Below are 70,169 nucleotides of genomic sequence, written 5' to 3' on the forward strand. Positions count from 1 at the left end.
TTTTGTGTGTGTGTGTGTGTGTGTGTGTGTGTGTGTGTGTGTGTGTGTGAAGGTACAGGCATACCTTGGAGACACTGTGGGTTTGGCTCCAGATCACTTCAATAAAGAGAATATTATAAAGAGAATATTTCAATAAAGTGAGTCACAGGAATTTTTTGGTTTCCCAGTGCATATAAAAGTTATGTTTACACGACACTGTAGTCTACTGAGTATGCAACATCATTATGTCTAAAAAGCAATGTTTGAAATATTGCAAAAATTACTGAAACATGACATAGAGACACAAAGTGAACAAATGCTGTTGGAAAAATGATGCCTCTAGACTGGCTCAGTGCGGGGTTGCCACAAACCTTCAATTTGTAAAAAAAGAAAGAAAACTAAAAAAGAAAAAAAGCAGTATCTGGAAAGCACGATAAAGCAAAGCACAATGATGTGAGGTATGCCTGTAACCTCTTTCATCTCTCTGGTGATTTTTATAAATTTTCATTGAGATTTATATTTCTGAGGATTCATGACTTTCATTAATTCTTGAAAACTTAGAGCCAATATCTCTTCAAATATTTTCCTCACTCATGCTTTTTTCTTCCTCTTTCTGGAACTCTTATTAGATGAATGTAGGACTTTTACATTGTTTATTCAAGAAACCACTGCATTTCAATATGTTTATCTTCCAGTTCATGATTTCTCTTTTTAGCTCTTTAAAACATATTGTTTGCCACCCGTTTACTCCAATATCTATTCTTCCTTCCTTCTAGCAAACCGATCTGAGGCACAGACCCCTGGTTATTAATTTTAAAGGTTTCCCCCTTTCCCCATAAGCCCAGGCTAAGGCAGACAAACACTAGAAAATGACTCTCCCTGCCCTCAGGCAGCTGCCATATACACTCATGAGTTTCCTGTTCCGGTTTTGGTTTTCAATTCTTCTTTCAATTATGGAACTTTTTTCTTACTTTCTTTCAAGCATACATAGGCAGCAAAACAATGTTTATGGTATTTTATCTAATAGCTGAGATGGTTATAGCATAAAGATTTTAAAGTTATCTAGTAAGCAATATTGCCAGAACCAGTAATTGGTTCCTTGAAAGTTCCAGGCTGTCTCAGCTGTGCTAAGGGAAATCCAGGGAAAGAACTTCTGGTCTTTTTGTGGCCTATTATGCCCTGGGGACTAGTGTGGAAGAATCTGTGGTACTTGATGCAAGAGAACCTCAAAGAGAAGCCACGCCCAGGGGCCGGTTGTTGATTCTCATTCGAGTGCCAAGCAAAGCAGATTTCTTATACAACAACGAGACTCTAAGATTCTTGAGGACAGTGGTTGTGCCCTATATGTCTTGGCATTTCCCTGTTCACTCAGCACTATGAGTTGTATATAGAAGTTGTTCCAAAACAACTGTTGATTGATTGTTGACAGAGTAAGCGCCATAATTTAATCCTCGCTTTATAGTTTGTACTCATCAGAAAATTGCATCAAGGTGTGGCACATTCTCGGTACAAAGCAACATATTACTCCTACACTCCACCCAGTCCAGAAACCTACGAAAAATGCCTGGGCTCATTTTTGACATTGTATACATTGCATTCTTAACCTATTCAACAATTAAGAATAAAGTAGAAATGGTTCGTGTACTACCTGTTTCGTTAAAAGTATGTTATTTAAAAAACCTTTAAGGGTAAATAGTCCCGAATTCGCAACATCTTTAACATTTGAAAGGACTATGAGACTATGTGGTCTCATTCAATGCAGGAAAACACATCCTTTCTACAGTAACCTGCTTAATGCTCGAACTTATCGAGCATTAAAGATGTTACCTCACTGCCTCGCAAGACAGTCTATTTCATTTTGAAGATCTTAATTTGTTTGAAAATCTTTGTATTAAGATTTCATATTAATGTACATTTTTCTTATTGAATAATTGTGTTCATTGCAGAAAGTACAAATATAAACAAACAAAAGATAAAGCAACTCAGAATTCTATTACCTACAGATAATCATTTTTACACCTGGTGCGTGCTTCTCCAGATCTTGTCTCTACACAAACATTTTTTTTTTCTTTTAACAAAAATGTATTCAGGCTGTGAATGCTATTTTTTTAATCTGAGCTTTTCACCCAATTATATACTATAGCATCTTTTCCTGACAATACACATTCATTCAGAGCATGCTTTTCATGCCAGAATGGCTTTCCAGTCTATAGATAACCACTGTTTAAGCAACTCCTTATTGCTGGGCACTGTCTGACCTCTGACTTGTTACGATAATTAAATATGCTATAGTGCCCTTCAAGTATTCATTCAACAAATATTTACTAGGTGCCTCCATTCTGCCTAGCTCCATACTGGGTGCGGGGGATTCAGAATGGGGGATAAGGTCCCTCCCCTCACTGTTAACCTCTGAGGGGGGAGAGGGAAGTCAAAAATAAACAACTAAACGGGATCACTGATAAGATAATTACAAATAGTGATAATCATTATGAAGACAATAAAACAAAGTGATGAGATGAAAGTCATAGGATCGAGTCTGTCATTTAGGCAGGGGAGGTACACTATCCATATAGCCCATAGGATACACCTGAGAGGAACTTGTAGAGGTGGAATTTCTGCATTTTGTGTGAAGGTCTCCTCCCAGCATGACGCAGAGGGCCTGCTTCTTGCTTCCTTCCCCCTGCTGGCTCTCTGTCTTGAGCCTTACTCCTATGCGTTGGCCTTACTTTCAAATCTGCACAAAAAGAGGTAGAATAGGATCGTTGGCCCCCAATTACCCAACTTTCAGATTGAAAAACAACATTTTTGCCAATATAGTTTCATTTACTGTCCCTCCTCCCCAACTTGTTTTCTGGACTAGTTTAAAGCAAAGCCCTGGCTTCACGTTTTCCCCGCCCATGCACACTGGAGTATGTATCAACACATAAGAGCATTTTCTTTCCTGTATAACTTCAATGCCATTACTATGCCAAACAGAATTAACAATACTTTGCTAATATCATGCAGCACTTGGCTCATGCTCACGTTTCCACAATTGTCTAAAAAATAAATGTGACTTGAAAGTTGGTTTTTTGAATTAGGAAGCAAACAAGGTCCACACATTTGGATTAAATGTCTTCTAATCTGTAACATTTACTTTCACATCATTTACTTTCTAAAGAAACAGATTATTCATGTTGAAGAATTGCTTGTATTTTTATTTCATCTGGTAGATTCTTTCTGGTGCCACTGAACTTTCCTGTGATATCCCTATGTTCCCCAGTAGTTCTTGAAAACTGGTAAACAGATCCAGAAGCTTAAATTAAATTCAAGCTTGTGTGTGTGTGTGTGTGTGTGTGTGACAAACTTACATCGAATGTGATGTGATGTATTTCTTATTGTACCATAAAAGAGGCACATAGTATCTAGATGTTCTAACATTGACCTGTAGGTTTGAGTGCTGTTAGTGCCATCCATCCATTCATTTTAAAGTCCCCTATAAACTTTTCATCAGATGCTATCAGCACAGATTGATGGCTGTTTCTAGAGCCATTATTTCTATAAGGGTTAATAAATGGTGATTTTCTGTTTCTATCATTCATTCTTCATTTATTAACTGAAATTGTGTTTGTCAAAAAGAACTTTCCGCATCAACTTTGCAGTAACCTGAAATACAATTTGGACAGGAAAGACAGAATAAATGCTAAATTCTTTCTCTTGCCAATTTTCAGAATACCGAGCTGGTGACCTAACACTTTCCAAAGATAGCCTTTTTTTCTTTTCTTCTTCTTCTTTTTTTTTTTTTTAAAGAAGTTTCATTATGGACTCATGGATTTCTCTATTTTTCAATGTGCCTTAATAAATTGCAATAACTATTCTTTTTGATTCTCAAATTGTCCCATTTTGTTTGTTTGTCTGTTTGTTTTTTAGCTTCTTGTCTTGTGTCTTTTTGACACAACCCCAGCAATCTACCATAGCTTCCTTGCTCTCTGGTACAATAAGATGTCCTAGGGCCCTCTTGTGTGTCACCTGCCTCAGATCTAGCCGCAGACATTCCTCCAAAGAGTCCTGCTTTTAGTGGGACCTGGTATTCAGAGACCCTAATATGGGCTGCATGGATAAAAAAATACTACTAAGTTTTTATTACTGCTAGGTATTTTTAGTGGCCAACACGAGGAAATGCATTTTTTAAAGAGAAAAAAACCATGAATGAATAATGATATTTCAATTTAAATTAACATTTTAGGATACGTACTTTTTATATTATTTTTGAATCTTTTCCCTCGAATACAAAAAATTTTGGTCTTTTTTTGTTTTATTCTATAACACAGCTATAGTTTCCAAATGATAATGCCAATGTTACTACTAATGATAAGACCGTTCGGTGCTATGTAAGATTTCTTTGATACTCTTTTCGTCCTTGGAATAGAGCTGCAGAGTCCAAATACTGTGGTTTGAAGTTACTTGAAGTAATTCTTTTCTCAGTGTAGTTATGTCATCAACCTTATAGACACATTTGTTGTAGTGTTCTTTACTGCTTAGAGATTTTTAAATACTTTTGTTTTTAATCATGTGGTAAACATTTACATTATTCTGAAGTTAAAATTATGCAGCAAGGTACATTCAACAAAGCCAAGCTTTTTTTCGTTGTCCCATCTCTCTCTCCCACACACAATAATTTTTATTAGTATTTAGTTTAGCCCCCAGTTTCTTTAATTCTTAACCTTAATTTTTTCACTCTTTTGTGTAGGCAGGAACACGATTAGTATTACCATTTCCATAATGGAGGAAGCTGCATTGCTCTGTTTAAACCTTGGGCACTGGACTCTAAATCCAATGTTTTCTCCCCTGGTTTCACACTGCCCTCTACAGACATTCTAAAAAATTTCATCAAGGAGATACAGCCATCTGGTCACCATTAGGTTAGCCATCCAAATTTCAAGACTGCTTGCTTTAATTATTACCCCTCCTACTCTAGAATTACGTAAAAGAGTATGCCAGCTATCTTTGGACTTCAGGTGGTGCTTGGTGTCTGGAGCTAAAAAAACACGTGGGTAAATATGTGTGGATAAATGTCTGTGCATGTGTGTGTGTGTTGTTGCTGTTGTTAGGGAAACAAATTATCCCTCAAAGCTTTAATTTTCTGTGAACACCCACTATAGTGATGTGGAATTGACGTGTACAATACCATCATCCCTGGAATCACCCTTCAGGCAAATGTGGGACCATTTCACGAGGAAATTAGTTTTGAAATTAACGAGGATGACAGTTCAGAAAACAACATAGCAGATCCCGCGAAGCCCCGATTGGAGTCTTGGTACATTTAACAATAAAGACACGTAAAATGTTCTGTGAGTTTGAAAAGTGACTGCAGGTTTCATTGTTGTTTTCTAATTTAATTTAATTTAATTTTAAATTGTGTTGACAACTAGGAAGAAAATAGGGACAGTTTCCCTAACGGGGCGAGTGCACAAGTGTGACAGAGTAAAAATCCTACGGTGTTATTCATCACCAATGACTTTCTTTTGCCCCCACCTCGCCCCCTCCCTCACTAGGGCCCTGGGGGAGCCAGAGATGCTGGTGTCCCAGCCCTGGATCAGAGATGCCTGCAACCTTCTAATAAGGGAACGTTCAAAACACAGGGAAGCGGCTCCCCTGCTTTGGTTCAAGGTGTTTGTAGAAAGGGGCCTCACACAGGCTCTCAATACAGCCACAAAGTGCGGTGGCTTTCCCAGCATCCCTTCTCGGCTTAAACAAAATCCTAGGATGCATTCCCATATCCCTTGAGTTTTTGTTTGAAATAACATTTTCAAAAGCACAGCATTTCAATGTCACAGGTAGTTCACATGTATACAAAAGAATTAAGGTGTTTATTCTTTCAACAATAGCAGCAGTGATAAAATGTCAGCCAAGAGCGGTGTAACGCAGGGTCTCTGGTCCCGCTCCCCGTACAAAACGCAGGATATGGTGAGGCCAAAGGAACACCCACGGAGCCATAGATAGGGGAGTCACACCACTATATTCTCGCTGGCGGCTGGGTTGGAGACATAGGAAGCAGGAGCCGCAATCTGCCGACCGCTTCTCTGCCAACCAATCAACCCACTAGCGTAGCTAACGGGTAATAGCTGATGGCCACCCAGCCACAGCAGATGGCCAACTGAATACAGCTGATGGCCATCCAACAACCGAGCCAGCACTACTCCACGTGAGGCCAAGAGCCTGGAAACTGCTCTCCGGGACTCCGTCCCCATAAGCAGTGAGAAGCTATGCTGCAGGTAGGACCTGGAAAAGTCACTTTTATATCAGGACCAGTGTGACAGCCTTAATTTGTTGGGGACGGACTAGGACAATCCAGAGGGAGTTGTCACGGATTTGGGGTGAGCCTGCCCAGGCTCAGGTCCCCTCCCTGGGCTCACGGAGGGACCTGGGGGAGGCTGCTCACCTGAGCCACAGTCCTCCTTCCTGCTGGTTGAGGGGCTGCCCTTCCCCAAGGCAGTCACTGCCTCGGGGTGACCAAGCGCAAAGTCACCTGTGTTTACTGATGAAATGAGAGAGATGCCCTAAGTCCTTACCTCCTCTGGACCAGCGAGCTACAGTGCCCCTAATTCTTAGGAATCCCATACTGTCTCATGACTTTGTTTCAAAAATAAAGTTCTTTTCTGACAATCAAAGTAAGGCACATTTGCTAATTTTTTGAAAACTATGGAAGTATGAACCAAACTGTGTGTGAATACAAAATCAACACCATCTGCATACCGTATACACTACTTTTTCACATTACACGTGAGAACGGGTCCATCTGTAAAAGTGGTTTGAATCACTGACCGGCGTTTTAATCGTTTTGTGGAAGCACAATATTTTAATTAACTCTTTATTGTTGGATTTTGAGGCAGGTTCTACCTCATGGCTCCTGTAAATGATGACACACACATTAAAAAAACAAACAAACAAACAAAACAACTGTTGATTTAACTGGGGCATTTTCCTAGGAATTGTTACTATTCTGTCAAATTCAATGACTTTTTAAGCTGTTGGACATACCGTTAAATGGGTCGTTGCCACTGCCGTGTATATACCTGTTTCTCACAGACCCAAGAATCTGGTCATTACAAAAAGACAGGTGGAAAAATCTTTGTTGTTTATTAAAGATGTTGAACCTATTTTCGTATTTCTTGGCCATTTACAGTTCTTTTGTGAATTACCTTGGTCCTTTCTCAAGGTTTCAAAATTGGGAAATCATGCTTTTATTCCTTAATATGTTAGCATTTTTGCATTTGTGCTATATAGAAATTATAGAGCACTAACAATATATAATAATATTAATGTTGTTGAATAAATGCTAGAAACATTTCTAGTTTGTCGTTGCCTATTTAAAATTTCGTGCGGGTAATTTTTGCCCCCTGGGGCTGCAAATCCTAGTGGGCGGGGCAGCGGATTTGGGCGCTGTCTTTGGGGAGAGACTGAGAATCCCTGCCGCAGGTGGCCACTAGGTGTCTCTGGTCACTTTCTCAGCCCGAAGGGCAACCTGGCAGCCGCCTGATGGGGGCGGAGCTGCAGTAACTGCCCTGATTACTTGGTGTCTTTGACAGAGGCCTGCCTTACCCTGGCATCTGCGTCTCTGCACAGACACCAGTTCGTGCTTTGGGGCCAATGTGGGTCCCTTTGGGTGGCTGTGGGGACATATCCGGCACAGAGGTTTCTGAGAGCGGGCCACCAAGCCCGCTGAGGTTGCTCGGGTCCTGTTAGAGCAGGCATCGCAGTATGCTAAGTGGAAGTTAGTGTAAGGGGTGAGCAGGGCAGGGATGGGCATTACAGAAATATGAGTTGGGGGAAGGGACGGAGGACGCCCCAAGGCCCACTTTCTAGTGGAGGAGACAGGTAGATGAACAAACAACACAGGTGTGATAGTGTGACTGCCAATTCTTTCTGGACATGGGAATGGAGAACGTGTGGAGGGCCAGGCAAGAAGAGAATTTGTGGAGGAGTTGACATTTGGGCGAGGTCTAGAAAGTGGGCATCCCTGTCTAAAATCAGGGACAACCTTCTTTCCCCAGATGGGGTCCTATTACAACCGTGACCTACGTGGTTGGGAGTCTTTGTGGTATAGAGGTAAACAAACAAGAACATTGTGCTGGGCTGAAAAAAAATGTAATTTAGAAGGAATTCTATTACTTGCTTTAAAGCAAATCAGGATAATATGGCGGTTGCATCAATGGCCCGGCCCTGCGGCCAGATTGCTCTGTGGCAAGTTGAAAAAATGTGCGGTGGTTATGTTTCCATCTCTGAACCGTGAGACAAGGAGAGTACGCACATCCAGAGCCGTTGGGAGGATTCACTGAGGATTCATTGAGCAAACAGATGGAACCATGCCTGGCTCACAGGATGTGCTATGGAAATATTTGATCGTACAAGTATCCTCATTTTTAAAACCTTCGTCATCTCTCACGTCCGCGTTTCTCTTCCTCCCAATTTCCTTGTGTCAGACACTTATTTACAGAGCTCTAGACCCGTTTCTCCCCTGCATCTTCAAACTTTTTGGTTTTAACTCTCACCATTGCACCCCCAGAACCTTACTGAAGATATTGCGTTGACAGTCATCCCCGAGGCCTTTCTTTCCTCCCCTGGTCTCTCAAGTTTTCTCCTGATTTTTGGGGTGCTTTGCCTCCCCATCCTTATCTCTTAGTTGGGGATCCTGGAATACCTCCCAGCAGAGTGACGGCTTGAGTCAGACGGTTTCCTACACCACATTCCGGGGATATTTTCCTTTGGTTGGTGTGGGGTCGAAACCAGTACACTTCCACCTCCTGTCCCAACATGGTTTTCCTACAGGCGCCTGGGGAAATGGGAATGCTGTTTCTTCTGGTCTAGAGTCAGGAGCTGTCTCTCACGCAAGGTAGTGATGGCCGGAGGACTGAGGGAGGAGACACTCACAGAGCCACCTGGGGGTGGGGGTGGGGCAGTCAGACAGAGCCTGGTGGTGCTGAGGACACAAACGCTTTATTTTTTCACAGGGTCAGATGTGGGTGGTGACAGTGGATGGGGCAGAGATTGCAAGTTGTGCAGATTTTGAGTTGGGATTTTTGTGGGGCCCAACAGGATAGGAAGAGCCACTGAGGGATGCCCAGCCCCTCTCAGAAACGTCTCAGCGCTGGCCAAAGCCATGGAGAGGAAGGTACAGAGGGAGCACGCTCGGCAGAGGATGCTCCCTGCAATTTTGTTTCCTCTACAGTCACTTGTCTCAGCACCAGAATCCAGGTCAGCAGCAGCCCCCAGAGCCATGGTGGCCACAGCCGGAGCCCCCGGACTGCTGACCGCTGCCGCTGTCACAGGACTCGGAGCTCTGGCGCCGGCATCGGTGGGACCTGTGGCGCCTGTGGTGACTCAGGCAGCAGCCGCCCCCAGAGCTGGGGCCACAACTGCCCCCAGAGCTGGGGCCACAGCAGCCCCCAGAACTGGGGGCACAGCCAGAGGGAGCTGGAGGCAAGCACTGTGCTGGGCTCTTGGGGGGGCACTTGGGAGTGGGGCACTTGGGGATGGGGCACTTGGGAGGGGGCTGGCACTGCTGCTGGTTCTGCTGGCAGGACATCTCGGCGGGAGGGTCAGTGAGCCTGGATAGATGAAGGGAAAAGGTTAGTGCGAAAGCCCCGGCCAGCGTCTCTATTGACGGTGCCATAAAGCCCTTGCTCCTCATACCAGCTGCTTCCTGAGCTATGAAGTTCGGGAGGAAAATAGAAACCGACCTCAAGTTAAATTGACCTGAATAGACATTTCCCTCACTTCCCCCTCCTTCCAAAAATTTCGCTGGCATCTTCTTACTGGGCCCCACGTCTGTCTGTTTTCATAGAAACATGGAGGCAGATCCACCCCGTCCTAGAGAATGTCTCTGGCAGGTGTGCGTTTTTCAGGCTAGGATGAGGGGATGCTGAGAGCCAGAGCTCTGCCGTGTCACAGACCCTGATGCAGCCCACAGAGATTCCTGGCTCACTGTCCCTGTCCTGTCCCCTGCTGCCCTCCAAGGTCCTCTTCTTGCTGCCTGCACACCAGACACCCCTGCTTCCCTCTTCTGTCCCCTGCAGACACTCACCGGCTCAGGAGGCAGGACAATCTCTCAGGATGCTGTGGATGAGGAGCCTGGGGAGGGAGGCCTTTTATGCTATGATGGGATGTGACACAGAGCCGAGCACACTGCTGCTTTCACAACCTGGGGGAGGGTGACAGCCGGGCGCACCCCATCCCAGCTCACTAGCTTCTTCCTGCACACGTGCGAATCAGGAAATCTTGATGACTGTTCCCCAGGCAGGTTAGGGACCTGCCGTTTGTCCTTTCACTCATTCAGCTCAGATGTTTAACTTCAGCTCTGCCCCCTGGCATGTTGGCTGGGCAGTGACAATGCAGAGGTGCATATGACACATTTCCCGACCTTGAGCATTTCCAGTTTAACTGGACAGACATCAGAGAAAGAAACATTTATGTTGGTACCACGAGGTTGACCCAGTGGCACCTCTGTCTTTTGGGCGTTAGTTCCCTATTTCTCTGTCTCATCCCAATGGTCGTGATTTGTTCGGTTGTCACAGCTCCCTTCTCAGGGTGCTGGTGCTCTGAGAGCACAGGACTCTGGGAATGAGATGTGTTGGGAAATGCATGGAGGAAGGGATCCAGGCACTGGATCAGGGGGGGCCCTTAAGAGAACTGAAGCAAAGGTAGAATTATATACATGAGCAGACAAATACCAGAAGGGCCTATAATAGTTGAGATCATGAGACTCATACTTAGTAGTGAACAATCCAGTTTGTCTGTATCTGCTCTCCTGGGGGATGTACGATATTGATTATAAAAATAAAAACATTGAAATGATCTACCAGTGTGAAATATGTAAGATAATTATTGGGAGTCATAACGATGATGTGTCACTAATGAGCAATGGATGACGGTGGTGCTGTTACGTTACATGCATCACATTTAATAGAACAGATCTGATCATTGCTGACGCTTGCGTATGAGTGTTTATAAAATCTGAGTCCTATTATCCCTTTGGATTTCATTATAGTTCTAGAGCTGAATTTCTCATTGATTTCGTCTCTGCTATGACTGCAGTTTGCTATTCGTTTCCAAATGACTATAGTCAGAACTACAACAAATATTAAGTATATTCAAATCACATGGGAATTTTAAAGGAGATATTTAAATGGACAAGACATGTGATTCTTTTCTGTACTTGACAGTTTATTGCTTTTAGACACAAAATTCCTTATACAGGATTGCATTTTGCAACTTACCCACTTGAAAGCATAGGCATTCCATGGTTTACGTTGAGATACCTGTGGGAGAATGAATTGCACTGAGTCACAAGAAAGGGTGCCTTGGGACGGAGGAAGGGGGACAGGGTTTGAGCTGCCTTTGACCATCCTCACTGATAGTCTTCTGTCTCCAGGAGCCTCCTGCTGGGGGGATATGTGTAGGCTTAACCCCAAACTATGCCAGAGGCTCCATGTCCTCTGCAGCGTTGAGGACCCCACCAGTTGATAGTGCACTGGAAGGAAATACTCGTGAAGGATCAAAGGGGGCTTCCTTACACCAGACTGGGTGATGGAGCTGAAGGAGGACAGAAAGTGTTGAAAACCACATGGTTCTTTCTTCCAGTTTTGCTGGCGATGGAGGCTAAGAGAATGCCAGATGGGAAGGGGGCCATTTTCATGAAAGTGTGCCGTTGGGGAACTCTGGACCTTCTAAAGGGTTCACCCTGGGTCGCTGGTCTGTGGCTGTGGATCGAGATACTGCCTTCTGTCTTTTCTCTCATAGGTCTAATATGTGCCTTGAGGGCCCTCTGCTTCCTAACTGCCACCACCAGCCACCCCTCCCCCCTGAACTCCCTTCTCCTTTAGGTCATTCATTGCTATATTCCATTTAATAAACTTCTGTTGAATATAATCAATATTCCCCACCCAAAGACCACCAGGAACACACCTATTGTAGGACAGAGATGTATTGACTGGTTTGTTGCCACGAGGGACAGAGTGCACCATGGGGGAACACTGAGAGGCACTTGTTATAGGATTTGTTAGGTAATTTGGGGGAAGTGAAGTTTTGTTCTAGATTAGGTGCTTTCAGAAAGCAGGGGCAATGGGGCAAGGTGTGGGGACAGAGTCCCAGAGAGCTGTTTCCAGGCTCTCGGCTTCATGTGGCAAGGGGCTGGCTCAGGTAGTCGATGGTAGTCAGCTGTGACTAGTTGGCCATCAGCTGTTGCCGGTTAGCCATTAGCCACTGATATAACTGCTATGGCTAGGCCGGCTGGTTGGTAGGTTGGCAGAGAAATGGACGGCAAATTGCACATCGTGTGGCTCCTGCTTCCTGTGTCCCCAACCTGGCCGCCAGCGAGAATATAAAGGTATGACTCCCCTATCGATGGCTCCGTGGGTGTTCCTTTTTGGCCTCACCATGTCCTGCGTTCTGGTGTGGGGAGCGGGACCAGAGTCCCTCCATGATACAAGGCTAAAGCTGCAATTGGTGAAGAAGTAGCAACGCCTCTTGTCAGCTAGAAAAGTGGATATTTGGTCATTTTTGTGGTTTGAACAATGCCCTTGTTTTGTCGGTGCTCAGACTGGTCTTGTTTTTGTCTTGCTCCCACATGGTCAAAGAATTCGCTTGTCTGGTGTCGGACTTTAGTGTATTTGCTTGTCGTCAGTCAGAGGACACACGGCCTGGCTGCAAGAGCCAGCCCAGCTTGTTGTCCCCAGTCTGGGACGGCTCCGCCTTTTCTCAGTAACGATTATGGGCAGGCACCACGGTCAGAAGTGGGACCAGAGCAGTGGAAGGGGGGGCGTGGTATCTTTCTTCAGGGAGGGTACAGTCCAGCAGATGGAACAAAGAAGTACTTGTTATACCCGCAATAAATGGCCGCCATTCAGAACTCAAGTGTCATGCAGCATGTGGGGGGAAAAGCTGTTGGAGTTGAGACTTCGCTGCAAAAATGAATATTTTTCTGTATTTCGTGGCCTCGTCCTTATGGACAGCAACAAGGATGGGAGTCGTTTTTCCTCTGTGGGTTGCGATCCTGGGTCATTGGCGGTGGTGGGGTGAGGAGGGAAGGCAGGGATGTGGGGTGGGATAGTGGAGGACAGAGGAGGGAGCAATACTTGGAAAAGGAGCACATATCACACACTTTGGGATCGTTTCGAAGGTTCAAAACCTCCTCGTCAATGACTGTCGACGGGCAGCGTTCCCTTCATGACACACCAGTGGGTGTCTCTCAGGCTCTGTCCTCACCCCAGCCCTGATTGCCTGTCTTGGGAGGCTCCACACAAGACCTGGAGATGGCGGTCATTCACGTCACCTCCACCTTGATGAGCTGTCCCTGTCTCTCACTCCTCCTTTTCCTCATGAGGTCAGGTACCCCGCTGGCCCCGCATGCAGGGCAGCCCTCCTGTGATGACAGACATTGCCATCAGATCATGGCCTGGTCGCTTCCCTCAGAAGACAACTCCCCAAGAGTCAACAGTCTCAGGAGTCACAGCCTTGGTCTCCTGTGGTCCTGAGGCTTTGAGGAAGTGCAGAGACTGGTCTGGCTGGCTGGAGCCTGGAAGGATTTCGTGACTTAGTCATTACAGTTAGTATTACAGAAGCGGGAAGCTCCAGATCTCAGGTTTACTTCCTGCAGCGCATTTCGGACATTCCATCTCCGAAGTCAAGGATGGATCAACAAACACCAAATCCTCCTCCCTTTGCTTCTAACTCACAGTTTGTTCTCAGTTCTGTCTCTTTCCACCCCCATAACACCTGCCATCCATGGCAAGCAGCTGAGTCATTCCGAAGGAGAATGGGAAGAGGTAGCCAGAAAGTGCCACATACCTATGCCCGTTTGAAGGTCTGTGTCACTAAGGATTTTATGGAGATCCCAATTTCCCCCTCACGGCTGAAGCTATGGCAGCCCCCAGAGCTGAGGGTCAGCTGAGGAGACTGCATGTGGGCGCTGAGCAGAAAATTGGAGGGGAACTTTGGGGGACACTTGGGAGGGGCTTGAAACTTTGGTTTGCAGGCAGGAAATGAGTGGTGGGATTGGGAGAAGGTGAGGGTGGTGAGTCTTAGTTAGAGGTCTGTTTGTTATATTCTCCAGCCCCAGGCCCTTTGCATCTCCATGGCCAGTGTCTGGAGTTTTGAGGAGAGAAGGAATCTAAGAACTCCCAAGACTATCCACATATCTGTGCCTCAGTCTTCCTGCAGGAGCTATTCTTGATTTTTATTTATTCATTCATACAAATCATTCATTCTTTCAAACCACTTATATTGTGCTGGACAAAGGAGATTCAAAAACGGGGGAGATGCTACCCCATCTTTTGGCTGACAGTGTAGTGGGGCCGAGAGGCACGTAATGAAACACGCGTGAGGCAGCTGAGGATGTGGTCATACGTGTGTGTGGGGGGAGTCCTCAGGACTGAGGTCAGAGTTTTGGGGTGTCAGTCCCCTGTTGCTCTTCAGTGACTCTGGGTGAATGATGCATCCAGATGTTGTCTCCTGCTGTCGCTTGGGATGGTCGAGGAGATGAGCAAAGCTGTGGAGCCTGTGCTCTGCTGAGGCTCAGAAAACCCAGGCGGGGCAAGTAAGAAGGGCTTGTGGAACCCAAGAGGTATCCGGGCATCCACCAGGAGGAAAAGATAAAGCTGGTGTGGAGGGGAGGAGGGAAGGGGAGCACTACGGGCAAAACAATATGCTGGTTGAGAGCGTTTACTTTGGAGACAGAAATGGCTGGGTTTGAATCCCTCCTCTACAGCTGTGTTAAGGTAGAACCACCCGAGGAAAGAAAAAGCTAGTCACATAGGGGCACGAGGAGCCAGTGTTGTCACAGGGAAAATGGAGATGGACTAAGAAATCTACCAAGGCTGTGGTGACATGCCTTGCTAATGACCAAATGTTTAAGGACCATTGTGACGGTATCTGAGAGACTATAGTATTGATTCTAAGGGAGCCAGGGATAGTAACTTAGAGAAGAGAGTGATTCAGACTGGCTGGCACAGCTGAGAGAGATTAGCCCAAAGATGAACGCTAATTGATGGGTGTGATGAGAATGAGTTTGGTGATGGTAATGAGCAAACACCTGACCTACAGTGGCCCAAGGTTGTGGAAAGGGCAGTTGCATCAGCCGGGTGGCATGGTCTCATTGCATTCGTTATAACAATAGATCTATATTACCCCCTGAATCCCATGTTAAAAATCCCTAAGAATGAGACACATCATTTACGTGTCATATGTATCTTAAAATGACAGATTTTGATAAATCATTATTGTTATATTACAGGCATCTGACTATCCTGATACAGGGAAGGCTGGAGGTGTGGCCGTCCTCTTTCAGTTGCCAATATATCGTAGCCGAGTAGAAAACTCAAGCACTTGCAAGATATTTGTGTGATTTTTTTTTTTTTTTTTTTTTTTTTGCTAAGACTCAGGGACTGAGTACAGAAGCCTGGGAAAGGGGTGAGAACGGGCTAATTTTTAAACAAACATGTCACCTTTGGTACAGCAATCCATTCCCTTGCCTTACTTAACTCTTATCTTTGGTGTGGAAGCAAGCAGACGTTAGGCATACTTTTTATCACCACCAAACCAACAATTTTGGTTTCTGTCCTCACAGTTTTGCTCCAATGGGTGTCTGCTGGGTTTAGCAGCCTCTTATCAGTATCTATGCAATGCCCACGGATGAGAAGTCAGCTGAGTATAGATTCACCTGTGTCTACATCTGTTGTCTTACCAGGGCGTAGAAAACACCTCCAAGGGACCCACTGGGATGTAAGCTCCCTGAGAGCAGAGTTTTGGTCTCTCTTGTTCCTCACCAGTTCAAATACCTAGTTGAGTGCCACACAAGTACTTGCTGAACGAATGAAGGCGTGAACGATTGGGTTTGGGCTTGGCCTGGGAAGTCCCCAGATGAGGACTGAAGAATCTGTCTCTCTACAACTCCTGAGAACTCACTTTTCGGGGACCCCTTTTAGTGGTGGAATCATAACTGACATAACCTCTGGCTTCCCCTAAGTGTCCTGGGGTCTCAAAGCTCAACTTTATCGGTTGGTTCTGGTCCCACTTCTCTAGACCTCGGAGTAGATTTACCAACCGCAGGGATTCTGGTGACACGTAACAGGAAGTACAGAGTCTCTAAACCTGGTTCTAGGGACACACAGCCATCGGGACTCTGGTACCAGGGTGTCTGTGGAAGAGACGGGTCTTGGTAGTTTAGACAGCAGCGGCCAGAGCTGAGGCCACAGCGGCCCCGGGAGCAGGAGGAGACTGGCAGGGACTGGGCACTGGGGCGGGCACTGGCATGGGCCCTGTGGAGCCTAGCCATGCTGTTGGCTTTGCTAGCAGAGCATCTCAGCAGGAGTCAGTGACCAGAGAGGACATAATTATGGGTTGCAGAAGCCTCTGGCTACCATCTCTTCTCTGACGGGTATTGCAGACCCCTGGCTCCACTTCTGAACTAAGACATGTGGAAAGGAAATGAAAAGCAACATGGAATTAATTTAGCCTGGAAAGATGCACTTTCCTCCTTGGCCTCCCGCTAGGGGTCCTCCCCAGTGGGTGCTGAGGGCGAGGGAGGGATCTGAGACAGTGAAAGGGGCAGGCGATGGTGCTGTTAAGCTTTCGTTAGGAGTTAGGCTTCCCTGAGTTTGAATTCCTGCTTCTCCGGTAAACAGCTGGTGACCGAAGAAAGAAAAAGCTGTAAAGTGACAGAGACACGGTAGACCCAAGATGTGAGGAATAAAATCAGAGCGAGAGACAAGAAATCTATAGAGGCCACAGTGACATGGTTTGCTAGTTGAGACACAGTGACAAATATACTATCTGTCAGTACGATAACCACTGTGAGATTTCTTGCTGCAGGAGTGGTTTGGGGAAGGACTGATTCGAGTGGGTTGGGTCAACTCAGGGAGATTAGCTGAACTGTGACTCATATTTCACGGGTGTGGTGATAACTGATAATGAGGGTGAAATGGTAAAGCCTGGGTGCACCAGGGTAGCAGCGACTGGCCAAGAGTTTTGGGAATTACGAGTCTGTGAGCTGTGTGGTATGTTGCCACTGTATTTTATTTTCCCATTAGAGATGCATTGCCCTCTGAAGCATCGCATGTAAGAAGGAGATAAATCTTTTAAATCACAAATATTAACTACAATGATGACAAAGCATTATTATTATTTTTTGTTTTATATAAACATTGGTAAAAATTACACGTCTGGTTAGTCTGTTATAGGAAAGCCTGCAGGTGTAGCCATCCCTTATTGGGTGATCAAATAAGTAATAAATGGCCTGGAAAGGGCATGAGCACAGACGCCTGCTTTTCCCTTCTTTCTTGGTTGTTGTCTTTGGATGTGGAAGCCAGCAATCCCTCGTGTCCTTTTTCGTCACTACCAAAGCCACTATCTCAGTGTCAATATTTTGCCCACCCTGGGTGTCTTCCCTGGGTTTCGTAAACCAATACCAGGGTGCACACGGTCCCATGGGATGAGAGGCCAAGTGAACCGAGAGGCCACTTTATTTCACTCATTGTGTCATATGTGAAATCGGGGACTGTCACCTATAGACCCATAGGAATGGAAATCCCTGAGAGAAAAAACTGTCTGATTGTCTGCTGTACGCCTGCGTAGCGCCTAGAACCCAGCATGTGGCAGAGGCTCCATAAAAGTGTGTTGAGTGAATGCAAGGGTCCCAGGCAGGGACCTGGTTTCACCCTGATGAGGTCTGGAGAATCTGTTTTTTTCACGGCTGGGACCTCCCCTTTTTGGCTCCATTTTTAAAACGTCCGCTATGACTTTCAAACTCTCTTCCGTGTTGCTGTCAGGAGCTCCATCGGTTGGCCCTGCTCCCTTTTCTCATCACTCAGATGCAATCCCATCAGAGCCATAACCGTGTTGATTCTCAGAGTGGCAGGGTGAGGTACTCCTGAGCCTCCAGTCTTTTTCCACAGCCCCCTGTGGAGGCGTGTTCTAATTCTCCAGTTTTCCAGCCTGTGGCTTAGTGTTTCAGTCTGCAGAGCTGTTGGGCCTGTGTGTGGACAGTGCTCACACCTGGCGTTCCAGGTTCTGTACGCTGCTCAGGTGAGGCCTCGCTCTTCCCTGGAGCCAGGCCTGTCCTCCCCTCCCCTCCGCCAAGACTCCCTCTGGCTGAGTGCTCTCTGGTGGTTTCTAACCGGACTTAACCTCACGGCCAGGACTGTGGCTCCTACTTCAAGGTCACGGTCTTTCTGATCCCCAAGGTTTAATCATTTCCAGGCCTGATAAAATCCCTTTTCAATGTCATGAACGTACGAATTTACCTATAGTTGCCCCCTGCCCCCCGCCGTCCGTTTGCTCTGCTCAGTCCCTAACGTTTTAATAGTTGCCATTTGATTGAAGCGTGAGGTCCATGACATTTCTCTGGCTGTCTGGCACTTCACGTGAGACATCACTCCTGGTCCACAGGGAGGAACATTATTTTAACCTCAGCGGCATCTGAGTTTTACAAATTAAGCCAAAACATGGGGCTTGACAGAGGTTCATGGTTGTATAGAGTTCAAAATGTAGTAAGTATTTGCTCCTTACATTATACTGACCTATCATTTCAGCAACACGTCCCATTTTCTCTTTTTTTTTCCCTTAAAATTTTCATGTCACAGACTCCAATCATCTCATTGACTGATCTCCCAGCCACAGCTCCCGCTGCTGCCCTGAGACCTAGTTGATTTACATGCTTCTCACCTTCCGTCTCTCTCCTGCATCCTCGTAGAGTCCACTTAACTCTCCTTCCTGAAGTGTATGTCTCCTTCCTCCATCTTTTTATCCAGCTCTTTCTCTGCCAATTGTTTTGTTTCTTTGCCTCCTGATTCCTTGTTTTTTAAGTAGGACTCAGAAACAGCTTATCAACATCAGCAGAAGCCCCATCTCACACACTGGCCATTTCCAGATTGTTATCAACACCACTCGGGTTTCATAGGAAAAATCAGTCCTTCCGCTGAGAGTTGCAGGGCCTCCGACCAACACAACCCTCATCCTTCTTGCAATCTCCATTCCCACCTAAAAACTGCACAGCCCTTCTGTGAAGGGAGGGGAAACTGCTGGTTTTGCCTGGTCCAGAACTAAGATTCTGCCCCCTGAGCTGGGTTGTGTTGCCAAGGAACTGAGAGGAGGGACCGGGTGAAATGATACGTGAGCTGCCCGTGGTCATGAGAAACAAGCTTTATTCTTTCACGGGGCCAGGTGCAGGGTGGGGGTGTGAGGTCCAGGGTAGCAGGCTGGAAGACCATCTGGACAGAGCTGAGAACCCCCCCTGGGAACATCCCAGCTCAGCCTGGGAGGTGAGAAGGGGGTGTCCCCGAAAGAATGCCTCCCCCCTGGGGCTTTTCCTTGGCCCTTTGGCTGCTTGTTTCCTCTGAAGTCGCTTGTCTCAGCACCGGAACCCAGGTCAGCAGCAGCCCCCGGAGCCGTGGTGGCCACAGCCGGAGCCCCCGGACTGCTGACCGCTGCCACTGTCACAGGACTCGGAGCTCTGGCGCCGGCATCGGTGGGACCTGTGGCGCCTGTGGTGGCTCAGGCAGCAGCTGCCCCCGGAGCTGGGGGCACAGCAGCCCCCAGAGCTGGGGCCACAGCCAGAGGGGGCTGGAGGCAAGCACTGTGCTGGGCTCTTGGGGGGGCACTTGGGGCTGGGGCACTTGGGAGGGGGCTGGCACTGCTGCTGGTTCTGCTGACTGGACATCTTGGCAGAAACTTGACCTTGAACAAATAAAAGAAACCTTTTGAGCACAGAAGCTGCAGAAGTTTCAACGCCGCACCGCCGACCCCACCACAGATTTTGTCCAGCACTTGTCCCCCGTGCCCAAGCAGCTTTCTAAGCCAAGCTCTGAGGGAGAGAAGTGGGAACATGGAGGGGACACATGCGGTTGGATTGAGCCTCTTCCAGGATGTCAGAGGGATGCGTGTGCATCCCTGACAGCACTCAGAGCAAGAATGGGAAGGGACCCTGAGGACCTGTGGCTTTGGGGGTTCACAGCCCCCTGACCGGTGCCTCGGTGGCTCCTTCCTCACATCACCCTCCCCCCACTGCTGCCCACTGTGGACCTCTTCCTGCTGCTTCCATTCAGATGAGTCCTGCCTCCCAACTGTCCCCGCTGAGGGTCTGTCCCCTCAGACACTCACCTCAGACACAGGAGTCAGGACAAGTCTCTCAGGATGCTGTGGATGAGGAGCCTGGGGAGGGAGGCCTTTTATGCTATGATGGGCTGTGACACAGAGCCGAGCGCACTGCTGCTTTCACAACCCGGGGAGGGTGACAGCCGGGTGCACCCCATCCCAGTTCTCCAGCTTCTTCCTGCACACGTGCCGACTGCACACTATTTTCCCATTTGATTTAATTGTGACATTACACGTGTCCCCTAAGCTGATTTTTTTCAGTCTGTGAGTCCAAGATGAGATCACAAGAAATGTATTTTCTTCCAATCACAGTAGCTGGAAATGAGCAAGTATCTAGTCACAAACGATCTCCACTTAATGTGTTGGCATCTCCAGGGGGAAGTGTCGCATGGTCATGGCGGCCAGTCTGACAGCTCTTGTCACCACAGAGCACTCCCAGCTCTTCCTGTCCTGATCCAGGTCACATCCGCAATGTCCACCCTGCTCACAGGACTTACAGAGCCGCCCCGCCCCACCATCCTGCTAAGAAAATCATCCTCTGCTCTTATGTTTTATTTAATTCCTAGCTTCCTACTTTCATGGGATGGTGTTTATAGCAGGGCCTCTTCTCCTATTTCCTAACACACATAGTGGAGACCTGGGACTCCTCTGGGGCTCTCTTTTGGAGTTGGGGACATTTAGGTGCTATGGTTTCAGGGTTGGGGCTTGAACGGAAAGCCAATGGTTGGAATGTACCCGACCACTGAGACTGAGGATACTCTTCAGCTGTTGTTACCTAATGACTCATGACTGTACCCTCTGGACCAAAAAGGACAAAGTTCCTGCTTCTATTGAAACCACAGGCCAAAGAGAAAAACTACTGATTTTTACAGCGATCTGAACCCCCAGATGAGGTTACGTCTTTTTCCATGCTCAATAGCACTGCTATTTCTCTAAACATACGCCACAGTTAAATTCGTTGTTTGTGTTTCTTTGCTAGATTGTCAGCCCAGAGAGGACAGGCTGCATCTCTTTTCCAGCTGCATCCCTAGAGCTAAGCACAGTGCCTGGCCCCCAGCTGATGCTCATTTAGAGTCTGTTAACTGTAGGAACCTGGGAATTAAGGATTGAGTGAGAAGAAATTCAGGAGGAAGGGCTAGCGGTGGGAGGGTCAGGTCTGTCGGAGAGAAGACGGTGAGTGACGTCCCCTTCCTGGCCCCACCCCAAGGTCAGGCTGGACTTTTTTGAGGGGCCCCAAGTGTGATGTTAAGACCACTTCCAGTAGGTTGATCTCTCTGTATCCTCATCCAAACGAGGACACTACAGAGTAACTGCACTGGGACATGAGTTGTAAACTAGGACATTCCAGGTACCCCAGGAGGGACAGTGGCCCCATTTTTGTGGCATTAGTTAAGCTTGCCACATCTGGCAAAGCTGATGAAAAGAGAAGTGAGTTTCCCACTATTCTCTCCCTCTTCATCCTCACCACAGAGTGAAAAATTGTTTCTCTTTCCTATTTCCCCCTTTCCAATCTAGTATTAGATCTAGCTGTGGGCAACTCATGATCTGAGGAAAATGGTCACCACAACTGAAAGGTGGCAGAGAGAAAGCATGGCCACAGGGGGTCAAGAACCTCTTCTGGGGACGGGAGAATGTCAGTGAGGGTATAAATTCCTTCCCCAACTGTCTCCATCCTCCGTCCTGAGCTAACACTCAGAAGGCTCAATATAAGTTCTTTCTCTATAGGGCCCTGAAATAACTCAGGGGGTCACTGAGTTTCATTGTCATTAGAGTGAAGTGAGAAAAACAAAATTATCTAAAGGTGGGAAGCCAGTCCTACGGGTTTTAATGGTCATAAAACAATAAGACACATTTCCTATAAAAAAAGACTTCATTTAAAATATTTAATTAACTGCGTGTATTTGCTTTTTACCAGTTAACCAAAGGCCATGACAACTTTTCTGTGTAAGAAAATATAAATCCATGATATAATATTATTGTAATAGTAAAAATTACTTAAACTATATATGGATTATTAAAATTTGTAGTCCTAATTATATAGTTTTTGACTATAGTTAGATATTATAATAGATTCAAGTGTTTTTGAGTTTAGATAAATTCACTAAATAAAACCATACACATTTTCAACTCTGGCCAATTTACTTGCTTGTCTATCAACACCTAACTGGGTCAGCCCACTTCGTGCCTAAAACTCCACGCTGCTCGCTGCCATGACGTCACTGGAGGGGGCTCACGCCACCGGACAGGGCCCCAGCACCAGTCCCCATCCCTTACCCACGTCTCATTGCCAGGAGCTCAGGAGGCATAGTGGAATACATCTGAAGGTCGTGGTGACTGGGGCAGGCTGGAAATGTGGTGCACATTACATTACAATTCTGACTTGGAATTTGTTTTATGATTTATTTATTTGTCTGTTAGTGGGTCTGTCTTGGTAGACTCATGAATGCAAGACTAGAATTCTTTCATAGCCATACCTGCTCCCAGGAAAGTACCTGAGACAGGATCGGAATCAAGGCACGTCAACTGAGAGAAGGAAGGAAGGAAGGAAAGAAGGAAGGAAGGAAGGAAGGAAGGAAGGAAGGAAGGAAGGAAGGAAGGGGGAGTGTCAGGCTCCCAGGATGCCCCAGGTGGTGTTACGTGGACAAGCATCATGCTTCCTGGTTGAACCTCACTAGTTGGACATTGTGCAAAGGCCCAGGGAAAATTCTGGAAGCCTAGTCCTAGGGGTGTGCCCGACTGTCACCCTCCCCGGGTTGTGAAAGCAGCAGTGCGCTCGGCTCTGTGTCACAGCCCATCATAGCATAAAAGGCCTCCCTCCCCAGGCTCCTCATCCACAGCATCCTGAGAGATTGTCCTGACTCCTGTGTCTGAGGTGAGTGTCTGAGGGGACAGACCCTCAGCGGGGACAGTTGGGAGGCAGGACTCATCTGAATGGAAGCAGCAGGAAGAGGTCCATAGTGGGCAGCAGTGGGGGGAGGGTGATGGTGAGGAAGGAGCCACCGAGGCACCTGTCAGGGGGCTGTGAACCCCCAAAGCCACAGGTCCTCAGGATCCCTTCCCATTCTTGCTCTGAGTGCTGTCAGGGATGCACACGCATCCTTCTGACATCCTGGAAGAGGCTCTATCCAACCGCATGTGTCCCCTCCATGTTCCCACTTCTCTCCCTCAGAGCTTGGCTTAGAAAGCTGCTTGGTCACGGGGGACAAGTGCTGGACAAAATCTATGGCAGGGTCAGGGGTGCGGCGTTGAAACTTCTGCAGCTTCTGTGCTCAAAATGTTTTTTTCATTTGTTCAAGGTCAAGTTTCTGCCAAGATGTCCAGTCAGCAGAACCAGCAGCAGTGCCAGCCCCCTCCCAAGTGCCCCACCCCCAAGTGCCCCAGCCCCAAGTGCCCCCCCAAGAGCCCACAGTGCTTGCCTCCAGCCCCCTCTGGCTGTGGCCCCAGCTCCGGGGACGGCTGCTGCCTGAGCCACCACAGGCGCCACAGGTCCCACCGATTCCGGCGCCAGAGCTCCGAGTCCTGTGACAGTGGCAGCGGTCAGCAGTCCGGGGGCTCCGGCTGTGGCCACCACGGCTCTGGGGGCTGCTGCTGACCTGGATTCCGGTGCTGAGACAAGCGACTTCAGAGGAAACAAGAAGCCAACAGGCCAACGAAAAGCCCCAGCGGGAGGCATTCTTTCGGGGACACCCCCTTCTCACCTCCCAGGCTGAATTGCTGATTTGTTCATGGCGGGGTGGGGGTGGGGGGGGCTCTCTTCAGAAGATGCTGCACTTGTATTTCCCAGGAGCTTGTGGGCTCACCCTTCTCTCTGCCTCAGTGTGTTATCACCTGTGTTTGACCAGGTAGAAAAATAAAGCCTGTTTCCTCCACCCACCTCTCACTGGTCCTTCGCTCCATCCACGCGGCTCCGGGGCCCCCCTCCCTCTTGAAGGTCCAGCGTCCCAGCACCGGGAATAATCCTGGCGTGGGACTGGAACAGGAATGGGTCAGATTTTTCTCACAGGGAGCGACCCTGTGGGAGAACTTTGGGGGTGGGAGGGGGACGGCGGTGTGGAGAGAGGTAGCTGAGAACACTCTTAGCAAAGGGCTGGCTTTTCCTGTGTCATGTGGTGGGGAGGCACGATCTGATGTGGGATCCCTGTCTCTCCGTCTCTGTCGAGGTGGTAGAGAGGAGGAAACCAAAGAGGATGGAGGGCTTGGAGGCAGAAGGAAAGGTCTGAGGGAGGAAGGTCCAGTCAACCTACAAACGATGGACTTTAGAGAGAGGTGAGCTGCAAAACTACTAAATTCTGAAGAAACTGGAACCACGGGTTTCTCCTAAGCAAATGAGAGGCTGAGGAAAAAGAAGACATGAGAAGTGCCTCAGGGGTTACATATTGGGTAACTGGACAATTCTCTCAAGGGATCGGAGAGAGAATGGAACTCATTTTCATTATCTTTTGGCTGTTGAATGATACTTTCCAAACTCAACAAGATTAGAGACCCAGCCATGTTAGTTCCATGAGGTCCCAACGGGGGGCGCCCCTGTCCAGCTCTGGAATAGGGCAGCACTTGGCATTTCCCTGGGACCGCTAGATTTTTGAAATAACGATGCAGAAGAATGGGGTCTGTGACAGCCATGCCTGGTGGTTCTTGAAATGGGTTCAGAAAAATGAAAAGACGTGGTGTAACTGAGGCTACAGTGAAAGTGGAAATTCTTGGCAAAAGCCAGAGTTTGAGTGTGGAAAGTCTAGATAGGGGATAAAACCGGTGTGATACTTTGGGAATTCACCTGAAAGAAATGTGTTTTTGTCATTTTGTGGTTTATAAAGTGGTAAGCTGGATGGTCGTTTTGCTTCAATATTCTTGGCCACATAGTTTCTCAAGACACTGGAATAAAGAGTGTCAAAAATAACTCTGATTGGAGGTTGAGGCTCAATCTGCTCTGCTCATCAAATCACTTCCCTTGCTGAGGTGGGGTTCCCTGAGGAAGTGGCCACGGATGTGGGGCTTACATTTATTTGGGCAGGCTTTGGAATCACCGTGATACTAGGAGTACCTTAAATGTTGGCTTTCTTATTTGTCTTTTAATGTGAAAACTAAAGAACAAGTCTTAGGGTTCAGAAGCTTCTAGGTCAGATTTAAGCCCCTAAGCAACCGCATCATCAGGTTTCATGCTATCGGTCAAGGTCAGAGCTGAGATACCAGGAGTGTCACTGAGGGTCAGAAGGAATCAGGCATGGTTCTGACACTAGACGTGGCTCCCAGCAGGTGAGGTCCAGTGGGTGGAGGAAACATTCATTCTCTCAATTTGACTAGGGGTGCATCGAGCGCTTCTGGGTCCCATCCACTTTTCCAGTCACTCATTACACAGATATTTGTTGAGCACATGTGTGCCAGCTGCCACTCTAGGCAGTGGGGGTACAAAAGGGACCTGACACAGTCCTTACTCACTTGGAACAGACATGCAGGAGGGTCCTTTCCAGGCAGGACTTACATCTCTTGCTCTGCATTGACTTGGGCTATATCGTCTGAAGATTTATGTCCGCTGCCCTAGATGTGTGTGTTGAAATCCTGACCGCCTAGCGGATGGCGTTAGGAAGTGGGGCCTGTGGGAGGTGGTTAAGTCGTGAGGGTGGTGCTTCTCTCCTTTCCCCCACGCGGAGGCCTGGGCTTCCTTGGTGGTGCTCTGAAGGGTCTGAATTGGACCACGAAGCTCATTTCCTTTGCTTTCCCGAGCTCTGTGCCACCCCCAACTCGTGCCTCTGTCTTTGACCTTGTGGAGTATAAAGACTCCCACAGACTGAGCACCATCTGACTGTGTTGTGTGTTTGGACCACTTTCCAGTCAACCCAGGGAGTTTCCCTCCTCCTCACTCCCCAGAGAACAGCCTTGCGCTGCATGTGATGGGGCCACAGGCCAGAGCGGGGGGTACAGTTTCCTCCACTCCAAGGGTGAAAAGTCTGAAAAGTTGGGAACTGTCAGGGAAAGGCCTGGTGTGTTTTGACACAGATGTGAGCAGGGTCCTGAGGTCACAGGGCGTCTTTACTGCCCCCCACTTCTCCTCTCCTGAGCAGTACTCCCCTCACACTGATCCACGCTCTCCATTCTGCACCTTCGCTCAGCCCCCACCCTCAGAACCCGGCATGTGGTGAGCTTTCCAAATCTGTTTCTCCGATGCCAAGTTCTTCACTTTTGATGCTCTACGTCCTCTGCTCTCTTTCTGTCTTCATTTGACCACTGGCTGAATAGTCTCCTCCACCCTCTGGTCCCCGTTCTTCTCTGCCCACTTCCGAGTCTCTGTCCTTTGTCACCCGTCATTCAGTTGGGGACCCCAGAACACTGTTCTTACAGGAACTCCATGAGCAGACCCTGGGGAGTCCAACGTCAGTTCACAAGAGAAAACTCAAGTCTTTCACTAGTTTGTCCCCACCAGTGCCCCTCTCCACCCCACCTCTGTCCTACGCAAACCCCGTAAGGCCTCGTGTCAGTCGAGGGGAGTACAGCTGCCACCTTTCTGTTCCTGAGACAGGGTTCTGTACTCAGGGCTGGACAGACACACAAACATGTTAGACAGAGGTTGCCATGTGAAGGAGAAGCTTTATTTTTCCACAGGGACATACACAGGTGCTTCTGGAGAGCAGAGAATAATCCCTCTGGGGCAGCACTTGGAAATCTCCAAGGACTATCTCCGCAGGAAGAGAGGATCCTGGGAACAAAACGCGCCCGCTGAGGCTGGTTTCAGTCATTTTGGAGCTTTCTTTTTTCAAATGTTTTTACTTCATCTCATGACCCAGGTCAGCAGCAGCCCCCAGAGCCATGGTGGCCACAGCCGGAGCCCCCGGACTGCTGACCGCTGCCACTGTCACAGGACTGGGAGCTCTGGCGCCCACGTCGGTGGGACCTGTGGCGTCTGTGGTGGCTCAGGCAGCAGCCGCCCCCGGAGCTGGAGCCACAGCAGCCCCCAGAGCTGGGGCCACAGCAGCCCCCAGAGCTGGGGGCACAGCCAGAGGGGGCTGGAGGCAAGCACTGTGCTGGGCTCTTGGGGGGACACTTGGGGGCAGGGCACTTGGGAGGGGGCTGGCACTGCTGCTGGTTCTGCTGGCAGGACATCTCGGAGGGAGGGGTGTGAGCCTGGACAAAACAAAAACAAAACAAAGTACTGGTCAGCGAGGGGCTCCCGGCCAATGTTTCCTTACTTAGTTGTAGATCCTTTGCCCTTAAGATCAGTTGCTCCTCAAGTCAAGGTCAGAAGACAAATGGAAAGGAATTTGGAGTTAAATGGGTCTGATAAGCTGCCTTCCATCCCTCCTCTCTCCTGCCAGGAAAGCAAGCTGACAGACTTCCTGACCAGTCTCCAGGGACCCTGCCAGCAACCCCACAGCGGCCTGTCACACAGACGCGGCATCAACGGCGCCCCCTGTAGGTGTGTGGTGCACACAACACACAACTGTCCAGACCTCGTTTCTGTGGACGCCTATGAGGAGGATGCAAGTCAGGGAGGCTGTAAGGCCAGGAGTGCGTGTCTGGGAAGACGAGAAAGGGAGAGATCCTGAGGTCTGCTGCACCGCAGAACCCCCGGCATGGCTGTGGACCTTTCTTCCTCACAGTGCCGCCCTTCCCCGGCCTGCTGCTCACGTGAGCCTCTTTCCTCGCCTCTGCTGTCTTCCTGCTCCCCTCTCCTTGCTGAGGTACAGACATGTCAACCCCTTCAGCTCAGGCTCTCTCCCCCGCTGAACACTCACCAGATTCTGTGGAGGCTGCAGAAGACTCTTCCTGGCGATTGTGGACCCAGGAGCCCAGGCCTGAGTCCTTTTATGTTGTTTGGTGACACGCAGCCCAAGTATGTGTCCTCATTCTCATCCCAAGACGACAGCACCATAAACTCCCAGGACCGGGCTTTCAGGATTTTCCCAGGCACATATTTTGTGGAATGATGAAAAGGAAACAGGACATCTCCATGGTGATGCAATGACTCATGGCTCAGTCCCAACGGCCGCCATTCCACTTTCACTTACTCATTCATTCAGCTCACAAGCCCTGCCATCAGGAAGTATCCCTGGTGGGCACTGGTAATGGGGGGACAGACAGAACTGCCCTCGACTAGCCTCCAAGAAAGACACATGGACCACTGGACAGGTAAGGAGATCGGAGGTGCTAATGGATGCAGCACGTGTGTGTGCAAAGGCATCAGGCTGGAGCCACTTTGAGTGTCAACTCTCAGTGGATTCCCTCACGAGGATGAAATTGTCAACTCCTGTTTTAGGGGTGTTGATTCAGCTGGGCTTACTGGATCTTGGAAGTGAGGGGTAAACAGGGGAGGGTAAAGTTGGGACCATGGCAGGGGAGGCTCGTGGCACGTGGAATGCAGCACAGTGATGGGTGGGAGGGCGTGGGGCTGAGGTGGGTCCTCGCGGGGGAGGAGGTGATGTGGAAATGTGACCTCTGATTTCTGGGGCCAACGGAAATCACAACTAATGGGACACGAAGGGCTGGCTGTGGGATGTGTGAGGGTGAACCTCATTCTCTATATTATGGGGCTAATCAGTGAAGATTTTATTATTGTTATGATGAGGTTCATGGGGTCGTGTGCATTTCACTTCCTGAATAACTATGATAATGTGTGAGGTTTGTATATGGTGAATTCATATAAACTGAATATTATTTTCCACTTGCTTTTAATTAAGTTAGCAATAAATTCATCATTAAATTCTATAATAAAATATGCTATAACCTCCAAAGAAACACCAGTCATGAATTACAAAAAACACTTTTATATAATATATATGTTATATATATGTTATATTATATATTATAAATATGTTATATTATATATATTATATATTATATTATATATGTTATATTGTATATATTATATATTAAACATATATATGTTTCCCAAGGAAATCATCACAATTAAGATGGTATCAAATTTCTCAGAATCATGAAATTAAATTATACTGTAGTTTTTAAACAAAAAACTATTTTGATCAGAGCATACAAAAGCCTGTAAGGATCACTTACTTGTTCTTTGGCACAAAATACCTGGTAGGAGGATGTGAGTTCCTTCTTCTCCTCTGCCCATCACTCCACTTTGAACAGTTGTGACATGGTGAGTTCTTTTAGGAGTTCTGTCGAGTTGCGAAGGGCGGAATGGGAATTCCAGGTGGAGAACTGGCGAAGGGCTGGAACAGGTGTGTGTGGTTTCAGGAACACACTCCTGTCTGCAGAATGGGGTCCCCAAGGCGCTTTGCTCTGGGTTAGCCCCAGCGCTAGTCTGGAGTTGACATTGCTTGTATATGACCCAGTGCCCATACCCCCCCCTGCCTCCCTCCCAAGGAGATACTATACTAGAAAGAGGCCATTACAAACGGGCACCAGCAACATGGCAGACTGGGTGGGATGGCTGAGGAGAGAAGAGGGCTCAGGTCGCCAAACGAGGTGGTGGAGCCGGGAATGAGAAATGGCAGATGGAGGCTCAGCCGTAGGGAACGGGTGCCACTGGGGACCCTCACTGTCTGCCTTGTCTGTGCCCCTGTCCTCTACTCCACAAGCCTGAGGTTTCGCCTGAGCCATCCCCTGCGTCCTGTTCTGGAATTCCTTCTCACTCATTGATTCCTGTAGTTCTTTATTGGAAAACTGTTCGTTGGGCATCAGTTGTAGGCCAGACACATAGTCATCAAGAACCCAGCAGTGAAGGAGGGAGACCCAGGCCCTGGCCCCAGCCAGCTTAGAAACCAGCCTGCAGAACAAGCATCACACACAGCAGGTTGGTGTTCCCAGAGGGGAGATGCAGCACTTTTGTGGGGCAGGGGGCAAAGCCAGTCCAGAGCTCAGATAGCTGCAGGACTAGACACTTTACTTTTTCATCATCACCCGTGGTTTTGAGGAACAATCACAGGCCATTTTCAGTCTAAACTGATGTGACTTTGGGTCTTTGCCAGGCAAGAATCAAAGCAGGATACAAATCACACAAATTAGTCAAGAGCCGAAGGGTTAAAACATCTCAGAGACACTTGGTGAAGTTGTTCTTACAAAACGCAAATGGTTTCCGGGTCACTCCCCTAATGCTGTCCTGATTGGCTATGTGGATGTTTTTATGCCACTTACCTCCCATTTTTTCATTCTGGAGAAGGTGAGTCATAATCCCCACTTTAGAGCCCATCCTTTTGGTCATCAGAGGGAGTGATTGACAGACAGGAAGTTGTCCTGTGCTGACAGAAGAGTGACTCATCCACCAGTCACTTCTCCTAGAGCATGAGGACACCTCAGGCTGGAAAACACACGAGGACTCATCCGTCGTGGTTCTGACACTCTGGGTTCTGTGGAAACACAGAAAAGACTGAACCTGACATGGCTGATGGAACCCTTGGGAAAGTTCGTGGTCTGGTGCTGCTAATTGGCATAACAGAAAAACGCAATGCAGTATTGCAGATTTTCTTTTCTAATGCTCCTTCCAGTCACTATGTTGTCTTTGTGAAATGGATTATTGAATTAGAGGCAAAGAGCAAGCATTGCAGATTTCATTCCAGGAAGTGCATTTTGACCAAGATGCGCCAGTGGCAAGCGAACAAACCAACCAAAGACTGCACATACAAACACATGAGAAACACCTTCTCCTTAGTCAATCTTTCTCTTCCTAGTTCCCACCACCAAGACCATGCATATCCTGTGACATGCAGTGGAATCATTGATAGAGACAGAGGAATGCGGGAGCCTGGAAATCTGCCTTGGCTTCCAATGTAAGGATGCTTTTCCCTGGGTCCTCATTACTTTATATAAGCACGGCCATTTTTACTGAACATTTTGCCGATTGCATCAAGCTCTACTGGGGTTTTGAAGGCACACATACTGTTTTATAAGGATTTGGGCTAGATCCCCAAAGCTGAAAACGACAGGAGCCAAAGTGCCTCTCCTCCTAAAAATAACATATCCAGGGATAGCCCCAAGGGACTCATGGTACAGTGGCAGGACTGGCTCTGCCACCTCCCTGCTCCTGTACCCCACCCTCATTCCAGCCTCGAAATAGTCATATATATGTATATATTAAAGAAATGGTATATGTAATATTAACATTTTTTCTATGAAGAAATCTCCAGATGTAGATGACTCTTTAGGTAAAGTTTACCAACATTTAAGGAAGAAATATTTTTACACATGCTTTTCGGGATGGGAGCTTTTCAACACACTGTATTAAGCCAGCATAACTATGATGCAAAACCTGGGAAGAGCATCAAGGAAAGGAAAATTTTAGGCCAATGTTTTTTCAATATGATACAAAATTATTAAAAATTGTAAAAAAAAATTAATGTGTGTATTATAATGACCAAATCAGTTTTATTTTTGGAATGAACAGTTAGCTTTAGCTTTGAAAAACCAATCAATGTAATTCATCACATTTACAAAATAAAGGAAAAATCATACGATCATATCAATAGATGCAGAAAAATGGATTCGGTAATATTCAACATCCATTCATTATAAAAAAAAACACACTCCACTAATTAAAAATAGAAATGAAGTTCCCTAACGTAATAAAAGGTACCAATAAATGTTGGACTCTTTCTTTCTGAGATGAGGAACTCATTTTTGATGTCATATTGGAGACTATAGCCATCAGCCAGTGCAACGAGGCAAAAACTATTAATGACAATCATTCTACACACTGCCATTATCGTCAAAGGAAAATTACACTAGAAAGAGTTACACAGGTGAGGATGATTTTATTCAAAACTAAATAGGCAAGTGAGATCGAACTCAATTGTGCCGAAACAAACGCGGGAGGATAGGCACTGGGGTGAGTTAGTGGGAAAGTGCGGAGGACTCCAGTGGGGACGAAGGTCAAGGTGAGCAGCCGTCTGTGTTGGCCAGTGGTGCTCACTGAACTTGCTACTCTCTCACAGACGCTGGGAGATACTCTTTTTTATTTAACTTTTTTTTTAATTACTGAGGTTCAGTTTATATACAATACTGTATTAGTTTCAGGTGTACAATGCAGTCATTTGACATTTCTATACCTGGCCATGTGGTCACTACAAGAAGTCTAGTAACCATCCGTCACCGTGCAAAGTTACCACAGTATTGTCGGCTCTATTCTCCTGGATGATTATATTTCAAAGGAATGGCTCCCAGGGCCTTGAAAAAGATATTCTTGGGTTGTCAAACCGGCAAGAGACTAGGAGAAGATTTACATTTCAAAGGGGTGGAGAAATAACTCACAATGGCAAGCTTTCTAAAGTAAATGTCCTAAGAAGAGGGAGGTCAGGGGGTCTAGAGTCAGAAAGAAACCAGTCTGAAGTTCAAGCTGAGGGGACCTGAAGGCCGGCTTGGTCATCATTCGCAGACAGCAGGGCAGTGGGCAGAGACAATGGTAAAGAGTCCACACGTTAAAATGAAAATGTATGTTTAGCAAGGTTGCTGGCACAGGGGCTCGGTCTTGCGAGGGTTTCGTCCTTCTGCTTTACCTGTACTGTGTAGTGGTAGCGCTTGGGGTGCCAACCTAAGCCTGGTGTTTCCCAGTCAGGGCCCCTTTCCTCCTGGCAAGCTCTGAACTCCCACAGCGTCTTAGCCACCACTTTCATTTTCAGAATCCACAAATGCCTGGAGGAAAGCTACCTGACTCACCCTGGGTGACTTCCCTCCATTTCAGATCTTGGCACCGCCTACTTTCACTGTCTTGGTGTAAGCTTGCTATTCAAAGTGCAGAATGTCTAATTGTGTTTAAATTTCAGATAAACCGTCGGAAGTGCCTCCCCCTAGGATGGTCTGCAGCCAACAGTTGACAGGTGTGGGACTATATTCCTGCAGCCAAGATAAAACCTGAGATTAAGCTCACAGTTGAGATTGTGGCCACCTTCCAAGGGACTTTGCCAGTGATGGTAGTTTGTATGGCTTCTTCCTCCTCCCCGCCTGGCTTTCTGCACTGTTACCAGTTTCTTCTGGAAGTCCTACCTTAAATTACCCCCTGCACAGAAATTCTTGTCTTTGGATCTGCTCTGGGGAATCCTATACAACACTTTGATCTACTGGCAAGGTCTATTACATAACAAAATAAATGAAGCCTGAATTACTGTGAGGTGAAAACTCTGAAAAGAGATTTGCTGAAAATAACACGCACATCATATGTGTTTTGTTTTTGAGATGCCTGAAACTTTTGTCCATACACATATTTTCTGTAAGTGAAATTGTCCCCGTGCCCTAAGATACATGGATCCTATCAGCACGGTGCCCTGCTTTTCCGTGGGTTCTACCCTCAGAATTCCTCTGATAATTCTGGGACAACAGTGGAGAGAGAGGGGGGCAGAGGCTATTCAAAGCCCAGGGACCGCATGAGAACATGTTGAGAGGCAGCTGGATGCAAGATGCTCTCTGGGACAACGAATGGGGATGTCATTTGTACTATATGGATCACGGAGACTGCGGAGACGATTGCTCCATTCTCTCTATTTTCCCATAATTTCCAGCTGTCTTATTTTGATCACAAATTGCTTTTACAGTGTTAAAGTTGACTGATAAAGAAACGTAAGCAGTTACTCTTGCAGCGCGGAGGGTTAATTTGCTGGGCTCCCCAAAGGCGGGGAGACACCCAAGCGTTGTTCTAGTTCAGGGAATAAACAAAGGCTGTGGCTGGTGGCTGTGGGATTGAGAGGATAGGTTAGCATTTTGTCATCCAGGTGGACGGACATCCCACCAAGATGCCCCGTCAGCAGAACGAGCAGCAGTGCCAACCCCCTCCCTAGGGCCTCCCAAAGTGCCCCACCCCTACATGTTCATTGCGGCATTACTTACAATGACCAAGACAGGTAGGGAACAACCTATGTGTCCACTGATGGGTGATTGGATAAAGAAGATGCAGTACATATACACAATGGAATGTGACTCAGCCATAAAGAAGATGAAATATTGCCATTTGCAACAACATGGATGGAGTTTGAGAGTATTATTTTAAGTGAAATAAGTCAGCTGGAAAAGGACAAAAACCACATGATTTCACTCATATGTGGGATATAAAACAAAAAGTAACAAACAATATGACAAAACGAACAAAAACAGACTCACAGATACAGACAGCAGAATGGTGGTTACCAGAGAGAATGCTGGGTAGGGAAGGGTAAAGGGGATCAAAAATATGGTAACGGAAGGAAACTAGACTTTGGGTGGTGAGCATGTAAGAGAGTTCACAGATTTCTAATTATAATCTTGTACACCTGAAAATTATATAATGTTATTAACCAATGTTACCCCAATGAATTTAAAATAAAAAAGCTTGGCTTTTACCATGGACTCATGAGAAGTCATTAGAATGTTTTCAGCAGAAGAGTTACATGGCGTGACTGTTAATGTCTCCATTTTATAGATGAGGAAACTGAGGTTCAGAAAATTCGGCCAATTACCTAAGACTACACAACTGGGAATTGGCAGAGCTGTGACAAGAACCAGGCCCTCTCTGACAGGAGAAGGCATAAGTTTACAGGATCACGATTGTCCCTTTGTGTGGAGGTCTTGGAGGGGACAGGACAACAGACAGACATGCTATTTGCACGTCTTGGAGGATGGGTGCAATGACTAGGAGGAACGGATCCATGAGGGGATGTGATCCAGTGGATTCTATCTGAGGAATATATTAAGAGAACACAGATTTCCCTGTGTCCCTTTGTATCCTGAAATTCACAGATGAGGTAGTTCCTATTAAAAATTGCAGGAAATACTTTAAGACTAAATACAATAAAACAGCGCTACAAAGTGGCAGTAAACCTGAGAGACTAGTTACCTGTGTTTAAGAGAACAACTGGGTTAGGGAAGGGCTGGCAGAGGTCGAGGAAACCAGGCTTCAAGGCCACTCCAGGCGAGAGAGGAATATGGGGTAACGATGTCTCCTGGCTTCTACATCCAAGAGTGTCCTGGTGCTGCTTCGTCCTGCGTCCCTGGCCCAGACACAGCCCCTGGGACTCCGAGCCAGGCAGGGCTGGGGTTCTCATGTTTCGATGACCCAACTGTGCACACATGGGAGTCCACTGAAAACGCTCTCCACTCCACAGAGAACAGATGCCCCCTAGAGGACTTCTGTTGGCTCCTCATGTGGTAGTCACGGTGGGGTGGGGTGGTGGGGAGGGAGGCATGGAGGCGGCCAGGTGAGGGCGCTCTCTAGCAAGCCAGTCCAGCGACCATGTGTTGTAATGGAGCATGCCCTGGATGAGCTTCAGAAATTCCTGTCTAGAGCTGCTCCTACCTGGCTGTGTGGCCTTGAGCCAGTTTCTTCCCTCCTCTGTGGGCCTCAGTTACAATGGAGGGGCTGAGCTCTATGCTTGTAAAGGTCCTTGCCAGCTGTCCATTCTGTGTTCCACAATAGTGTCCCGATGATCTAGGAGGAACCCCGATTGTCCCTGGAATAATGGTGCCGGGGAGCTGGGGCAAACCTCAGAGCTGAGCTAGATCAGAGACACGCACAGACGTGGGCTCTGAGGGAGGGGCCTCTGTACCACTTTCTAGTGTCAGACATGGAAGTGAGACTGCTCACTGGATTCAATGTTCCTGTGTCCTCCGTTTCCTGGGTGTGTGGCTTCTCACTTCCTCCCACTTCTTTTTTCACAAAAAAAGACGGACCCAGATTTTGCCCTCAGAGCACCTCCAGTCCCTGGTCAAGGAGAGTTCCCAGGATGACAGGCTCTGCCCTCAGAGAGCAACCTGTCAACTTGGGCACCTCCCGCTCTGGTCCCCTGGTTGGGGCTGGGGATGCCATTGAGTTAAAACCTTGGTTTGGTTCAGACACTCGGGCATAGCTTCAAACCTGCAATAAACGTCAGGATTTGTAGATGCTGGTGCTATAAGGGGCCTTAGAGATAATCTCGTATATACTTCCCGACTATCCCGATGGTAGTAAGTCCTGAAATGAGCTATCCAGAGGGAATGCACAGAACTTCTAAAGACCAGAAGATCTTCCTAAGAACAGCCCACGAGGCCAGATGACACAGGTATTCACCTATCTGCACGCGGGGGCCAGACCGATGACATGTGTCAGTCTCTGCCCCCTCAGAGATGCCAGGATTCTGAATCTCTGATCCTGTGAATTCTTGATCCTCCGCACCTACCACCCCATGAGTCCACTGGACTAGTAGCTATTGCATGAGTCCACGAGTCTCTGATTTTACGAGGTTGAGTCCAAAGAGAAAGATGGGGTCTTTTGAAGACAACCCTCTGACTCATCCTGACGCTTGTGTCCGTCATCTGATTTCTCCATGCCTGGCCTTCCCTATAAAACGGGCGGGGCACAACCCACCCACCTGTTCCTGGGGCGCATGGAAGCAGCATATCTCACCAGGGATGTTTGTGTTGCCTGAAGATGTCAAACCCATTAGTGAGAGCCTGATTCCACAGAGCGGGAAGTCAGCCAATCGGAGCTCGCAGACAGCACAGAACACAGTTTGGCTAATGGCAGGATGAGCGCTCACCACCTGGAGGAAGGAGGCTGGTGGTCTAGGCTATACTGCCAGTATAAAGCACCTCGATTTGTTCATTCATTCATTCATTCATTCATTCATTCATTCATTCATTCATATATTTGTCTAGTCAGTGGTCCCCACGTCCCATGCCAGAGTCAGGTGATAGATACACAGTGAACGTGTCTAGTTTTGAACACATGGAGTTTGGTCTAGTGGGAACAACTCCATGGACAGCTAGAATGTGACAATATACATTTCCTTTGTAGAACAGGCCCCTACAATCATAGATTATCCCAGAAGGGGCCTCATCTAACTCTTAATTTTAGAGTGGGAGAGCCATCGATGGATGATTGGATAAAAATATGCTAATATATATGTACATATACGCACAATGGAATACTACGCAGCCATAAAAAAGATGAAACATTGCCATTTGCGACACCGTGGACAAATCCTGAGAGTAGTAATCTAAGTAAAATAAGTCAGACGGAAAAGGACAAGAACCATATTACTTCACTCATATGTGGGACGTAAAACAAAACGTACCAATCTTAACAAAACAAACAAAAAGAAACTCATAGACATAGACAGCAGAATGGTGGTTACCAGAAGGATAGAGGGGCGGGGAAAAACGAAGTATGTAAAGGGAGTCAGATATATGGTGGCAGCAGGAGACTAGACTTTGGAGGGGGAGCACACATTAGAATACACAGATGCTGAATTATAATCTTGTATGCCTGAAAATTATATAATATTATTGATCGATGCTAATAATCAAAGTAGGGCTGGCCTAGCCAATGTATATGGCAGTGAGCTTCTTAACTGTGTCTGTTAGGTGCTGACATCCCTACACGTCACGGATTTTCACACTAGAAGCAGCCTGCTGTGGTGGGAAAACAGTAAAATTTGAGGTCGCTTATACTTGAGTTCAGATTCTGAATTTACCACTTCTAACCTCACGAGCTCGGGCACGTTTGTTTGCTTGTTTACTTATTTCTTTGAGACATTATCACGGGACTAAATTTGATAGGCTACACGGTGAGGTGTCTGGCCCCAATAAAAGGCCGTCCCTTTTCCCTTGCCTCCATAAAAAGATCAGGCTTGGGAATCCACTGAGGTGGGACACTTAGGTAATGGAATGTCCTAAAACCTGATTTCTCCCCACTCACACCATCCTCTGGGTGAGAGGGGCTTCACAGAGGAAGCTATGGAGTGTGAGGAGCCCCCAGAGGCAAACTGGCGGGAAGACGCAGAAAAGTGCAATCCTGGGGCAGAATCTTCCCTTCCCACCTTCTCCCAATTGTTCAGGGGCAGACCTTGTAAGACCTGGCTGGGAGTGGGAAGTAGCTGTGAAGGAGAGGGGATTTGTGTTGTGGGAGTTTTACTTGAGGAAGTTTGGGAGCCTTAAGGCTTATGGGTTCTGGGGAAATGGGGGACCCATCATGGACCTGAGAGCCCCAGGGGCCATGGTGGGGCCTGGACTGGCTGATTGAGGGAGAGGTTGCTTGGAATGTGTGCTAAGTTCAGGATCAAGGTAACCGTCTGCATGGGGCACCCCAGTGCGCTCGGTGGGGAGAGCGTGGGCCCTGAAACTGCACAAGCTTGGGTTCAAATGCTACTCCACTGCCTACCGATGGGATGGCCTTGGGGAGCTAGTTAGGCCTTTGGGTCTTAGTTTCCTTTTCTGTAAAAATAGGGCTAACTAGCCTACCTCCCAGGGTTACTGTGAAGATCAAAGAGGTGCACAGGTAAGAAGTAGGACAGTATTCAGTACACAGGAAGTGCTCGACACAGCTGATCCCCCGCTCTCTCCCTGTCCACCCTGCACGGGGGAAATGACAGGACACAAAACATCAAGGGTCGACACTTATCCAGAAATAAAAGGCAGTGTATTGTAGTGACGAAAGCAGACCGCCTGCACTGGAATTCTAGCGTCTCTACTTGCTTGCTGTGGGACAGTGGGTCACTTCCTTAATCTTTCAGGGCCTCAGTGACAGGACCATCTATAAGGACCATAGGTGCTTCATCAACTGCTTGGCACATCAAAAGCATTCAATTAAATGTTAGATTCTACTACTACTGTTACCACGCAGGTTCCTTTGGCTGGATTTCCTCCCGTGCTGAGTTCTTGGGGCTCTAGGAGGGGTAGTGAGGCCCAGGAAAGTGAGGCTGGGGGAGGTCATAGGGCACGAGAACAGACAGCCTAGATGTAGAGCCTGGGGCCCGGGATCATCCAGCACTTGCCCTTATTTCCTGAATAAGCTTAGAATAACCTGCCAGTCCATGGGACAAACCATTTCTTGAGGGCTTTGCTGCCATATTGAGGCAGAGACCACGGAGCCAAGCTTTCCGTGTCCAGCAACGCAGACCAGGAGGAGCCACCATGGACGCCCTCAGAAAGGACACACCATTTAGGCTGGGGACATGCAGCGTCACTTTTGGCACAGCGGATGAAACGTGGAGAGGCCAACCTCATCTGGGACAAGTCCTTGAACACTCCAGTGACCTAGAAACAGCTTCCTAGGGACAGATCTCATAGGCATCTGTCCCAAATTCTAGAAAAAGAAGACTGACTTGTTTCATGAAGAAGGCCACAGGAGTCCTTTATCTCGCGTTTGGAAAAATTCAGTGCCAAGCAGAGACACGCCCTGCCTGTGACTGGTAGATCCCAGCACAGTGGGGAGGAATCTCGCCAATGCAATGCCAGCCCTCGTCCTCGTGACCTCTGCTGCTTCATTCAGATGCCATTAAATTGCCTCACGGCTGCCCTTTGTGACCTATAAAAGGTCTGCCCGACTGTCGGTTGCTCAGATCACTGCCTTCTTCCAGTCTTGCTCCTGTCACCAAGAGGGTAAGTCTCTATGCCTGGGTAACGATGTAGCATGAACGAGAGCCTTGGGGACATTGGCGTGGAGAACCCGGGGATGAGGTAGACACGGGACAGCCGCTGAAGGAGCCCGATGGCAACAGCTGGAGCATCGGCGGAGAGAGGAGATGCGAGCTGAGCCATCAGGCCTGCAGGAGAGTAGGTTTCAAAGGCCTAGGTCGCCGCCCTCTCTCTCTCTGAGTGCAGTTGTGCAGTCCTCTCCTGGGTCCGTGAGTGAGGTAGAAGGATAGTCTAGCTGATCCAAAAGGCAAATGGTGGAAACCCCCTCAGATTTGGCCCTGCCGGGCTCAGCCTGAGACTGGTATTGGCTCAGGTCTATCGACATGGATTTGCCAGCCCTGGGTGTGCCTGGCTGGGAAGGACGAAGGAAAGCCTGGTGGCAAGGTGGGAAACAATTTTCCAAGGAGAATTCACAAGGCAGACACTGAAGTGAGCAAGGAGAGAGGACGCTTAGAGGGTTGAATAAAAACGCAGACATCACTCTTTCCAGCCCTACATTTTTCATTGGGGAAACTGAAGCCCAGAGGTGAGCAGTGATTTGTCCAAAGTCACACAGCCAGGTAAAGGCTCAAGAGCTGAGCCTAGGATCCGTGGCTCTGAGTCTATCTTAATGTCAGGTGTACAGCTTCTGGCTGCCTATGACCTTCTGGGAAGGCCACTGCTTACAGACCCCTCTATGCAAAGGGAATGCTGACTGCATCCCTGGAAATCTAGTTCTGATGAACTCTTTCTTTGCAGATTTTGCAAAGCCACAGAAAGATGTGTGACCAGCAGAAACTGGTGCAGTTACCTCCATCCTGTGTGAAAGGTTCGGGATTGGGGGCTGTGGGAAGTGCCAACGTTACCGCTGTGAAATGCGCAGCTCCTTGCCCACCTCAAACCGTCGTGAAATACGCAGCTCCCTGCCAGACGTATGTGACGTGCCCAGCTCCATGCCCAACGACCTACGTGAAATGCGTAGCTCCATGCCCAACGCAAACCTACGTGAAATGCGCAGCTCCATGCCCACCTCAAACCTGCGTGAAATGCCCAGCTCCATGCCCACCGCAAACCTGCGTGAAATGCCCAGCTCCATGCCCAACACAAACCCTCGTGAAATGTCCAGCTCCGTGCCCACCGCAAACCTGCGTGAAATGCCCAGCTCCATGCCCAACACAAACCCTCGTGAAATGTGCAGCTCCTTGCCAGACGTATGTGAAGTGCCCAGCTCCGTGCCAGACGTCCTATGTGAAATACGCAGCTCCATGCCAGACCCCGATGTACTATGTCCAGTACCCTTCTTCGTACCAGACCTACTACGCTCAGGGTGCTGCAAGTGGCGCGGCCGGCCAGTGCTGTGTCCCTGATCCGTGCTCAGCCCCCTGTTCCACCAGCTACAGCTGCTTGGCTCCCCGGACCTTCGGGGTGAGCCCCCTGAGACGCTGGGTGCAGCGGCCCCAGAACTGCAACTCAGGGTCATCAGGCTGCTGTGAGGACAGCGGATGCTGCAGCTCTGGGGGCTGCTGTTCCGAGTGCTGCTGTTTGGGCATTATTCCCATGAGGTCCCGAGGCCCCGCCTGCTGTGACAACTGCGGCGAGGACGAGGACGACTGCTGCTGTTAAACACAGAACAACTCCGCTGCCTCCCGAATGCACCGTCTGCTCCACCTCCTGGAGCTTCGCAGGCCCCTGGCCCCCTCCCCTGTGTCCCAGTAATGCAGCCCCTCATCGCTTCCCCCCTGCGCTTTGCTTCTTTATCAAGGCCACCTGCCAAAGTTAGTGCAACCCCCAAACTTTGGCAAGAATAAAGCTTCGAATGCAACTCAGTGACTTCTTGTCTGTTCATGTGATCCATGCGTAGGCTTTTCCATCGGAAACACTTCTGCTTTCCTCTCTTACTCTTGCTTTTCAGCAACAGGAAAGGTCGGGGTGGACATGACCAAGAAGATGGAGATTGGTGCAACCGCAGCCTGGGACCCCTGTGCGTTCATTCTAGAACACAGCCAATAAACTCCCCTAAGCAGTTAGCAGGGTCCGAGGCTGCAGATCTAGGGGTTGGAGGGTGGCTCTTGCCTTCCCTCGGCTTAGTCTGAGAAGAGGGTTTGGCCATGCCGACGTCCTCACGGTAGCGTGTTCTCGGCGTGTAAACTCAGAGTTCATCTTCCTGGAGGCGGAAGGGAGTGTGAGGTCCGATCTGCTCGGGAGGACCTCTGGACGATGGTCCTGCCTGCTGTGCGGGTGGCTGGGCCCCGTGGTGGCTTCTGGGTTATCTTTCTCATCAGACAGGCTTGCCCTCCTGAGGCCATGGGGCAAAGGTCCAAGGGAAGAGGCTGGGACTCCCCTGAGGCAGGTACACATTCCGCATGTTGGCCCTGGCAGTGAGTGAGAGATCTCCAAGAGAACGGGGGGCCTCGTGGGACAAAGGCCAGTCGCCTTCCCCAGTAGCACATCCTTCCCCATTGTTTTGCTAACTCTGGAGGCTTGGGGGTGAATTTTTATAACCAGACTGTAAACACACGCATTCAAAATATAGACAGACAACTGCTGTGCAAAGCCACCTTGTAAGACCTGGGGCGTGCACAGGAGACAAAACGTTTGGCAAATGCATCAAGGAGGGGTGAACAGGAGCGGGGAGTCTCGAGTTTGCTCCTAGGCCAGCTCTGTTGAGTCACCCTGGGACACGCACAGAAACACATCTCGAAGGCCAGGCTGCCGTTGACGGTCTTTATCACATGTGGCTCCACAAATCAGCCTCCATCCCTCCGTCCAGCCCCATAAACTTGCGGCCCAGTCACTGCGCCCCAACTCAGAGCTGGGGACAGCTTTTCCCAGAACCACGATTTCGTCTGTAGTATCAAGTGATACCTGGGATGTAGGAAGTCAAGGGCTGCTTGTTCTGCAATTAACATGAGCCGGTAACGGTTTATATATATATATATATATATATATATATATATATATATATATATATATATATATATATTTCTGAGTTAGAGAAGTAGCAGACATGCAGGGATAAACATGGAGTTTATCCAGCTCCAACAGTTTAGCGGCGCCCAAGTCCACACCTTTGTCCAGGGATGACCGCACTGAGTTTGGACGGTATCCATTGGGTCTTTGCCTAAGAACTGCTTATACATAAGCCAGACAGAGCGAAACAATCCCAGAAGAGGTCGAGTTTCTACAGAGAACGCATCCCAGAAGTCCAGCCCAGCACTGATATATCAGAAAATATTGTGGGGAATCCAGTTCATAACATACTTCGAAATACCCCATTTTCTCTTGCCTTCAATTCTCCCAGAGCCCACAGCTCCTCAGGAGCCTCGCTAGGTCTTATTTTCGGGGAAACACAGTAGACTTCATAATATTTCCCAAAATTAATAAATAAAAATATAGTCATATACGTCTAAATTTTTATATCTTATATCACACATATGCTGTATATGAATGTATCACCAATGTCATTAAACATCCAAAAGAAAAATGACTCAGATCTGGCCTCGACACCTACCAGGAAGGACAGAGGGAATTGCCCTTTATTTCTTGAGGGCCTACTATGTGCTGGGCACCGTGCTAGTCACTGTACATGTGACGCTTCTCGTATCTGAGCAATGAGATGCCTTGTCTGAACTACCTGGCAGATACTGGGGGGAAAGGGGACAACAGCCAGTGTCATGGTAAGATGGGGGGCGCTTTTGAGTCAGACAGGTCCATTTCCTGACCCTGTGACTTCAGACAAGTTGTATGATCTCTCCACTCGGAGGGATCGTGTCTCATAAAACTGCCTGTACCCAGCACATATTAGGTCCACAATATGGTAGGCCGCTTTTCTGTTCCTGGTTGGTGGGGTTTTGTCAGTAAAGCTGAAAGGCAACTTAGAGAGTGAGAGAGTGACAATCGTATCAGATGAAAAGTATTACGGGATTCTCGTGGCTTGGAATTTCATAGTTCTAAAACAAAATGCCAGGAAAGGTTTTCCTTACGGATACAATGATGAAAATGTGTAACTTGATATTACAAATTAGTGTTGTCCCCCGGCTTCTCCCACCTGTGCTCGTTTCCCAGCTCTGCCACAGTTCTTTCTGTAACAGGGAATACACCACCTCTTTGACCCTCAGTTTCCTCCTCTGTAAAATGAAGACGGGGTGAGAGCACCACGAAGGACCTTTTCTGTCTCGGACAGTCTGGACTTGCAATATGTTGAATCTTCCTCAACGTTCTTTCCAAGAAACCGAACACGAGATAGTGGTACGATGGATAGCCAGTCACAATGCTTTTTCACGTGTAGGGAGTAGGGCAACCAGGTAAGATGACAGCCTCTCTCCTGGACTCAGGGCTTGACAAGGAGGGAATATAGGCCAGGTCCTCACACAGAAGGTGGCTGGGAAAATGTCACAATCAGATGTCATTCCTTGTCATTGGTGTCAGCCTCTCCACCCAGCTGATGGCTGTTGATAACTAGATTCACAGGCCGCTGTGAGACACGTGGGTGTTGGAGTGGGCTGGCCATGGAGGCAAGAGGGGGCGGAGTAGTATGTACAGCACCAAATGGATGAGAAAGACCGATAGTGATTAATATTCTCAGAGATGCGCGTGGCCGGCCCTCGTGTGCAACTCACAGCGACATTCTGCTGGGACGCCATCTTAACCTACTAGACCAGGCACCCTGTAGAAACTAGGAACTATTAAAAGAACTCTTTTCTTTTAATTGTGAGTTTAGCAAATAAACACGTTTGAGGAGGAAATGAATCCTTGTCGCTCTAAGAAATAATGGAGACTATTCAGGTTAATATATATTCATTTTACTTCGTGTGTGCCTTGGTTGAGTCCACTGACCTATGGCTATTCAGCCACCATTAACATCAATCCTATTGCGATTTTCATTCATTATAATTCTCCTAAAGAGAAGCCTAATGGTTTTAGCCCATAAGAATACTTTCCTTCTCTGAATGCCCACAACATTAAGAATCATTAATTCAATTAGAGAGTAATATGTGGTCCTTTAGTTTCACGTTACATGCAAAGAATTGTAGATCTCTTAATTATAATTACCGCACATCACCACCTCTTCCCCGTTATTTTCATATTATTATTAACCTAATTACATAGAAGACGTCCAGAGACCTCTTACTTTGCACATCTCTATGTCTCACTCTTAACACCTGTGGCTCTCAGTAGAGGTCTCTACACCTCTGCATCTACCCTTCACATCTCCACCTCTGCTCACCTGCATTGCTCAGACTCTGCCTTCAGAGATTCACACCTTGGATTCACAGAGAATAACCTTGCCTCTGGCAGTCTCTGTCTGCCTCATGGTAAAGTGAGACGAGAGCTTGCTTGTTGTTAGTTGGTAATTTTTTATAAGACTATCTTGGAAGATAAGGGTGGTTTGCAAGTCTCTCTGAGTCCTCCCTGTTAACTAGTACAATACTGTGTACACAGAACGGGTTTAAGAACTGGTATCGAATGAGACACACCTACCCCTCATTCTTTTTTTTTTAATATAACTTTTTCTTTTTCTTTTTTTTTTATATAACTTTTTCTTTTCTTTTTTTTCTTAATAAGATCTTAGAACAGTTTTAATAGTCAAAACAAACCCTTAGTATTTAGGGACATTCATTACAAATGGGAGAATCAGTTTGAAATTCTTCATCTTTATCTCCAGGAGTTTCCACCTGTTGGCCTCCGTGGAGTCCAACAAGGAAAATAGGACAACAAAACTTCCGGAATATCAGTTCCACTCTGTGACAAGAAAATCATGCTAGGCAGAATAATGCCTATTAAGATACCAAAACATGTGACGTATCGCAGGAATAGTCATTGGGGAAGTAGCTACCACTACGTGAAGTCCAGCTACCCAGGTGCTACTATGTCTAGTGCTTGGCAGGCAATGTCTCATTTTTTGCTTACAAATAAGAAGTACTGCCATCACTGTTTTGCAGACAATGAAGCTATGGCTCAGAAAATACAACTTGCTTAGGATGGCGCAGCTTACCCAGAGTAGTAGAGATGCCAACTTAAGTCTCTTTGACTCCAAAACTTGTTTTTGGTGAATACCCTGCAATATCTCCTATTCATCTTTAGTCAGCGCCCTCTTTTCTCTCAGTCCTTTGTTCCTCCAATGTCAGCTCTAGCCTATCTTGACAGGAGGTATGATGAGGGTCAGTATCACCATCACCTTCATTGATTATCATTGGCTCCTGAACAAACCATTTTTAACGCGAATCAAATTCTCCCCTCTTGTTGCTGCTGTGGCTCTTTGAATCCACACCCCACACGTCTCATAGCCCACTTGGCATCATGACCTTGTTTCGACTGCAGTGGATTAAAATAGTGGTACCTTCATTCTATTTCTTTTCTACTTCGTTACTCATGGATTTCTTACACTTCCTGGAAAAGCGATCTCTGCCTTTTCTACACGACTCCTTTCCAAAGTTATTGTTAAGTTATTTCAGCCCTCCCCATTGAAATGACTATTTCCAAAGTCACCAATGCTTTTAAACTTGCCAAATCTAATGGAAGCCATATATACCATTTGACAATATGGGCACCTTTTTCTTTTTTGAAATTCCCTTTCCACGGTTTCCTCGTGATTTTTCAAGCCAGGTATCTCGACGTTCTTTCTTAGATGCCTACATTTTTCCATCTCCATTGCTTACCCATGAAAAGTTGGACTTGCCCCAAGATTCTGGGCCCAGTTCTGTCTTCCACTGTGTGTCTCTGTTTCTCAGCATGATCTCTCCCACAGCAACCTTCTCCACTTGCTCATCGTCAAGTGGTTATTTAACTACCCAGGAATCAACCCAGTGTGTGTGAGGTGGCGCCCTTCCATGTATGACTCAAACCCTGGCAAACCTCATCCTAGGATTTCTCTATTCTCTAAAAACATGCCCCAACTTCGATGTGAGCTCATTAAAATTAGTGATAATTCCTTATTCACAGCAGTCTGACCCTGTGTTTACTGATTAGTAGATGTGTAAATAATGTCAACTTAAAGAAATCCACGTGAGTCTATGTTATTTCTCTTCTCTGTAAGTAGCTACCTGTAGAGGACAGCAGCTCAGTAACTCAGCTGTTCCAATTCACAGGCTCTTCCAGTCTTCACCTTCAACCTTAAGCAAAACATCTGCTGGGAGGGCCAAGCTCCTTCACATCTCCAGTTCCCTGTTCTCTCTGATGGGGGGACTGTCCCCCTGTGTGTCACATTCCTCCAGGTACCACATTCCTCAAAGCCTTCCCTGCCCCCCTGTAGATTTTTCCAGGTCCACATTCTGCCCATCTGATCTTATTCCCTTGAACTGGGCTCTTAAGTAATATGCTTCTAGGAACTAATACCCAGTCGTAGCGGAAGGGGTTTTGGAGGCCAACAGGCTGACGTGCACCTGCCTACGTTTGCCTCCATGTCTCATAAGCGTCTCATCTGCCTTCCTCTTTCCTGGTGTTGACTCTGCATCCTAAGTTTATTGTGCCACACACTGGACCACACAGGCCATCCGGAGATGTAGGGACCATGTACAGCTTTCACAGCGTTCCGAGGGTAGCCAAACACATAGAAAAACCACAAGACTGCACTGAGGTCAGAGCTATGAGGAACGCCAACGAAAGGTCAAGCTCACGTGGCACGTAACACACAGTCCATTGCTCACCACGTCATCCTCCAAGACCGTCAGCCCCTAAAAGCAACCTGCAACACCTTTGTGTCACTATGACCTTGCAAAATTCTGGGCCCAAGGGTTCATGAAAGAGTGAATGCATGCAGGTGGAATGGCTGGCCGCGGCGGGCCTGGGCAGCGGACACCAGGGCAGGTTCCTCCTTCCGGGATTCCGTGTGGCCCTGAGCAGGGACATCCTGGAGCCCTGGGGCTTGAGTGTGAGGACACTCACCTCATCCCAGGTTGGGAAAGCCCCTGCTCTGCATGCACAGGCTGTGTCTCACTGCTGGGAGGCACCAGGTCCGGGATAAAAGGGTTCCAGCCCTGGGCTGCTCAGTCCCGGCCCTGACAGCGACAGCTCCTGCCTGCTCCACTGACCAGGTGAGGGCTTGCAAAGGAGGCCGGGACTGTGAGGGGGGCGCAGAGAAGGAAGCGGCTGAGGAAGGAGTCCCTGGGGGGTGAGGGATGGGAAGAATCCGGCTGCTTGCCGAGTTCTTCCGTCTCAGCGTCATCACCTTCTAATCTAGTCTTTGGAAACCAGAGCTTCTTGGGTATGACCTGTCCTTCTGATGTCCTTGAGATTATGGGCCAGAAAATTAGTGCATTGTTTTGTGCCCTTTGGGGACAAGAAGGCTTCTGGGGGGCTGACTTTGGAGCCCGTGTAGGGAGACGGTGAGTGTACATAACGGAAGCAACGTGGACAAGGAAAGGGGATGTTGGTTATGGTTTGTTTTCGAGGAAATGAAGGCTCCTGTGGAAGCCGGGGGAAAGGAAACAACATGAACGAACCCCAGAGCTTGTGCTCATTTCTTTTGTTTGTTTCTCTCAGGTTGACTGAACTTCTGCCGACATGTCCTGCCAGCAGAACCAGCAGCAGTGCCAGCCCCCTCCCAAGTGCCCTCCCAAGTGTTCTCCGTGCCCCGCCCCGAAATGCCCCCCAAAATGCCCCCCAAAGTGCCCTCCCCAGTGCCCAGCCCCTTGTCCCCCTCCAGTCTCCTCCTGCTGTGGCCCCAGCTCTGGGGGCTGCGGCTGCTGCCTAAGCCACCACCACAGGCCCCGTCTCTTCCACCGGCGCCGGCACCAGAGCCCCGAGTGCTGTGAGTCTGAGCCGTCGGGGGGCTCCGGCTGCTGCCACGGCTCTGGGGGCTGCTGCTGAGCTGGGTCTTGCCCACCAAGGAGCAGCAATGGAAGGACCCCAGGATCGTGGATCGGCCTCTGAGCTTCCCCTTCACACCCTTTCTTCTGCTCTGGCGTGTGAGGGCCTTGAAGTCTTCCCCCAGGGCTCCCCACAACCTCCCTGACCCCTCAGCCTGCTCACCCCTCTGTGGACCCATGAGGCCCTAAATCCCACCGTGGGAAAAATAAAGTCTCTTCTTCCAGCAACTCTCCTCCTTGCCTGCGATGTGTTGCACACAGCACCCCTCCCTGCACCCCTCCCTGCACCCCTCCCTGCACCCCCTCCCTGCGGGTCAGTGCTTCTCTGAGCGGCGTCGCCCAGTTCGGGTTCCAAACACACCAGGGCGTGCACTGCCCTATTCAGACAACCCCCAGGACAGACACCCAGAGCAAGTTCGGTGACCTTGTCCTCTAATCTGGGAAAGGGACTGTGTCCCCTCTGGTCAGTCGCTGGGTTGGGGACTGCAAATGTCACACGTGTACAGAGGCGGTGGCTCTCATGCTCACTTATGTTCATTTGAAGAAGGGTCCTAACATGGGTCGCGTTTTCATAACATCTTCGGTGAGTAAGCAAGAAAAACACAACCAACCGCCAGAGACGTGAATGCACAGAGATTTGAAGAGGCCGCATGGGAATCTGTCCGAGAGCTGAGACCAGAGCGTGAAGCCCAGCCCCTTACTCTTTTCATTATTTCTCAAGTCACACGACCAGGCTTATACTCTCCACATAATTGGGCTCATTGCAAACTGTTTCAGAAATGATGGCTTGTCCGTTAGGTCAGCGTCCTGATGTAACCAAAGCAGCTGTAATGCTGAGCAATAGCCATAATATCATGATGACGATGATACTTGCCCTGACTGAGGGTCTGTGGCTTAGCCTTTATAACAACCTACGGAGCTAACGCTGTTTACATTTCACATGCGGTGAAACTAACCAAGGCTCTGAGAGTGAGCAGCTTGCCCTGTCAGCAGCCGGCAAGAGGGAGAATGACAGATGAGACCAGGCCTGTCTGTCCCCAAAGACCTTGCCATGCCCTGGGCACTCAGCCTCCTAACTGTGGGCTCTAATTGTTGAGATTAAATAAGACACAGCGTTGATGGTGTCTGCTGGTGCACGCCACCAACCCATTTCCTGGGTTAAGACAAATAGGGTCCACACCATGACCCTGCTTCTGCTCCAGCTCCCCGACTCCATCCTTCACAGGGCACCCAGAGTCTGATCCTGTCACACGTCGGCTCGAAATACCTGCCAGCCACCTCAGGATATAGACCAGCTGGCCCTTCTTCCTTCTCTGGCTGCTTTCAGTTCCATGAGCGCACTGTACAATCTCCTGTCCCCCGAGCTGCCCCTTCGCACACACTGTTCCCCCGTCCTAGCCCTTCCCACTCCTGTAGTCATCCTTATCCCCAGGTTTCAGCCCCATGTCCGTCTCTTCAGGAAAGCCCTTTCCAGTCTCCCTGGGCAGGGCAGCTCCCCCATGGGAGGCACCCCTAGGCAGCTCGCATTGCTCTGCGGAGGCCTCCTGCCAAGTGCTACTCAGCGGTGTCATCGGCTTTGATTAACGTCTGTCTTCTCGACCAAAGACTAACAACAGGGGCTACATCTGTTTGTTTGTTGATCTTATCACTGTATCCCCAGGACGCAGCATAATGCTTTATACACAGTAAATACCCAATAGCGAATGAATGAATGAATGCGTCAGCATCATCAGTTATCACCATCATTCCTTCGATCTGTATTAGTATAGAAATGTCTTTTTCAATTGCTCCAGCCCCGTGAGGCATACATATACTACAATATATTTGTCGTCTCCCTGAAATTGAAACTCAGGTGGGCATCCTATATTTTTATTTGCTAAACCTGGGAACTCTACCCCATCCACTTGCTGTTTTGTGTGCTCTGGACCCCCCGGTTTCACGTGTGGAGGCTCATGGTCCCATTCCCCCACTGGTGCGTGTGTGTGGCTTTTTCTCCCGAGTGAGAAGGCAAAGCCTGTGGAAGGCAGTGCCTCCTGATTCTCCTTTCTTTGGGTGCCTCTTTGTGTGGCCCCACTCAGTGGGTACCTCTACCGGCCCTGCCCAAGCATTACAGATGTCTGCTGACCTATTTTCCTTGGTAGACGGTAAGCTCCCTGAGGGTAGAAGCTGTGAGTACTCGTAGGTGCTCAGCGAGTGTTTGCTGAGTGAATGCTCGATGACTCTTCTAATCCACCTCTAGGAATAGGTGATCTGTGAATATTTGTTGAGTGAACTGGATTTAATAAGCTCCACCTCATGAACTAAGATCGTATCCATTTAGCATAGAGCGCTTGAGAAAATGACTATTAACAGGGGAGGTATAAACGCAGCAGTCATCCCCAAGAGGAATACTGTGTGTGAGACATACATATATATATCCCCATCTATCTGTACCTTTTCCTAACATTAATGACCTGTCTCTGGAGATAACCGCTGCCTTTAGCACATCTATCTATCTATCTATCTATCTATCTATCTATCTATCTATCTATCTAAACCTTCTGTTTCTTTGCTACTGCATGGGGCTTCAATACGGCCTTTATATTATCATATATCCACTTATTATATTTCAATAGATAATGAAACAAACTGACCCATAAAATGCAGGGTAAGATATACATATGCTAGACTTCTATGTGCATGTGCTTGGGTCTGTGTGTGTTTACATGCATGAAAATGAAATCATGTCATCAACAAGATGACATAAATGCTATGCTCTGGCCCAGTGCCCATTTCTGGGATACAACGATTTGTACACTGTAACTTTTTTTCCTTGAGGAGTTCATAGGTCACATGGCAGACAGGAATGTAAATAAACAGAGAACACATGACAACTCCGATGATGGGGTGTGTCTAAGGCACAGCCAGAGCACAGAGTGAGTCATAGTTTTGGGGAGTCAGGGAACATTACAAAAGAAATCACATTGGAGTTGCCTCAAATGATGAGCAATAGTTCCATCCATGGAGAAGAGATGAAAGGCCATTCCGGAAAGAGGAGACATTTACAAGGGTCTGCCATTTTGAATATTAAGACATGGGTGGACAATGAAAACCACTATGTACGGCTTCATTTGATGCTCTGTGGGGTATAGAAGATTGGGGCCAGCTTTTGAGGGGGGAGGGCGTTTGAAGATCCCTCTTGTGGCTATTTTGGAAGTTACATGGAAGAAGGAAAGACAAGAGACAGAGACAACAGTGAGGAGACTATTGCACCAGTACCTACAGATCACGAAGACGAGATATGGCGGGGGTGATGGGGGTGGGCAGTGTGGGGTATGTTTGAGAGCAATTATAAAGTGGAGTGAACATTGTGTGGGATTCTATATTGGACTAAGGTAGAAGGAGGGTCAAGGGTGATTCCCAGGTTCCTAGATTAAGACGTGGTCTGGATGAGCCATTCTCTGAGATGGGACCTTGGGAGGAGGCTTTATAAAGGGATATAATAATGAGGTGGGTTTTTTTTTGCCACATTGAATTGATTAAGCACAGAAGCAAAAAGCCTTAAAAAATGTAGATGAGAAGGCCACACTGAGTCTTACCTAAAGGAACAATTTACTTTGAAGACATGTGCAAATAAGGAATGTCCTTTGTAAGTTTTAAACCTCACTGGAGAAACAAAATAATACACCGTATTTATCCCAGCCTTTACATAATCTCAGTACTAATTCCGTCTTTAACCAATGACAACTTTCCAATTTAGGACCATTCACATCAAAAAAAAAAAAAAAAAAGAATATCAGGAGCAAGATGCTGTGTTACTTTTGGCTTAGTGACAAGGCTCTAAAGTCATATGGTTGAAAACTCGAATACCTAGCCTCATGGTCTTCTGCAATCTTTTCTTCTCCCACCCCCCGTTCCACTTCTCTATATAAGAAGAAAGAAGCAGGAAGTAACAAGCGTTGCAGCTCTCTCTGGTCTCTGGATTGAACAATGTCCACTCATTCTCCAGTGGTTTAAGACGTGTGTGAACCAAGCCCAACTTCTGCCATCCTTCCACTCATCTCTCCATCCATTAATCAACAGACTCATATTAAGTCAGGAATCTAGAGATACCAAGATAAATAAGATAGAGAGTCCTCCTTCAAGAAGTTCACATGCTCTCAAGAGATGAGTGGGAGAGATACAGCCATTAGGATTCAAGAATTTACATTCTGGTGAGGCCAGCTGGTCTATGTTCGGAGTTCTCCTAGCTCGCTGCTTTCGTGAATACCTTCTAAGCCAACACCAAGCCCCTAGGCTGTCCAGGTCCAGAGCACCTTGGCAAATTGTGTGATCAGACAAACAACTTCATTGCTGTAGGGGAAGGCGTTCTCCTCTGGCACTCGAGCTACCTGGGATCTGGGACCTCCAAGGCAGTCATTAGCTTTTGGTCTCCAGAAGGTTCGTCTCTCTCTCTGGGCTTCAGAGTCCTCGTCTATTGGCTGACAGAGTGGGACCAGAAAATCCCTGGTGGCCCTTGTTGAGCTGACATTCTGCAAGGCTCTGGGGCTACTCAGGTTTGAAACGGTATCTGGAGCCCCGTGGGGAATGAGTGATGGAATCCAGAATTCAGACTCTAAAGTGAGGTTGATCTGGACAGACTTCCCCGTGGGAGGGATTTCATAGGTTCATGGACCCCAAAGCACTCGCAGACCCATGATCTGATTTTAGCTTCACTGAGAACCTGGCGGAGTATTTTCATTCTCACCTTCCTATGAGGAGACGAAAGCCCAGAGTGCTAAGTGGTTAATTGAATGCTAAGTACTTTACATTTGGTATCTCATTGAATTCACGCAACGATCCTATGACTTTTCTACTTCTTCTTCTTCCTCCTACCTTTCCTTCTTTCTGTTTTATAGATAAGGAATCTGAGCCCATGGAGATTAAGTCCCTTTCACCCCACCAGAAAGTACTAGGGCTCAGATTCAACCCGGATCTGTCTAAATCTACAGTTTCTACTCACAACCTGGGTCAGAATCTGAAGTGCCTCCAGGGGCTGGACAGCTTCATAAGCGAGTGAAATGATCTAGGTGGAAGGATTATTTCACTTCCCTTTTCATTTCACCAAAGGAAAACAAGAACACAGGCAAAATAATAAAAGGAAGCTTATCTTTTGCGTTGCATTGTGTGTATAGTAAAGGATGATGGAGAAGCATAGGACATAAAAATAGATGCTCTATTTAAGAGGGGCAGGTGTGTCAATCAAGTAGCGCTCAGGTCGGCTCACCTATGCCAGGTCTCTGGACCTCACCGTGTTTCCCCGGAAATAAGACCTAGCCGGACCATCAGTTCTAATGTGACTTTTGGAGCAAACATTAATATAAGACCTTATTTTACTATAATATAAGATTGGGTCAATATAATATAATATAATATAATATAATACAATACAATACAATATAATAAATATAATATAATACAATATAATATAATATAATACAATACAATATAATAAATATAATATAATACAATACAACATAATAAATATAATATAATATAATATAATATAATATAATATAATATAATACCAGGTCTTATATTACTTTTTGCTCCAAAAGATGCATTAGAGCAAATTGTCCAGCTAGGTCTTATTTTCGGGGAAACGGGGGAGAAGAAAGCTGGATGTCTGTAATCTTAAGAAGAATCTCTCTCGTTCTCCGTATTAATGATTACCTACAAAATGACGCGAGTAATAATGATGTAGGTAAAAGACAAGGCGCTATCCCATCTTGACCATATCTGGCTCCCAGGATGCCAGTTCATTATCTGCTTCCTGCACATGGGCTGTCTTAAAGGATGACGCGATGGCTACACCTGCCGTGAAGCCTTCAGGTTGCCCCATGCAGGCCTGGGATGCTGCAGGCAGCCGTCCGTCCAGCTGCCCCTGCTGCTTGGTGCACAGTTACAAGGAGTGGATGCTGGACATTCTGAATGTCATCTTTGACTGGATGCCTTTGCATAAAATATTTGCCCTAACCCTCACGATAACTCGGCACAGGAGATTTGATTACCTCCATTTTGCTGATGAGTAAATTAATAGTTCGCTCAGCTCTAAAGATCACACAGCTGTAAGTAGCCAACCTGGAATGTCAGACTCAGCTCTGACCCAACAGTCTCTTCATTCTGTAGAGTTACCCCTGTCCTAGAGGTGATTTTAACTGCTTCCAGATGGGGCACTTGTCCATTTTTCTATCTATCTGGTGAGAATCTCAGACAAGGAAGAAGATAGGGGCCTGGAATCATCTTTCAGGAGAAAAGATAACTTTGTCACCGCTCATCAACTCCACCACCAGATCTTCTAAGTGTGGAGAAGAAACTGACAGGGTGCAAAAGGCGGAAGACACAGAATCTGCTCCTTGCAGATTGCTTTGCAAAAGCTTTGGCACTGAGGTGAGACACTCCCATACTCTGTAGGTGACTGCAAGGACAGGTACACAGGGAGGGGACAGGATGCTGGAATGCCAGCCTGGCTGACGAGACAGGCAGATGCCAAACTGTTGTCTCATGGCCTAAGCCAGACCCAAACCCTTCATATAAAAACAGCCCTCTGTCCAGATGCCTCAGCCTGGACGACTGCTTGTCTCGAACAAGGTGAGTCTGGGGGCTGGGTCCTGGGATTGGGGTGGAGCTGATGCTCAGTGGGGGCTCAGAATCATGGGGGCGAGGCATTGTGAGGGGAAAGCTGGGAGCCAGAGGAGAAAAGTCTGGTGGACTTTTCAGGGACATGAGACAAACATCTGTGGAGTCTGTGAAGAACTGAGGTACCAAAATCAGTGTATTCGCCTGCGACGGCCCCTGCCTCTTCCTCAGGGACCATTTTTCCTCATCAGCATCTGCCTCCCTGGAAAGACACCTTAGTAACTTACACCTTGTGAACAGAGTTGGGTGGAGGAGGGTTCCATCCCCAAGGGCATGTGCATTTAGATATTTTCTCTAAGTGGAAACCTGAGGCTTTGCCTTTCAGGAGATGCAGTTTCAGAATTTCAGGAGCTTTATCGAGAAGTGTTTTGTTGGATGAGCTGGGCAGCAAATCAGCCCCCTGGCTGTGCTGGTCACTCAGCTGCCTGGACGTGAGCAGGCAGATGTGGGGAGGGCAGGTAGTGGTGGGGGGAGCCCTCTGTGTCTCCCTGATGGGGTGTGGTGTCGGAGAGTGTACCCGCACCCCCCACCTCACGTTTGTAATGCTCCTGAGGCCCAGGCTTGACAAGTGGCTGAATACCAGTCACGCAACTAGGGCGCTGGCACTTTCTGGGTTATCCCCTCTTTCTGGGTGGACTTGGTTAGTCCACTCTGCCTCCCAGAGGCGCTGGAGAGAAAACCTTTCTGAAGCTCGAGGTGATGAAGGAGCAAGTTGCTGTGTGGGTCCTGAGACTTTCCAAGGCTTGTGTTCTGTATGTACCTGTTTTGCATACGTCCCTGAGAGCCTGTTTAAACAAATTCACCTAAAGTGATGGCATGTGGAGAAGCAAACATCTTATGCTGGGTTTGAGCTGCCCGGTAAATAACTGATTGGATCCTTTACTGTCCAGTGGATGCTTTGAGTGCAGATGGTGCCTGAGTGCTTATTCCCATATGTGCAGTTTTACATGTTTGCACACGTGTGTGTTGCCAGTAAATGCAGGTGTGGAGGCCCCCCTTTGGGCTACAGTCTTGGGAGCAGGGTTTCCTCTCCTTCTGTAGCGCTCCCTCCCACCACGTAGGACCACCCCCTCACCATCCCCCCCACCCCCAGTGATGGGACTTGTCTTGTCATCAGTGTCCTCTGGTACTGGACACACGTATGCCCACCCTCTAGGAGACACTAGACACCGGTAGCCCTGGCTGTGCCGGGGACACGACCTCAGATCAGGACCTCAGTCAGGTCGTTTGGCACAGCCAAGGCAGGTCTCCTGGGCAACGGTGACTAATCTTGGGTCCAGCTAACTCAGTAAGGATTCTCGGGTGAAGGTGGAGGGTGGGGGAGGAAAGGGCAGGGAAGAAGCAGGGTGTCTTCCGCTTGATCCCAGCCCCTCCTGCCCAATTCCCACCCCCCTAAGCCTGATTTTCTACCCTCAGGTCGTGCTCACCCATCTGCATCGGAACCATGTGTGACCAGCAGTACATTCAGTATTGCCTGCCGCCCCCCCAGTGCTGTGTGAAGGGTTCTTCCTTCTATCCCTCCCCGTCTGCCTGTGCAGCGAGCCCGGTGGTGGTCCAAGCCCCTGGTGAGATGCAGATTGTGGAGTGCCCTGCACCATGCCCAGTTCAAGTCTCCCAGGTGACGTGCCAGGCTCCCTGCCAGTCCCAGACCACGGCAGTGAAATGCCAGGCCTCATCCAAGTCTAAAACCACCAAGGTGAAGTGCCAGGCTCCGTGCCAATCCCAGACCATGCCGGTGATGGGCCAGACTCTGTGCCAGGCTCCATGCCAGGTTCTGTGCCAGGCTCCGTGCCAGTCGGAGGTTTGCTACGTGCAGTGTGCAGCCCCCAGCCCTGTTCAGACGTGTTATGTAGACTGTGCTCCCATGTGTTACACAGAAACTTACTATGTGGAACACCCAGTTCAGACCTACGTACCCTGCCCAGCCCCCCAACCCCGCCAGACTTATGTAGCACGTTCCCCAGCTTGCCAGACTCAGCAAAGATTCTCCACTCAGTGCCAGTATCAGGGCTCCTTCAGCGGCGGTGGCCCCCAGCGTCAGTCTCGGGCTCCCTTTAGGACTCAGGCACCCCAGTGCCAGACCCAGGGCTCTTACAGGAGCTTCTCCACGCAGCAGTGCCGCTCTCAGAGCACCAGCAGATGCCCCGCTCCTCGCCCGCTGCAGCCTGCCTACCACAGCTGTTCCCCACCGCGGCGCTCTGAGCCCCGCTACGGCAGCTGCCAGCCCCCCAGAAGCTCTTCTGGCTCCTCCAACTATTGCACCCCGCCCCGCCGCTCCGAACCCATCTATCACAGCGGCTGTTGTAGGGCTCCCCCTGCAAGCTGCTCTCAGAGAAGTGGACCTAAGTGCCGAGTCGAGATTTCCTCGCCCTGCTGCCCCAGGCAGGTCCCTCCGCAGAGGTGCCCGGTTCAGATTCCTCCCATCAGACGCCGCTTCGAGAGCTGCGCTCCACGATCCCCGTGTCGTGCCTCCTGCCCGGACCTGAGGTCATGTGCAGACCCATGTCCACCCCGGCGATTTGATCAGTGCCGGGAGCCATCACTGCCGCGATATCCACTTCCTGCCCCACGTGCATGTCCACGCCCAGAACGGTGCCCAAGCCCAGAGCCCCGCCCGTGTCCTCCACCGCGGCAACTTTCGGAACCTCGTGTGTTTCCGGAACCGAGTCCAGCCCCCCGTCCTCGCCCAGCGCAGCTTGAGTCTAAAGAGCCACGTCCACAGCCGCAGCCCCGGGAGCGCCCAGAGCCGTGTCAGATTCCGGGGCCAATTCCCCTCCCAGCGCCCTGCCGAAGCCCGGAGCCCCCTGCACAGCCTCGGTGCTGTCCCAGCCCGTGCTCAGGCCCAAATCCGATGCCAAGCTCAGGAGACCTAGGCTGTCAGGAGTCGCGTCCATACCACCTGGACACGGAGGCCCCCAGCTGTGGCCCAGCCGGTTATGCCCAGTGCGGCGAGAGTGGTGCTAGCTACGCACCTTGTGATGTGTTTCCAGAGCCACAGGGTCTGGGAGGTTATGGAGCTAAAGGAGGCACCAGTGTTGGAGGGAAAGGTGGGGCCTATGCTGGAGCAAAGAGTGCCTATTTTTAAAGAAGCCTGTCTGAAGCCTCCTGCCCTGAAAATGCCCTTCCTTTCCCAGCAGCCACCATTTCGGGGTTCTCGTTGGCATCTCTCCAAGGACGTTGAGGTTTCCTGCTGCAGAGGTGATGTCCAAACTCCTTTGCCTGTCGTCACGGGCCCCACACCTGGGTCTCAGACACCTCCCCCGCCTCTCGTCTGCCTCCTCCCATGAACACGTCCTCAGTTCTAGCCAGACCAGTCAGGCCACCAGGGCACAGCTTGGGTGTTCCCTAGGACATACCTTAGAGGTCCCTGCCTCCCAGCCTCTGTTCACTCCACCCCCCATTCCTAGGCCACTTCTCCGCTCCTCCCAGCATCTGAAACTCAACCCGTCTTTCAAGACCTCTTCCTTGGAGCCTTCTCTGCTTGCTCCTACCCACAGAAGCCTGGCTGACATCCTAGAGCTCATTGCATCGTCCACACCATCCACATGGCAACTGCCTTGCAACGTCTCCTGAATTATTTCACTTTTTAGGTGTCTGTCTTACCTGCCCAACTAGGTTGGAAACTCCCATGTAGGTGCAGTCAGAATATCCCTGAAGTCCCTCGCTTCTCCTGGGTCAGGCGACTGGCTGCTCAGTAAAGCTGGTGGGTTGGCAGCAGGAGCCAGCATCTGTCCTGATGAGCAACCCAAGACCAGGAACAAGAGAGGGCCATGTAACAATAAAGATGATTCTACACTCAGAGTCTGAGTCCTGCGTAATGCCGGTTTGTTACTCCTTCCTGATTCTCTGGGATGGGCTTTGTTTTCTCATTCGTTATTTTTCTTCTTGGGTGTAATGTACCCATAGTTGAACTTTCCTTACACTAGACCAGGTGGGCTGCCTTGTGGGTTTTCTGTCTCCTTGCAGCATCCCTGGCCCCTCCTGGGAAGGGGTGGATGGAAAGGCACAAGGAATGAGGGAACAGAGAAGACAACTCCTGCTCCTTAATCGAGGGGTAAAAGTCTTCAGGCCTGGGTTGGACAGGTCAGCCAGCTCTGGGGCCATTGTCATAGACGTGTGGCCTCTGTGGAGACAGGGGAGGGGAGAAGGGAGCCTGTGCAGGCTTTCTGCAGTACTCTGCACAGGGTACGCTCTTCTTTCTTTCCAAATAAACTATTTGCTCGCCTTTTCTTTCTTTTTTCTCTTTCCTTCCTTCCTTCCTTCCCTCCTTCCTTCCTTCCTTCCTTCCTTCCTTCCTTCCTTCCTTCCTTCCTTCTTTTTTACAAAATAGAAAAGGGAGTGTCTGAGGCTGGCTCTGTATTCCTCCATTGCACCCAAATCCCACTAGGGATGGGTGGTCTCAGCAGCATGAAGGTGGGGCTCGGACAGGCAGGGGAGGCAAGGGGTGCCTCTCCCTCCCACTCGCTGCAGATGAGGACTGAGTGTACCCGAGGACAGCTGTTCTCCAGAGGGGGACAGCCCAAGGCAACCAGGGTCTAGAGGGCCTGAACGGGGCTCCTCTTAGGAGGACAGCAGGGGACAGCTCTGGTCTGGCCCTGCAGGTCTGAGCTGGTGCCCCAGAGGGCCCCACTGTCCCAGCTCCACCAGTGTGGGGCCCGGCTCTGAATGGCTTTCCCTTGCCCAGGGGTCAAGCCCTGCAATGTCAGGGTGACCACTGGTCAAACCCTGTGCTGTATAAAGAAAAACTGAGGCTCTTTATGTGAAATCCACCCCTTCCATTATTTATTGACAAATATTCACTGCTTGCAGCCAGGAACACCAGTTCTCAAAGTCTGGTATCTGGACCAGCAGCATCAGTGTCACCTAAGAGCTTGTGAGACGTGCAAATGCGTCACCTCAGACCCACTGAAGCAGAGACTCTGGGAGTGAAGCTCAGGAAGCCATATTAACTGGACCTCCAGCTGTTTGTTTCTGATGCCCTATAATGTTTGGTTGTTACTAGTTTAGTGAAATACCTTAGGTAGGTACCATATATATATATATATATATATATATATATATATATATATATATATATATATATGCATATGAATATATATAAAGGTGATGAACCCCTTTAGTCAAAAATCTGCATACAAGTTTTGACTCCCCAAAAAGTAACTGTTAGCCCACTGTTGACCGGAAGCCTTACCGATAATATAAACAGTCGATTAACACATATTGTATATGTTATATGTATTATATACTGTGGTCTTCCAATAAAGTAAGCTAGAGAAAATGTTATTAAGGAAATCACATGGAAGAGACAATACATTTACAGTACTTATTGAAAAAAAAAATCTGCATATACGAGTAAGCGTACCCACACAGTTCAAACACATTGTTCAAGGTCAACTGTATAAATAAATAAATAAGTAAACACAAACCATATCTATATCTATATCTATATTTATATGTAGGCCAGAAGGGAGTGGCAGGAGGTATTCAAAGTGATGAAAAACAAAGGCCTACAACCTAGATTGCTTCATTCAGCAAGGCTATCATTTAAAATTGAAGGAGAGATAAAGAGTTTCCCAGAAAAGAATTCATTATCACCAAGCCAGCATTGCAGGAAATATTAAAAGGGCTTCTGTAAGCAGAAGAAAGATGAAAACAATCTAACTGCAAATAACAAAATGGCAATAACTATGTACCTATCAATAATCACTTTAAATGTAAATGGATTAAATTCTCCAAACAAAGACATAGGGTGGCTGAGTGGATAAGAAAACAAGACCCTTGTATATGCTGTATACCAGAGACTCACCTCAGATCAAAAGACACACACAGGCTGAAAGTGAAAGATTGGAGTAAGATATTTCGTGCAAATGGAAATGAGAAAAAAGCTGGAGTAGCAATACCTGTATCTGGCAACATAGACTTTAAAATGAAGAATATATTAAAAGACAAAGATGGGCACTATATAATAATAAAGGGATCGATCCGACAAGAGGACATAACCCTAGTAAACATCTATGCACCCAACATAGGAGCACCTAAATATATAAAACAGATATAGACTGACATAAAGACAGAGATCAACAGGAACACTATCACAGTAGGGAACTTCAACACACCTCTGACAACAAGGGACAGGTCTCCCAGATGGAAAATAAATATGGAAACAGCAGCCTTAAATGACACATTGGACCAGTTGGATTTAATCAATATTTTCAGAGCATTTCACCCCAAAGCTGCAGAATACACATTCTTCTCAAGTGCACATGGAACATTTTCCAAGATAGACCACATGTTAGGCCACAAAGCAAGTCTTGATAAATTTAAGAAAACTGAAATCATACCAATTGTCTTCTCTGACCACAGTGCTATGAAATTAGAAATCAACCACAGGAAAAAAACTGGAAGACACATAAAAACATGGAGGTTGAATAACATGTTACTAAATAATGAATGGGTCAACAATGAGATCAAGGAAGAAATCAAAAGTATCTTGAGACAAATGAAAATGAAAACACAATGACCCCAAATCTATGGGATGCAGTGAAAGCAGTCTTAAGGGGGAAATTCATAGTACCTAAAGAAACAAGAAAAATCACAAATCAAGAGTTTACCCTTACACTTAAGGGATCTGGAAAGAGAACAGCAAAATAAACCCAAAGGGAGTACAAGGAAGGAGATAATAAAGATCAGAGTGGAAATAAATGGAATAGAGACATATATATATATATATATATATATATATATATATATATATATATAAAAGATCAATGAATCCAACAGCTGTTTTTTTCGAGAAAATAAACAAAATCAACAAACTTTTAGCCAGACTCATCAAAAAAAGAGAGGACCCAAATTAATAAAATCAGAAATGAAAGAGGAGAAGTGACAATAGGCACCATAGAAATACAAATAATTTAAAGAAATTACTATGAGCAAGTATATGCCAACAAATTAGACAATCTGGAAGAAATGGACAATTTTCTAGAAGCATACAATCTTCTAAGGCTAACTCAAGAAGAAACGGAAAACCTGAATGACTGATTACTACCAGGGAAATTGAAACGGTAATCAACAAGCTCCCAACAAACAAAAAACCTGGACCACATGACTTTACAGGTGAATTTTACAAAACGTTCAAAAAAGAGTTATCACCTATTCGCCTCAAACTATTCCAAAAAAATGCAGAAGGAGGGAAGCCTCCCAAACACTTTTCACAAGGCCACTATCAGCCTGGTCCCAAAATCAGACAAAGACATTACAAAAAAAGAAAACTACAGGCCGATATCACTAATGAACATAGGTGCAAAAATCTTCAACAAAATATTAGGGAACAGAATTCAGCAATACATTAAAAAGATCACACACCATGATCAAGTGGGATTCATCCCTGGTTTGCAAGGATAGATATGTGATAAAGCGCAGCAGAATGTGGAAAAAGATCCTGTTAGAGGTATTTAGGTAATTAAATGATGGGATGTGAGGCAACTTTTATTTTCTTTTTTGTTCTGTATTTTTTTTAAATAAAAACCTTGTAAAAGAAAAAATGATTGTAATACTCAGTATACACTGATAACAGAAGATGAATACAAGTTGTGTGTATGTATTTTTTGGCACCCCCAGTATATCCGCTCATGTCCATGAGAGCCCAGCACACAGGAATTATCATCTTGCCATTTGGCACAGTTGGAAACCTAAGCACGCAGGGTAGGCGTCACTGGTCAAAGCCAAACAGCCTGACTCGACTCCAAGCCGACAGTTTTTTCTACTACACATGGCACCTTGCATCCAAGCCACGGTCTCTGCCTCTTCCAGAGATGTTTCCTGTACCACCCAGGCGTTTTCCCACACGGTTGTGGAGTTATCTCAGTTATTTCACAAGGTCCACATTTGCCACCTCTCAGAATCCAGGCTGCTCTGTGGCACATGCGCCCAGGGCCTGGCAGGGCCTGAATGGCTCCCACAGGGCTTTCCTAGGTCTCCATGGCCTGGGCCCCTGGGTGGGCGTGGAAAGAGCAGGATGGGGAGAAGCTTGGAAGCCCCAGATAGGTGGTTTTCCTTAGATCTCTCCCTGGTTCTCTCAAACACACCCCTGGACAAGAACCCCTTTGTCTGGAGGGTGAATGGGGAACAGTCCATTCCCTCAAGGTACAGATGAAACACAGGCCTCGCAGGAGAGGAAGGCATTCACACCTAAGAAGCCACCCATCCCCCGGGGGAAGGTAACAGGTCACCACACGGGCTCGTCACTGTAACGACCTGCGCTGTCCTCTGCGGATACACCCTGGTCCCCAGGATAACTAGGCCTGGATATGGAAAGGGGTGGGATGATGGGAAAATAGAGGCGTCTCTGGGTGAGTCAGGCTGGGGCTGAGCCAGGGAACCCCCGACAGCTGTGCAAGAGGCAGCCTCAGGGCCAGCTCTGCAGCAGAGGAGCTCAGCACCCATGTTCTTCTCTCCCGGGGCACTCGGCCTCAGGTCCTCCACTTCCTCTGACAGGAGGTCCAGCCTTGAGCCTGCAGGCAGGCCCGCAGTGAGCCATCACAGCCCACCTGTAGCAGCTCAGAGGAAAGGGGTACCCAGGATTGTGTGTCTGCCTGCCCTTCTGTGGGGCACGCGTTTTTTTGCATGTGACGGTGTGCCTGTTTCTTCTGTCTGTATGCTTTCAAAGCTCGGGGGTTTTAAAGCACGTCTGGCAGTGAGGGCTGTGACCTCAGGAGCTCATGTAGGAGATGCTGCCGTCCTTCAGCACTGCGGGGGTGACCCTCCCCCGTCAGCCCACCCGCTCCCTGCCTTCCACCCTGTCACTGATGGCCTGCCTCCAGCTCTCGGCCTTCCCTTCTGTCACCCATCTGAATAAAAATGAAAGGATCCACAGGACCAGGGCTGAGGATTCAAATTTCAGATAAAAAAGATTCCTCTTTGTTGAGGGCACTAGGCTATGGTGAAATTACCTGGGAACCCACCTACCACATAAGGAAGAGAGTCAATGGTATTGTAACAGCATATACGACGTCAGAGGCGTGGTAGATTGGGGGGGGGTATTACTTCGTGAGGGGTGTAAATGTTTAACTATCACGTTGCTTTGTACACCTGAAACTAATGAAAATTTTTTTAATAAATTAAAATAAATTAATAATTTTAATAAATTAATTGACTAATTAATTAATTTATACTTAGAATATACCTTAGAATGGCTTATAGAAGCACAGGCTGAAAATAAACAGCTACATTTTTTTTCTATAAACTAAATAAATTTGTATAAATTGAAGAAGAAAAAAAAAAAAGACATGGACTCCCAGGATCCATCCCAGACCTACTTAATTGGAATTTCCAGAGAGAGAATCTGGGACCTCCACTGAAAGTGATTCTGGTCAGTTGGAGGTGGGAACCATTGCTACAGTGAACACCCAGGGGCATGAGCTCGTTCAAGATGCACAAGGAGAGGTGACACTTGTACACAGTGGCCACAGCATAAGTAGGATGTGGTGGCAGGCTGGAGCTGACCATGAACTGTTCTTGTGGGAGGTTCTCTGCAATTACCCCGTGTGTGGAGTCTAATTTTCTACTCTTCGGTCTGGAGCCCCCTTAAGACCAAGGAGTCTCTTCTTTTTTCTCACGTAAATCCCCAACCCCACTGCCAGCAGAAGTACCCAGAACGGGGTTCTTGTGTGGGTCTGAGGGAGAGGGGTTGTCTGGTACATGTTACAGACATTTTGACCGGGAGATGGTAGGGCCGAGCTGTGGCATATCTCTCCTTCACCTAGGCACTACCCAAACATTCAGAGGGAGAGATTCCACATCCCATAGTTTGTCCTACAGACTAGAACAGTCCTGGATGAATAAGCAAATAGAACTGCCATGCATAAGGGACTAGCTCAGCTGTTTATCATGGTAGAGATAGGTGGATAGAGGGCAGTAATCAGAAGATAGGCAGTAGTCGTGTGGATACTTTTGTGATGTATCGGAAAATAGCCAGGGGGTGACCAAGACTTCCAACAAGACTAGCATACTCCTCATTTCTGGCATGGATGGACATTCCAATGGATCCTCAGGCCTGTGGCCTGAAACTAGTTAGGAAGACAGGGTGACGCATGATAATCCACGTGCTTCCCCATCACCGGGGGCCATCAGAGTCATGCCTCCAAAAGATGAAGCTTCCTGACCTGGACGACTAAACTAGAAGTATCTAGAAGTCTAGGAATAACCCAAGCTGTGCCGAAGCCACCCACCGTGTCCCTCACCACATCTTGGTCCTAAGAGCCCTGAGCTGGGTTAACACCTTCCCTCTGTTCTCTACTGTTGTATCTGTTGAGAAGAAGACCATTTATCGACTTGTATCAATGCATCCATCTATTGGACAAATATTTATTGAGACGAGGCGACCTGCCAGGAACTGCGCTTGGGCCCGGAAGTACACTGGTGAGCAAGGCAGACACTGTCTTGCTCACATGACGCGTGAGAGATGTTTGTGAGAGGTCCTACGTGGGAGGCAGGGTGCCATGGAAGCCCACAGGAGGGGCAATTGAGTGGGTCAAAGGCAACTACAACCAGAGAGATGACAGCTAAGTGGGAGCCAACTAACGAATGGAGGAAAATGAGTGTTCCTGGCAGAGATAACAGCAGGAATACATAATTACAGCAACATTACCGACAGCCCAGGGAGAAAGATGTCCTCCTTACTTGACCTTCCTGGTTCCTAACACTTGTGTGGTCCCAGGACCCCATCCTCATCCTGCTCTAACAAACTTCTTGCCCACATCCCAGAGGAAGACTGGATAAGACACTGACCTAAATTTCAGGTGACTCCCAGTTATGGGGGAGCATTGAAGAGAAGATGTCTGATTCAACACGAGTTGGAATGCTGGACTTAATCTGACAAGATTCAATGTACAGAAGGTAAATGTGACGTTCTGAATTGAGATTAAAGATCAGACGCCCTTGTCAAAGACGAGTGGGTGCACAGATAGCCGTACCTGTGGAGAAAGCTTCGTTGATTAAAATGGGTCAAGGTTGGGATTGTCTGTGGCAAATAGTAATGAACTATTGGTCTTCACGGGCATGACAGTCTGCTCTCCTTGGCTCAGACGGTGCCCGGGGTAGCGTGCTCACCACGGGTCAGGTGGGACTGAGGCTGGAGGATAAGCACCTGCTTTGCGCCCGCCATCACCTGAGGCAGGAACCCGACCTCCTTCCTCATACTCCCAACTTCAGAAGGTGCTATTATTATTGGTTCCGATTTACATACAGTCACACACAAACCCACACAAAAATCTGGCGAGGTTAACGAATTTATCTGGTCACACACATCTAAGACCTGATAGGTTAGAATCCAAGTCCAGGCTGATCTCGCTTTAAAACTTGTTCTTCCTTCTCGTGGAAGGAAGACTGACGTGTTTTCAAAGGCGTAGCATGTTGCTCTCTCCCATTATTTGAAAGCCTTTCTTTCAGAAAAGGTAAAACTCAAGAGATTAAAGCCAATGGGTGGAAACCGTAAAGGAAAGATTCTGGCTAGAAGTAAAGGAAACTCTACAGTCAGAACTGTTTGAAAATGGGGTGCACTGCTTATTTATCCCCGCATTCAATCAATATTTATCCAAACCTTAGTTCAGTTTTTACTATGTGCCAGACGCTAGTCTGGATGCTTGGGATACACCAGAGAACGAAAGAGGCACCAATCCCTAAAACCTGTACAGTATTGCCTCTTCCTCATGATTTTCTTAACGACTTTTTCTTTTTTCTAGCTTATTGTAAGAATACAGTATACAGAGGGTACCAAAAAACGTGTGCACATTTTAAGAAAGGAAAAAACTGTATTAAAATTGTAACACTCAATATATACCGATAACAAAAGATGAATGCAAGTCATGTGTATACATTTTTTGGTACCCCCGGTATAATACATATAACATACAAAATATGTGTTTATCGACTGTTTATGTTATCAGTAAGGCTTCTGGGCAACAGTAGACAACTAGTAGTTAAGTTTGGGGAGAGTCAAGGGTTATACACAGATTTTTGACTGCATGAGGGGGGGAGTCTGCCTCTAAGGGTCAATTGTCTGGGTCACACTGACGGTTACGTTAGGCAAGTTATTTAAAAACACTTTGTCTGTTATAGAACACTACAAATCTATTTACTTCTGGCTGTGAGGTGTCACCCTCAGGGCAGAAGTAAAGGAAAGAAATGACCATTGGCCGTGGGGACCGCCCACTCAATGAGGGAGTGTGGCCCCAGAGGCAGGTCAAGCAGAGGCGCGGTGAGTGGAAGGGAGTCACAAACAGGAATAAATGTGGTCATCTAGGGCAAGTCAGGGAGGCTTGGAGGAGTGATGATGGGGCAAGGAATGGCAGACAGGGCACGGACGGGGTGAGCGATGGGAGAAATGGCTCAGGCAAAATGCTGAGTCTCGCAGGAGTAAAAGGTCTGTACTCAGATACCAGGGTCAACGCTGGGTTCAAGGGCAGTGAGGTGAGTGTCTAGATGCTTTGGCTCACCAGGGGAGAGCGGGTACCAGGGAGGGGAGGCTCTCAGTCAGAAATGCCTTTTCGGCTTGGATCGGGATTGGGCCCTGAGTCACTCACGGCAAGGCCCTCTGACTTGACCCAGCCTGGATAAAATGGCTGATTGAGCAACCGTTTAATTAAGCAGTTATTTCCCCAGCATTTCATCAGCATTCTGCAGAAGCTTGTTTGGTTCCGTCAGAAATCCAGGAGCTATTTCCAATGAGTACAGTCTTCACCCTTCGATAACAAAGCAGGGTTTCTCACCCTCAGCAACATTTTGGGCTGGATAATTCTTTGTCCTGGGAGCACCGTGCCATGAAATGAGGGTGTTGCAGCACCCCTGGATGACATCAAACACGACCCCCTGCCCCTCAGCTGTGGCAACTAAAATGCGTCTCCAGAGCACGAAACGCTCCCCCTGGGTGTGGGGTGTGTAGTGCGGCTGTGCCATGTCCACACACCATGCGTCACTGAGAGCCACTGAGCTAGAGGAATGAATGAATCTCAAGCCTTGCCCTCAGGTCCCTCTCAGCACAACAGAGACTCACCCACGAGCCTGACTATAGCATGTAAGACAAGAGCACAGGTAAACAAGGCAAGGAATGCCAGCCTTAGGGATCTAAGGAAGCCTTATTCTTCCCCTATGGGACCTGAGTGGTGATGACAGAAGGGTAGGTTATCTTGCCTATCATGGCTATTGCAAGTGGATTATCTGTGACTCTCATTATTACAATGACTTGGCAAACTTAGTCAATAGATCAGAATACAACCTAACTCCCAGCGTAGGAATGCCAGTGACAACCTGGAAAATTTATAAACAAGAATTTCCACTGTTTTGGAAAAAATCACACCACAGGACATTTTAACACAGAGAGAGAATTTGTACTGAGGGTTGGATAACAGCGTTTATAGGTTTAAGGAGTGTTGGGGCGGAGAGAATTCCTTTCCTCTACCCTTTAGTTCTCACAGCTGGACTAGTAATAAAACAATAAAATTGACGCAAGGCTAGATCCACAGGAGAAACACCAATTTAATACGTGTGCGTGGGACAATCACATTATGATGCTCAGGTCCCAAAACGAGGCTCAGAGAAATGATCGAACCAGGCACCGTTTCATACTTTGTAGACAAAGAAACAACACATTTGTGAGAAATTGGCAGGACAAAAAGGTTAGTGCTCATTACAGAGGAATCTGAGCAAGGTTGGCATATTGGTTAGTGAGGGATTGAAACAAAATAGTAAATTAGAAAAGAGGCAGTAACATTTGGTTACACGGACTTTTCGGCTCTGAGTTAACTCTAGTGATAAGGGGGTGTCTTCCACGGGGAGGGGGGGGGACACCTTTCCCAGGGGACATTTCCTGCATTCAAAGAGATGGGGGATGGGGGGGGTGACCAGATGTCCCTCTGGCCCTGCTGCTGGTCTAGTAACTTGAATTCAAACTAACCAAGAGGCCATTGTGGGATATTTGGGGACGACCTATCTTGGGCCCTGACAGGAGAGAGAAAAATGCCCAAGGGTCCTCAGGGGGCCTTCCGTAAGCCCACGCTTCTGTTCTTCTAGGTCCCCCACCGAATATAATGGAATCATTGAGAATAAGTAAAGAAAACATACCACAGAACAATTCATCATGAATTAAGGTGGGTCGTGTGATTGAACTGGGAAAATCTTAAGGTGTCCGTTAAAATTGGGGAGGACTTGAGACTTCCTCAGTTCTGAGATTTGGGGCAGACGCTGGAACAGCAAGGCTCTCTTAGCCAAAGCAGTACTCACGAGAGAGAAGTCCAGACTCCGGAAAAATGTTAGATCCTTGTGTTCCACTAGTGACGCAAAGATATCCAGCCTTGTCCTGAGCTTCACTCTCCCCACTCCATCACACATGCCCTTCACTCCAGGCAGGCTGGACCACTCACTGCTCCGTACATGTTCTCACAAGGTTTCTTCTCCACTGATGTCCTCCTTCCACCCCATTGTCTCTACACATCAAAGGCTCACCACCTTTTAAAGCCTATATCCTAGCAGACCTCTTTGACAAGTCCTTCCTGGAAACCCTTCTTCAGAATTCCTCTCTCTTTCATCTATTTTCCAAGACTAACTTGTACCTTCCCTCTGGACATGTTGGCTTTGTTTTTATTTATTTATCCTGTTTTGGATTTATTACATTTTTGGTCCTATGGGTTGATGGTTTTCATGAAATGGGAGAATTTTTGACCAATATTTTAAAATACATTTCCTCCTCCCTTCTATTCTGTCCTTCTGGGACTCCAAATCCATGTATGTTAGACTGTGTGCTATTATTCAACAGATTATCCGTCATTTGTTCATGCTCTTCATTATGTTTCCCCTCTCTTCAATTCAGTTCGGATAATTTCTTCAAGTTCAAGTTCACCAACCTGGTCTTCTGTAGTTCACAATCTGCTAAGCCCATCCAGTGAATTTTTTTGACGTTATATTTAATTTTGAGCATGCTTACTTTTTCAGATATTGGTTAACAGCGTCTATAGATATAAGGAGTGTTGGGCGGGGAGAATTCCTGTCCTCTACCCTTTAGAATTTCCAATGGTGATTTTTGAGCCTGGGAAACACAGGAAATGGATACTGCAACCATGCAAACAATGAAACACTGAATACTGAATCTGCTTGTTCTGAAGCATACCCGCAACACCATGTGAAGCCACTCTTTAAGGTCACCTCGTGGGCTGCCCTCTTCTCTCCACTCTTCCCATGGTCATTTTACTTCGTCCCTTCCTTCAGGTTTGCCCGGGAGACTGTAAGTTCTTTTCAGGCTATAACTGAGGGCAATGTGCCTATCTG

At 47.8% G+C, this 70,169-nt stretch overlaps 6 protein-coding genes and 1 long non-coding RNA gene across 7 annotated transcripts; 4 read left to right on the top strand and 3 right to left on the bottom strand.

Moving 5' to 3' along the window:
- Positions 1-8,951: 8,951 nt before the first annotated feature.
- Positions 8,952-9,544, bottom strand: LOC109451568 (late cornified envelope protein 3D-like). The gene has a single exon (XM_019739890.3). The coding sequence runs from the start codon at positions 9,542-9,544 to the stop codon at positions 9,215-9,217; it is 330 nt and encodes a 109-aa protein (XP_019595449.3). The 3' UTR covers positions 8,952-9,214.
- Positions 9,545-19,161: 9,617 nt separating this feature from the next.
- Positions 19,162-20,557, bottom strand: LOC141568676 (late cornified envelope protein 3B-like). Its single transcript, XM_074319204.2, has 2 exons — positions 20,110-20,557; positions 19,162-19,686 (listed from the first exon to the last, which is right to left on the bottom strand). Exon 2 carries the CDS (start codon positions 19,667-19,669, stop codon positions 19,379-19,381), a length of 291 nt encoding a protein of 96 aa, XP_074175305.2. The 5' UTR covers positions 19,670-19,686; positions 20,110-20,557; the 3' UTR covers positions 19,162-19,378.
- Positions 20,558-22,809: 2,252 nt separating this feature from the next.
- LOC141568626 (late cornified envelope protein 3D-like) lies at positions 22,810-23,822 on the top strand. The gene is made up of 2 exons (XM_074319023.2): positions 22,810-22,975; positions 23,400-23,822. Exon 2 carries the CDS (start codon positions 23,417-23,419, stop codon positions 23,693-23,695), a length of 279 nt encoding a protein of 92 aa, XP_074175124.2. The 5' UTR covers positions 22,810-22,975; positions 23,400-23,416; the 3' UTR covers positions 23,696-23,822.
- A 2,858-nt stretch (positions 23,823-26,680) lies between these two features.
- On the bottom strand, positions 26,681-27,956 carry LOC109451565 (late cornified envelope protein 3D-like). Its single transcript, XM_019739888.3, has 2 exons — positions 27,828-27,956; positions 26,681-27,216 (listed from the first exon to the last, which is right to left on the bottom strand). The coding sequence occupies exon 2, from the start codon at positions 27,193-27,195 to the stop codon at positions 26,881-26,883; it is 315 nt and encodes a 104-aa protein (XP_019595447.3). The 5' UTR covers positions 27,196-27,216; positions 27,828-27,956; the 3' UTR covers positions 26,681-26,880.
- A 100-nt stretch (positions 27,957-28,056) lies between these two features.
- Positions 28,057-34,278, top strand: LOC148757808 (uncharacterized). The gene is made up of 3 exons (XR_016021782.1): positions 28,057-28,221; positions 30,726-30,824; positions 32,814-34,278. It is a non-coding gene; the product is annotated as an uncharacterized LOC148757808 (long non-coding RNA).
- A 5,042-nt stretch (positions 34,279-39,320) lies between these two features.
- On the top strand, positions 39,321-41,207 carry KPLCE (KPRP N-terminal and LCE C-terminal like protein). The gene is made up of 2 exons (XM_074318809.2): positions 39,321-39,372; positions 40,147-41,207. Exon 2 carries the CDS (start codon positions 40,168-40,170, stop codon positions 41,008-41,010), a length of 843 nt encoding a protein of 280 aa, XP_074174910.1. The 5' UTR covers positions 39,321-39,372; positions 40,147-40,167; the 3' UTR covers positions 41,011-41,207.
- Positions 41,208-56,164: 14,957 nt separating this feature from the next.
- KPRP (keratinocyte proline rich protein) lies at positions 56,165-58,645 on the top strand. Its single transcript, XM_019739828.3, has one exon. It carries the CDS (start codon positions 56,296-56,298, stop codon positions 57,934-57,936), a length of 1,641 nt encoding a protein of 546 aa, XP_019595387.3. The 5' UTR covers positions 56,165-56,295; the 3' UTR covers positions 57,937-58,645.
- Positions 58,646-70,169: the final 11,524 nt, after the last annotated feature.

This window comes from Rhinolophus sinicus, chromosome 7, assembly GCF_057876585.1.
Source record: "Rhinolophus sinicus isolate RSI-liver-muscle chromosome 7, RSI-T2T, whole genome shotgun sequence".
Lineage (NCBI taxonomy): Eukaryota > Metazoa > Chordata > Mammalia > Chiroptera > Rhinolophidae > Rhinolophus > Rhinolophus sinicus.

Bases quoted from the DNA above. Each gene is read 5' to 3' on its own strand.
- LOC109451568 (XM_019739890.3), bottom strand. From the start codon at position 9,544: ATGTCCTGCCAGCAGAACCAGCAGCAGTGCCAGCCCCCTCCCAAGTGC.
- LOC141568676 (XM_074319204.2), bottom strand. From the start codon at position 19,669: ATGTCCAGTCAGCAGAACCAGCAGCAGTGCCAGCCCCCTCCCAAGTGC.
- LOC141568626 (XM_074319023.2), top strand. From the start codon at position 23,417: ATGTCCAGTCAGCAGAACCAGCAGCAGTGCCAGCCCCCTCCCAAGTGC.
- LOC109451565 (XM_019739888.3), bottom strand. From the start codon at position 27,195: ATGTCCTGCCAGCAGAACCAGCAGCAGTGCCAGCCCCCTCCCAAGTGC.
- KPLCE (XM_074318809.2), top strand. From the start codon at position 40,168: ATGTGTGACCAGCAGAAACTGGTGCAGTTACCTCCATCCTGTGTGAAA.
- KPRP (XM_019739828.3), top strand. From the start codon at position 56,296: ATGTGTGACCAGCAGTACATTCAGTATTGCCTGCCGCCCCCCCAGTGC.